Source organism: Fundulus heteroclitus, chromosome 19 (assembly GCF_011125445.2).
Source record: "Fundulus heteroclitus isolate FHET01 chromosome 19, MU-UCD_Fhet_4.1, whole genome shotgun sequence".
Taxonomy (NCBI): Eukaryota; Metazoa; Chordata; class Actinopteri; order Cyprinodontiformes; family Fundulidae; genus Fundulus; species Fundulus heteroclitus.
The window spans coordinates 3,008,407-3,080,495 of NC_046379.1; the positions used below are offsets into that span (position 1 = coordinate 3,008,407).

A 72,089-nucleotide genomic window follows, 5' to 3' on the forward strand; every position below is an offset into this window, starting at 1 on the left:
ATCATCCACAGCTCAGGTTTGATAGGCAGCTCCTCTTATAGAGAACCTGCAGAGGGGCGAGCAAGTGTTGAAATGAAACCCTCTTTATCAAATTGTGATGAAGTGCCTGAAGTGCACACAAGGCTAACTAAATTGCATATCCCTTCCGCTGAACTCACTACACTCGCTGCCACCTCCGCGCGCCGATTTTCAAGACACAGGGGCTCTGTAAGTACAAACGAGATGAGAGAGGTGTTTCTCTGCCTTAAATCACTGTGAAATGTGTCTCACTTGTTAGAACCGCAGCTCGGTTCTAGCCGCGGGCTGAGCTGAAGCGTCTGAGGTATTCTGGGTCTCGAGCGTCACACCAGAGCTGATGTGCACTGTCTCTGCCACACCTTGACTGTGAGTTTGTGTGACAGCTGATATAATGTGATTTCTCCTGTCTCCGGGGTCCGAGGCTGATGATGGAAACTTCTGGGGTCGGCTTTGCTCGCTGGCGACAGCCATGACAGAACGGGGGGGTGAAAAAAAAAGCTTCAGCGTGATCAGTGGCGTTTTTCACACGGCTTGGAGATCCCTCCGTCTGTGCCCTGATGCCACCAATGCCTCACTGACAGAAGAATCAGGTTCCTGAAATTTGGTTGTCTCAGTTCGCCTCAGCTTGGGCGCATCAGCTCGCTGACACACTGTCAAGTGCTCTCAGTATTTCCTTCTACTTGATTTGAACCCTAAACAAATATTGCACTCATTCAGTACAATAGCATTTGTTGTGGAGCTTTGTCGTGAGTTTACAGCAGTGGAGTGACGGGGATGCGTAGGACGTCGCTTCAGCGGTACGCGTGTCACATCAGGAGATGCTGCGGCGTCTTCCACCTGCAGGCAGTACAGGTCTCTGCTGTCTCCGCAGATTATGGACAAAAACAAGAGCAACCATTTCTGTCACATCTGGGAGCAGAAACAACAAAGTCTTTCTCTTTCTAGCTCTGATGTACAGCTAAGGATATGATGCTTTTGTGACACAGATTCCTTAAACGGACTTTATTTAGTTATAAGCCAATGTATTTCATTAATTAATATGAAAACTTGTTTCATTTCCATTTCTGTGAAGGCTGCTTGAATACAAGGTCGAAGTAAAAAAACATTTTAAGCTAAAATGCTAAATAAAATTAAATCCTATGCAGGCATTTCAGGGTCAGAAAACTTTAATGAAATTTATCCCAAGAAACGAAACTCAAAATTGAACCCGCACAGGATTAAAGATATCATTCCTCATATAGTTTTCACCAAACATAATTTAACAAGAGCATGCACAAATAGTTATATACCTAAAAATGGAATGCACTTGGGCTTGGATAGGTGCTTTACAACCTTTTCAATGGTGTTGTGGGTTGAAAGCTACAAACACTTTGCCCATTCGCTAAATGATGAGATCGTGAGCGTCACCAAAAGCCTGGATTTATTTTGTTTTCCTCTCATTTTCTCAAATATGCCAAATCCCTTTGTTGCTGCTCAGTTTGATGGAAACGGGGTAAAGGATGGAGTCAGTGCAACATTTTTCAATGCCCAGGAGAAAGTGGAACAGAATGTAGATAAATGGGCTCTGTCCTGTTCATGCATGCAGGTCTGGTGCAGTTGGGAAGTCCGTCCCAGTCTGAAATCAGCCAGTAAGGCCCGGAATGACACAGCTGGGACAGGAGCCACAAGGCAAAGCAGCCTGCTTTCATTCAGGAAGGAAAAATAACAGGATTCATACAATTATTATAATTTTTGTTTTGCAAAAGTATTGTGTCTTCTTTAATTTAAAACCTAAAAATTTTATAAAATGATGTTTGTTTAAAAGGTTTACAGTTAATGTGTTATAGTATATATTCATCAAAAATTATAAGTTATTTTCCAAAGTGCATTGTGATTTAGATTGTTGCGTACATGGATTGTGCTCGTCAGGCAACTGTACGTGCCTCTGGTGATTTTATTTCATACATTTTCTCCTTAAACCAAAGTAGATAACCTATCACAGCCTGAGGAGGAAAGGAGTACGACACGCTGATGTTGCAAAGGGAGGAGATGGAGAAGCTGAGCAACAAACAGGACATCAACAGGTCGTCACATTCTCATGGAGTTATTTAGGCATAACATTATTCAGCTTAACATGTAGTTACATGAAAGTACTAAAGCCGATGAAATAATCTATGCATCTAAAGGGATTAATATAAACCAAAGAAACTGAGTTCTGTAAACTGAAGTGATTTAGGCGTTTTAAATGGAGTGCATCGTGTTGCGTCTGCTGTAAAGCTAACACTGCTTTTCAGAAATGATGCCTACAGTAGAGCACGGCGGTGGCAGAGTTATGGTTTGGGTCTGTTGTGCTTCTCCAGGGCCTGGATGAAGAACATACCCAGGAGGGTGTCCAAACTTTTTGACCTCAAGCTTCGGCATATTTGGGTTTTACAGCAGAACACTGATGCACTGAGGCTGAATAAAACAATCCTGCAGAGAAGAGTTGACCAGGATTCCTCCACAAGGATTCAGTGGCAGCTAAGCACTTGATGGCATCTGTTGCTGCTGAATGTGGCACCTTACCTTTTCCCCTCAGGGCCAGGTTGCTTTGGATAGCTGTCCTCCCTTCAGAAACTATTATTTGAAAACTGCATTTGTACTTATTATTTATTCATGTTTTTTTTTTTCATCCAACTGTAAACATTAGCTCTTGCTTTAATTTTAGTTTAAGCAGCACTTAATGAGAATCGCTCTTTTTTTTTTTTTTGCTCCGATGCTCTGCTCTTTGCTCACCCTCAGACCAATTTCACTAACAGCTTTAAAGTAAGTAGAAACTCTCTCCGCCTAATAACTCCCCAGGTAGCGTAAAAAAAAAAAAATGCTGCTGCTGACATTGTTGCAGGCTTCAGTCAGCATTTAGACAGTCACACTCCCTCATTTATGAAACACCGAATCCCGGCTTCCTTCCACACTTCCTTCCGGCGTTTTATTCCATCTAAATAATGCAGCCGCAAAGAGTCATCGGGGGATCCATTATAGGGAGGCTGATATAAAATGCTGGGATGCATGATCAGACGCTCTTATCACTTTCACAGAGCATGTTATAGTGCAGGAGGGAGAACTTTGTATTGTCATGTCGCCTCTAAGTGCTCAACCCTTTGGTTGATGTGATAACGATACGCATTCTGAGCATTTCAGAATGTATCCCAGAATTCCCCTCGCCTGCATTACATCCAGATGATGTATGATGAGGCTGGGGGAATGTGCTCATGGAGTGTGGTTAAATGACATTTCAGGGTTTAGGTGAAATTAACTTTACGCCGCAGCACTTGTGGGAAGCGACTGGCTGCAGTCTTGGCGGTTGGGGGAAAAGGAGGACGAGCAACACAGAAAGGGCACCGGGAATGTGCGCTCATCCGGACCCGCTTCAGACGCAGCGAGGACATCAGTAAAAAAAAAAAAAAAAAAAAGTAATATTAAGACGGAAGCACTGGAGAAACCAAGCTTGCCAGATGATTTATTCGATGTCTATTCATTTTACTCTCAGCAGCTTCTCTGAGAGGAGACTGTTAATTACATATAGGCTACTGAAGAGCAAATGAGCTTGACAGCGCTCCATCATGTTGTCACGGCAGGGAGAGGGAGAGCGGCGGTGTCGGCGTGGGCACGCGCCCTCGCAGGTGGAGCCTGTTATGGCTCTTTCTCCTCTGCACTAATCTGCCTGTCACTAATGAAGTCTGAGGCTTAAGTGTGGGAAGAGTGCAGGCGTCATCCATTAGTCTCATCCATTTCCATTAATGTTCACGGATTACTTATTATTCCCTGATTAATAAACACTCGCCAAGCATGTCCGTATAGTAGCCTCAATAAGGACAGCTTCATTAATGATTAGTTTTAAGGCTATTAATATCCCAGTCGCTGGCATTCACAGCTTGCAGTGCAGACGCTCACCCCCATGTTATTGTTTTTAGTTGTTTTTTTTTTCAGAAGAGCATCTTTGAGCGGGAGACATGAATACGGGTTCATTAGTCACTGGCATCACCGGATACTTTCAAGGTAACAATTTCATAAACAAGTCTCATTACCTTGGTATTTGGGTTTCCTCGAGGAGAAAGCAAGTAATCCAATTAGTGAACTGTGAGGTGCTATTGATTTGAGAAACAAAAACATTAGCCAATCAATTCTGGTGGAGTAATGAAATTCCTTTACTTTGTGTTTCAGGCGGGTCTGAGGGAGTGTGTGTGCATACATAAACGCGCATTTGGATTACTCAGAAATTAAAAGCGTAATTTCGGGTTTTACCTGCCAGACCAAACCCTGGTTGACTGCAGAGGTCTCTCATAGCTCAGATTAATCTGCATAAACAGACACACATGGAGTCCAATGACAGGATTTTAAGTTAAATGTGCAGTAGAAGTGCAATAACGCAATTATTTGTATTCATTCGGGTTGATTTAATGAGTGACAGAACACAGTCAATGTTAGAAAGGACGGGGCCGCACCGATCTAATAACGGGTTCCATCTTGATAATGACGTCAGTCCTGGATCAGGTGTCTGTGTGCTGACACTGATCCACCCACCCTTCCAGACAGCATGGTGCCGATTGCTGGAGGTCTTATTTTGACTGATTTTACTCTCTGTGTTCAAGCTGTCAGACTAAAAATGTATTATATAGTCACAGTGCGTAGAAATAAATTGTTGCACTTCAAGACTCGTCAATAATTGTAAAATGCTGTGTTGATATGACCTCAGATAGGAGGAACACCTTCCATACGCTCCCCCCGGTTGTCTTTAATGGCTTCCACTGCGGTCAGCTGGAGTCCCAAAGCCTGAGAAATGACTTTGTACCCGTTTCCAGACTGATAGAGGTCAGCGAGTTTGTTTGTGATCTTTTCTTGACTGTCTTTAGATCGGGACATGGAGTGTTGCTTTTTGAGATTTTTCTGCCTACTGCTCCCAGTCAGACAGGGAAAACTCCCTGTTTACATAAAATCAGGTTGGTTCTGACAACTTTGTTCCTTTGATAAATTAAATCATGTTTTGAAAGCTACTTTCTTGTATTTTCTCAAGTAATCTATTTTTTATTACCTGAAACAAGAGGTTTTCATAGTACAGTACATGAGATATACACAGCTAGCTCATAAATTGAATCCAACCAAACAGTTCAATGGTGATTCAAAAGATGTAATTTTTGTAATTGGTAGATTAAAACAAAATGCAAACATCACGTTTGATTATCTCTGAATGTTGCAAACAACTGATGCCCTTTACAGGCCTTTTTTAAACCTAAGATCGTATCATGACCTCAACACTGACGCTTGTCTGATCACTCATTCTACACACCTGCTTAGCTCCGCCCCGTTCATCATTACCACACACCTGATCCACCTGCACCTGCCAGTATATAACCAGCCTTCAGACCAGATATCAGTGCCAGATTATTTCGAGCCATTGGGGAGATTATTCAAACGTTCCTTATTCTGATTGCCTGATCCTGACCTGTCCTGCCTCTCAACTTTTGAGTCTTCCTGACCCCCCGTCTGACCTGATTGTCTACCTGATCCTTCCTGCTTGTGTACCGAACCAGACCTGCTACCTGACCACCGAGCCAGCCTGACCTCGTCTAGCCCGTAAGCCTGACCGTGTACTGAACCTGGAACTGTGCACCGACCTCGTCCTGGATCTCCCTCTGGCGCCTCGTCTGACATCTGACCACCTGGCTCTGACTTTGGATCTCGTCCCCGACATCGGCTTCTGGTTTGTCCTTCTGGTCTTCTTGTCCACGAACGTCCTCACGGTTCTGATCCTCCGCCTGTCCTCTGACCACCGATCATCTGCAGGACTTCGACCCTTGGACTTTCTGAGCGGCGACCAATTTGAATACTGGGTCCTTCTGTTCCGATCATAATAGGTCGGGCTTTTCTGTTAAAAAGAACACTTTTTAGACGCACTTTTAATATATAAATAAATCACCTTTGTGTTAAATCATCAAATAGGAAAATATTTTAATTATGTACAAAAAAGTGTCTTAATTGAATAAAGGACATTTGCATTAGACACAAACAAAAACACACTCAATATTAGACATTAGTGCATATTTGTTGTTGAACCAACCGAGTCTTAATAGATCTTAAAACATTATAATGTTCAGCAGATTTTAAATGTGCAGTTAATTGTGATCTGAGATGGAGAGCAGTCTGTGCCAAGGAGCTTTTACAGAATGGCATTTGAGCATCGTAAAGCACCTAACTAAACACTTTGAATTACCTTCTCTATAAATGGTGCTAAAAGTAAACGTGCTTTGTCCTTAGCACTTGAAGTACCTCAGCTAACTGTTGTAGTTTTGTCATTTCTTAAAATTATTACCAAGAGGTGGAGGTGAATGTCCATCCGGTCTACTCAGCCAAAGACCAAAGCTCTCCATTCACCGGTCGTCTAAGCTCTGACCGTCGCCTCCAGTCTTGACGTCTGGATCATGACCAAAAGAATGAGATCCTGAATATAAGCGGCCATATTGAGTTTCCTCTGGAGGGTCGGGAGATAGGGTGAGGAGCTCTGCTGCTCAGGAGGAGCTCAGGTTTGGACGTCTGATCAGGATGACCCCATCTAAATTTGAACCAAGAATGTAATATTATTATAACATCACACAGAAATGTGAGAACATTTTTAATAGAGGAACAAACGCTCGGCTTTCCTGTGGAAATTATGATGCCTTCAGACTGAAACATTCAGAGGATTTATTTTCAAATGATTCAAATCATTATGACTTTGCAGACAGCTTTTATTTTAAGCGTTTTGAGACTGAAACGTGTTGATTAACTGTTAGATATATCTTTGCGTGTTTGAGTAATGAATCAGTGTGCTTTTTTGCATGTTTTTCTGTTGTTGCTGACTGTTAAACAGACATTAAGAGCAACAACGAGCCGATACGGCACAGAGACGCTCTTTTAATTGTGCAAATACTATAAACTTACCCGACTTACGCCTGAGAGCAAATTATTAAGTTAGAGCTCACGTCTCCAATGTCCAAAGTAATTTTATTCTTTAACATTTTCATCAGAACTAAAAAAAAAAAACATAACATGCTTTATTTCCTGTATCTGGGCACTGTAATAATCATTTTCAATTTAAAAATGTCCCAAATAAATTTTAGAATAGGGATATAGAAAACAGAAAGCTGTATGTTGGCGGGACGTCTCCATGTTGTTTAAACTTGCATAAAACCGAACAGATGACCAGGGAACCTCCAGGCATCTGGAAATTGTAACCGAGGATGAATCAGACATGTAGACTTCCTCAATTCTCTTCTTGATTTTCCACAGTGTCACAGAAAGAGGCAGTGGGTTTGAGATGTTGCCTTAATATACATCTGGACTATTGTTTAAAGGTCTGGTTATCATAGCTTATGCAAGCTTTAGAAATGAAATAAAGTCTCGGGGTAAAAAAAAAAAAAGTCTTGGTGCATAAACTGGCATTTAGCAAAATGAAATAATTTGGGTAATCTTAACTGAATAAAAACAGTGAGAACATATCCTGATTTAATGTCAGACAGTGAGAGGGGAAAAAAATGCTGCTTTTTTATGCGATTTCTGTAAATATCTGGTTTCATTTGGTAAATCCAGGAAGTAAAGCGCAAAAATCCCAAACCCAACACGTGTATTTTGAGCGAACCCACTTCCATTAGAACAAGAACCTTGTTTAATAGCTATAGTTTTGCTGTGGATTATATGTTGTACATAATTTGATTCCAGTGGAGTGGTATAAATAGCCTTTGGGATGTTTGCATGAATTAAACTACGCTGAAAACTATTGTGATGCATTGTGTTGCAGTATTCACATTTTGCCGGAGCAAATCCCCCCGTCTCATGACACTAATCCCTTGCATAGTAAATTCTGTGTTGTCTCCTTTTACACAAGGCCCAGGGTTGTTTCTCAATAATCTCACTGGCGAGTAGAACTTGATTAGACTTACAAAGAATCACGGCTGAAACTATTGATTGATTGCAAACGGCATTAATCTAAAACACAGGTCTGTTAGGCATCTTTCTTCACATTTATTTAACTATCCCTTAAATCTGCCGCTTTGGCGCATACACATTTCTACACAAACTCCAATCCAATTATATAGATAAATGGGCTAATCATGCCACAAAATTTTAATACGCAGTCTTCGGGCAGGTCGATAAGCATAATCATTCACTGTGCCAAATTCACAACACAATTTTAGATAAGGAAGATGGGCTAAAAGAGGGAGAGGGGGTAAATTCGGTAATAGACATTACCGTATGGATCATAAGGGAGTCAGATAAGGGCAGAGACATTTCATTAACGGGAAAGAAACATTTGATTAGCAGACTTTTCTATTTACCTCACTTCTCATAATTCATGGGACGTGATGAGCGCCTCAATCCAAACATCCCAGCAGGTCTTTGTAGAAAGCAACGAAGGTGACTTGAGAAGCTGAAAAGCAAACAAGAAAGGGAATGTAATTCAAAGATAGTTTGTATTTTCACGCAGCACGCTACAACAGCAAGAATCAGAAAGAAAAATGCTGTCGTGCTTTGTGCTCTTTGTGGAATGTGCAAACCCAGAGTTCCACATTTCAAGCAATATTTACTATAAAAGAAGCAATAAATCCCCTTTACTGTTTTTCTTTTCTTTTTTTAAACTAATTTCTATCGCAGTATTTCAAAACTTCTCATTTCTAGTTACTTTGCAAGACGAACAGTACAACCACATTCTAGTCATTGACAGCTCAGGCTAGTTCACTTTCATTCTCAAACTCAGTTCATTCACAAACTTAACAGCCCACGACAGTCGGATGAAAAGGAGGAGATTTTTAAAGGGAAGATATATTAAAATATTACATTCGATCTTTGCTCACATTTGAACTTTCAATATGAGGAAGCACAGCGGGACATTGGAAAGCAACAACCTCCAGGACAGAACATCCAGACAGGCGCAAGTGGGCCGGTCACCAGCATCTAAACATACTTATGATTAAAGAAATTATGCGTTCAAAACTGCTCAAACATGAGCAGTTTTGAAACTGAGCACTACCAGTCAGCTGGTTAAGAGACACTTTTCTCTTGCTTACAAGATAAGCAAATTTGCCCTTTCCAAATAAGTAGCTGCATAAATAAGGCTGGTAATGGTGTAGGGATAGGGGGAACGGACCAGCTGCAGGTTTCTAGCAGGATGTCTATTTAGCAGCTGACTACAGGCTCCACTGAAGAGAAAGCTCAATTAACGGCTGTATCACCTTCTTTTATCTGTGTTTCTCCTCAAAGAGCAGAAGTGAAAACTGCTGCAGTGTGCAATCACACAACTAAGCTAAGCTGTTTTTATTCTTTATTTCAGCTTCAGCCTATGTATCAAAATCAAATAACAATAAATAAATCTTCTCATCACAGGTTTAATAACCAGTATGTCATATTATTTGGCAACGTTAGGAAGTATTTATGCTTTTATGGTTTAAATAAAACAACAAGGCCTCTTTTTGTATTAATATCCTGAAATTGTCGGATGTTGGGATTACCTCCTTAGCATGAGTAGCTATCTGCCACAACAGACTCCAATGGAGAAACACTGAAGCACTGGGCCAGGTGTACTTTCTATGGGAAAAGAAAAACAATTTCCATCATAATTTACTTTAAGAATCTCAAAGAACAACCAGAAGCCTGCAATCTGAAAGCAAAGTGTTCCTTCAGGAAAAAAGAAAACTGTTGTTTATTTAATATTTCGTCTTTCACACCTTATCTGCACAAAGAAGAATCCATAAAGAGAAGTTAAATTGGACAAAGTACAGTCATGGTGAAAGCCTCCCTTTCAATTGAAGGTTTTATCTATTTTGTGAATATCAAATGTTTTTGGGGTCTACATTTTTTAACAAACAATCCCAGCTTGGCTTCATCTTTGTATGATGCATAATGAGGTGGTGGAATATGTGTTGTGTGGTTTTATACAGTTTATATTTGTTAAATTTAGTTTTAGAACTTGGTGAAGATCATGACCCCTGACCGCTCCTTTCCTCTCATCAGAACCCTCGCAGCAGCGGGTCAGAAACCTTTGCCAAATCATCCTCCATGAACGGACCAGTTTTTCCACATTACTTTAGGACATGCCCTATGAACATGTTTTTTTTTAAGTTACATTTTCAGTCTAAGCCTCAAGCAAAGGCGCTAAAGTGTCTTTGTGTCCCTTTGGGAAAGGAACAGGAGACTGAGATGGATCTGGGCCTGGCTGCAGTAAACCAGGTGCTGCTCCAGTCAATCAAGGTGAAGAAAGAGAGGTGCCAAGCGGTGAGTCTCTTGATAGCTGGGGTGTCTATGTTCTGACCCTCGGTGATGGTCATGAGATATAGATAATGACTGAAAGACAGAGATCTGGACACAAGCGGCAGAAATTATCTCCCTCCCTTTGGTTTCTGGGCTCATCCCTCAAGACAAGGTGCAGAGTTTGGTCATTTGGGATGAACTCAGAGGTCAAAGGAATCAGAAAAGGTGGAGGACAGGACTCAAAGGAGAAAAACCCTGGGATCCCCCAGGTTAATATGGATGGATGGATGGATGGATGGATGGATGGATGGATGGATGGATGGATGGACGGACGGACGGACGGACGGATGGATGGATGGATGGATGGATGGATGGATGGATGGATGGATGGATGGATGGGTGGGTGGATGGATGGATGGATGGATGGACGGACGGATGCATGGATGGACGGACGGATGCATGGATGGATGGACGGGACGGATGAATGAATGAATGGATGGATGGACGGACGGATGCATGGATGGACAGACGGATGGATGGGTGGATGGATGGATGGATGGATGGATGGATGGATGGACGGATGAATGGGTGGATGGATGGATGGACGGACGGACGGATGCATGGATGGACGGACGGATGGATGGGTGGATGGATGGATGGATGGATGGATGGACGGATGGATGGGTGGATGGATGGATGGATGGATGGACGGATGGATGGATGGATGGATAGACGGGACGGATGGATGGATGGATGGACGGATGCATGGATGGACGGACGGACGGATGGATGGGTGGATGGATGGATGGATGGATGGGACGGATGCATGGATGGATGGATGGACGGACGGACGGACTGATGGATGGATGGATGGATGGACAGATTGATGCATGGATGGATGGATGGATGGATGGACAAATGGATGGATGGATGGATGGACAAATGGATGGATGGATGCATCCTTAAATAACTAAGTGGATATAATGAACTTGTTCATCTGACCTAAACAGGAACTGTAGAACTTTATTGTATCCTCTCTGCGTTTTTCCCTGATAAGCACCATTTACTGCTCTGTGCTCATGGGACCCATAACCCTAATTGACAGGATTATCATAGCGCTAACCTGCTGTCTTAAGAAATGCATCACTGGAGCACCCTGTATCTGGAAAGGAAAACATGCGTGCACAAGGACTTCCACTCACCCAAACACAAAGGCTGTATTTAACCAACGCATTCACAGCTACATGCAAATGTTCTCAGTTTTCCTGCCTGATCAGGAAAATCCTCGCGTTCTCCACATGAATTTCTCCTCGGACTAAACATGGCCCAGCATGACTGTTTCCACAGATATGTGCCAGTGTGAAACAAACGCCTGCACGGCGATGCGCACCATTCCATCTCTGTCTGTATGTGTAATTTAATTACATGAATATCATCCATGCCGTTATGTGCTCTGGAACAGGCTGATATTAGAGCTTTAGAATTAAGGCTCTGAGAATGCAATGAGAAGTGTCATTATTAAATAAATGAAAGCTAGAAAAGGCACACATCAGGCTGCCTCCGATCACACAGACTTCCGCTGCAGCTCAATCACAGCAGCTGATTTCATTATCGTTTCTCAGTGATAATTTTTGTGCCAAAGTCACCTCCGTTGATGGCGCCCCCGCTTGGGAAACTGACATATGATCAATTGCAAAACGGCGTCTCCAGAATAGCAATTCAGTGTGGTTGGAAAGAAAAGATGTTTGAGGAAAAGTATTGAAATTAAACAAACCACAAAATGCTACACAGCCTTTATCAGCAATCCAGCCCATGATGAAACAGTTCAATAAAATATCTCGTACAGTAATAAGTCGTCGGTTGGATTAATGGGCAATGATGCTGATTTCTTGAGGATCTGAGGACAGATGTCTTTTCTTCATGCATCTTAGAGTTGAAGCTGTTGGGCATACAGAAGGAGCTGACAGTGGGTGATAACCCAGACAGGTCATCAGTCCAATACCGGGTTAAGACACATTAACACCTGCTGCTAATTTACAATCACCAATTAACCTAACAGGCATGTCCTTGGACAAAACAGCCCCAGCAGACTTGTAGGTTTGAACCCGGAGCCCTCTTGCTGTAATGAGACGGGGCAAACCACTAAATCCAAATTTATGCTCCTTTTGGTCCAATAAGAGCAAAAAAAATAAAGGACGACAGAACCAGTGCCGAAGCAAACGGAAGCATTAAGACACTCTTTCCTGATGGATACGCTTTCAAAGGGGAATAAAAAATCAGGTGTGAAAATGTTTCTTTGGCAGGATTACAGAATCCAGGGGTGTCATTTATTAGGCTTGCTTATGTACAAAATGGGCCTGAAACTTACATACAGTCTAATTCATGCTGGCTGTGGTGACACATAAGTACACATACTAAATAAATAAAAAGGCCTGTAAGCCGACTTAAATCTTAAGTCAAAGTCTGCACATTTCATCTGGATTTTCTACCATCACATTCCTCTCCCCGATGATCACCAGGGTGACGCATACCACAGATTAACAGATAAATTGTGAAATGTATCTGATTTTAGCGCTTTGGAGGTCACCAAGACTAGTTAAAGCGCTATACAAGTACAAGCCATTTACCCTTTACCATATATATGCTGGAAATATAACATGATGACCTTAGCTGGTCAGTTAGTCAGGCTATCTCTCAGGTAGGCAGGAAGCAGTATGCTCCCTTTCTGGGATGATGCTGCTATCTTTCCAGCGCTAGTTTTTAAACAACGCCACCTTAAATAGAGGGACAGTTCTTGCTTTTTTCCAACCAAGATATTTCTAAAAACTTAATTTCTCTGTTTCAAGAGCAAATTTAAAGTACACAGCAACATGTTGGGGAGGGGAGCAGAGAGCTGCTCTGTTCCAAACAGATGGAGAAAACTCAAGTTACTAAGCTACATTGTTGAAAGAACTGTTGTTATTTGTTATTCTGGGTATTAATATTTATATAACCTGGAATGTTTTATGTATTTATTTTCATGTCCTGTTTTGGCATTTCAGGCATGTCATACAAAGAGCTGGTTTCCTACATATATAACTATGCCAGCACAGTTTTCCTCTATAAAAAGAAAATCTCAAAATGGAATGCTAATTGTGTGCTTGATTTAATTAAACCAAGACGGTGTCCAGCATCAAAGAAAGCCACACTGCTGTGGTAGTTGCCTGTTATTATGACCTGTTATTCTTTGGATTGATTGTCTGTCGGTTAAACACACCTTGAGGGATAACTCAAATTTTGATTTCCAGCCATGGACAAAAAAACAGAACTGCATTTTAAAATCAGCCAAAAAAGGGGGTTGAAAACAGCACATTTCAATACTTTGAATTAGAATTTGGACTAAGCTAAAATCAGACCACATCTTTCTGAACCGTTGATACAAGGATCAATGCCTTCATAATGTTTCGCCAAATTCTGACAGAGATTGTAAATTCTCACTAGCTATAAACGATAATAATTAAAAATTAGAGAAACAAATGCTTAAATATATCACTCTTTGTTGAATGAATCTATTTAGTATGAGTTTAATTTTTTTATTTCATTATTGAAATAATTCCTTCTCACTCATTTTCCCGTTGACTGAAATGCACCTGCAATCTAACAAACAAGTTTATCTACTTCTGAATTTTGCAAATGTTTAATGTTATTTAATTTTTTTGTATTATGCTTTGTTATTATTGTTCATAACACATAAATGTTAACAACTCAAAGCTGTGTGGAGCACAGAAACAGCAGCAAAGCAGATCAGTGTCCCAGATTGCCTTGCTGTGGCTTATCAGGGCGAAGCAAGAGGCAATCTGAAACACTGATATGGAGGAAGTCACACAAAGATTCAAAGCCCCAGCTGCTGATTCATAGCAGAGACTTTATTCTTTGCTGCAGACAGCGGACTGCATATCCACACTCAGAGTGCTTCGCTGAGTAAGTAGCAACACAGGCAAGATACTCTTTCAAAACCGACAGTTCGATCTAGATAATACTGTAGTCTGACACAGTATAAGGACTGAAATGAACTGAGCTCCTATCTGCACACTGCTGGTTAAAACGTGAACCTACTGGTGTTTGTGGGGTGAATATGACGCATATTACCAACTATGTAGTCCATAGCTCCCAGTATCTGCTAAGGGAAGCTGCATACATTTATTTCACAAATAATCTAATCTTTTTAATTTGAGAGATAAGGAAGAATTGACTGCAATCACGTGCAGCTGCTTCTGTGAGGATTTCATATAAAAAAGAAAAGAAAAAAACAAGCCTAAACCCATCTGCTGACTGTGAAACCAGGGGAAGCAGAGACGCTGCAGAGAGAGGGGGAGAATGAAAAGACTAAAATCATTAAATCAGTCACTATCTCCTCTCCTCTGTCACTCAGAGGAAAAAAAGAGGCACTAATGAAATATTAATGCCTTCCTTATTTTGAGATTTACATTAATCTTTCCTCCCTCCTTCTCTCCCTGCACATCTCCGCATGTAAAATTTGAAAGATGTGCGTAGAATGACTTGAATATATATTTCTAATGAGACGGCCTGGCCGCTGGATGTCTCATTTTTCTGCCTGTTTTGCAATCCAAAGTTGCACATATTGCACAGCAAATACGATTGTGTGCTCACGAACAAGAGGAATGAGACAAGGGGGTTGGGAGCCGGGTGTATCGGGTGGATGCTTGATCTGACAGTGAAAAGCCAGAAAGGATGAGAAAAAAGTGAGAACAAGAGACGGAGAGAGAGAGAAAGAGAGAGGAGGAGCAGAAAAGTCCTGACTGGTGCTATATTAGAGGTAGCAGGCATTCAAGCAAGACTGTGGTTGTTTCCTCTGGCCTCGACCCATTTGGCAGAGCTTCAAATGGGAAACACAAAGACGAAAAAAGCAGGGAGTGTGGATGCTTCCAGGCAGCGAGGACGAGTGAGAAGTGTGTCAGGTAAAGCGGCAGTTTTCTCAATGTCCACCCCCACAGAAATGTGAAACCATTGAGGAGGCCACCCCTCACAAACACACTGGAGCTGAGGATGGAGGTGTTAGAATGACCTCAGCTCTGCTTAAGCCTGCATGTCAAACCTTATGTGAACCTGTGCAGGACGCACGTGTAAGCTTCACACCCGGGTTCAGAAACTCGAAAGCGTTCAACCCCTGGACACCAATCGAAACTGTTTTACCTTAATGACTTTGCCAAGAACCCTCCGCTTAACGCAGACGCTTTGAGAAAAAGGCAAAAACACCGACCAAGCTGCAGTTTCATGAAACAGCCTGAGTGCAAATAAGCGTGGATGACACGGGCCATTGGTTCTGGAAGTGAGCTTTTCTCTGCAGCAAGCTGCCTTCTGCTATCCCATCAGTGCTTCATCATTCGCAGAGTGAGACTCTCCTGGCTGAAGTGAGCGTTCCTCTGCTGTCCTACACAATGCTGTGATTTCCCTGCAGTGCGTCCATTGCAGCTACATACATTTGCCACGCTGACGTGTGACTCTTCCCCTCCAGCGTTCACAGTGGCACCGTGGCAAACCCAATGCACTGGTGTGGTAGTCATACACTACGCAGTCCACAGCAAACGGCACACTGAAAGCTGATGCTGTTTCTGCTCCATTGACTGATGCTGTCTGTGCCTGCGGGATGTGAGCAGGCCTGGATGTGTATGTGTGTCTGAGCGCTGCGGAGCAATTGATGGTTGGAGGAGAAGTTACAATGCAAAGTCAATCAGTGTGATAGAGCAGGGTGCCAAAAAATGCCTTACATTTAATCACATCAATTTAAGGTCTTAAAAAATGTTTAGTGCACCCAGAATGTCCATGCTAGTGTATTCAGTGTATAACTACCTATTAACGTTCCAATTGACTATTCTTTTTTTGTTTGAGACAAAGTTTGCATTGATTTGTTCAATCTATTGTAGTTGTTGCTAAAGAATTAGGGCATTATTACACCTTGGCAGGACTAAACTTATGATTCTTAACCTTGATCCCGGGCTTTTTAAATTTAAAGGGGACATATCATGCACAATCATTCAGTTGTGGTCTATATAAGGTGAAAATGCAATGCCACACACTTTTGGCCCTGTTGTGAGGTGTGCCTGAGAGCGTCTCATTTTGGTGCTGTCTCTTTAAATCTAAAAGAGGCATTTCAACCTGCCACCCTCCAGGGGGCAAGTTTTACTTCTCCCCGTTTGGCCATTTTTATTGTCTGCTGGGGGGCAGTGATGTAATGAACAACAACCAAACAATTTGACTTGTAGCTTTGGCATCCTTCCACTTGGACCACAAAATCACTCCAAAAAATAACAATGGCGGATTCACGAAAGTGATTAGCCAGAAGTCCATGACTTTCTTTAACAGCAAATACTGTGACGTAATTGTTAAAAACAATTGCAATAGAAAACAGAAACCTGAACGGCTTGAAAAATTGAAGATAAAGATATCTACGCAGCCCCTGAATAGACTAAATCCAAATGTTCGGCACTCCGAGAGAGTCAAGGGGACCAGGCCCAGCCGCCACGAGGGAGCCAGCTCGTGGCCGAGCACCCAACCTGGACAAGGAGGACCACTAATGCAGCAGCGGGTCAGGGGGGAGGGGGTGCACAATTAGTGGACACCTGAGATATTACAGGAGAGGGGGGGGGGCAGCCTAAAACCCAACCTGACAGTGAAACAAGCACAGTCACATTCACATATTCCCACCCTGCTGCACACACATGTAGACACTCATAACCATACAGCTAATAATACACAGGAATGGACGCCGTACACACACTTGCACTAACCACACACATCCTATACTCTATGGAGGGATGCCCAGCCCCGACAACCCCAGATCTATCCATCCTGAGACATGGCCAGAGGCTGGTCACCCCCCACACACATCATACAGCACACCATTGCCACAAAGGCCCCACTGGGCCAACTGGACCACTCTGCCGTCAGCCAGCCCACCTGAACCATACGTACTGCTTGAACCTTTTAATGTATTTTAACTAACAGGCATATTGCTGAAAACTATAAAAGTCAACGTGATAAGAAATATACCCTTTATTCAATATAGTTGAAACAAAAAAAACTGAAAATGTCAAGCGGACAAGAATAATGTGGGAAAAAAAAGTACAGTTGTGATCTACAGAACAGGGGTCCGTTCTTCGTACGTCGCTAACTCAGTTAGCAGGATTTCATTGTTGACGATTTGGCATGATCTTGGATCGTTTGGTTCTTCGAAAGACATCCTGCACTTGTTGTCATAGCAACATGTGCGCCAGCTTAAGCCTGCTCCAGAGCAGGTTTATTTCATGTAAACAAGATTAGATCACGGCTGTATAAGCGGAGGAGATGGAGAAGTCTGCCGTAGCTATGTCCATTTTTACGACTGCAACCTGTTGCGGAAGATGCAAGAATAATTTGCAGAGTTTTTCGAATTAATCGCGTATTGCGCAATAGACAGGATCCTTTAGCGCAGCGCGACAGTGTAATTGTAGAGAGATTTTTCTTGGTGGCTGTTATAAACAGCACATCATTTAACAGTGGCTTTTAAAGAGGAAAACGTGATGTTGGAGCCATAAATCTAAAATATTTAAGTTATTTGTATGATAGTTTGCTTTTTATTTTTATCATATTCAGTAAGAAGAGTTGTTCGGGCCATTTTATTGTGAAGTTTAGTTTTACTTTGAAAGGCTTGCTTCCTGTCGAGCCGTATATTGTATTAGAAAAAAAAAACTATGGATGGATTATCTAGACACGGAGCAATACAGTTTTACCGTGTAAACTGTGAATGACTTGGAAAAGGAAGATTTTCATTTTTTATGGATAAAGATTTTTTTTGTTAAACTTCCCAGTTTGCACGTGTCCTTTACTTCCCGTCTCTAAGGAATGACACTGAAATTTGGATCTCTTGACATAACAAGTGCCTTTTTAAAATAAAGTGTAATAATTAAAGGCTACCATTTTGTAGAATATTCTTGTATTTCACTTTTACTTGTCCCCATGTTCTAGTGGGTCCCGTGGAGGCTCTGATATAAAAGAACAAATAATATCAAATTATTAAAATGCAATGCTGTAGAATGTGATAGAAACATCTACCATGGACAGTATTTACGCATTAATTTGTCTGCTGCTTTTTGCCAGCTCTCTCTCCTGGCTTTAACAGATTTTGAGGTGTTTTAATTAATGACTCAAATTCGGCATAACCTTCCAAGCTCTTGTTCTGCTTGGGAGAAAAACTGTGGGCGTTCTTTGCTGAACAGCCAATAGCAGTGTTGCTGATCATTGTTTCTACTATCGATACATTTCCCCTTTTAAACAAACGCATGAACGCGCAGTTGTCTCAGATAACTCAATCCAGCCATACTAATCATAAACAACAGATGTGTTTGAAGAACCCAGTTAGCCGGATCATGATTAGCCGGATGAAGTCATCTTGGATGTCTCATTTGATCTTGGATGTTTTAAGCAACGTACGAAGAACGGACCCCAGATCATCTTGAACCTAAATAAAAACAACAACAAAGCAAAGCCAGTATGATAGCTTGGTTTTTTTTGTCAGACAGTGAGTGAAATGTGCTGAAATCGGGCTTATGCCTCACTGTTAGCGGTTGGAAACACGGCTGAGTGTGCAGACACCTTGGACTCCCTGTTGAGGTTGTCTCTCCCAGCTGACTGCAGAGCTGCTTGGGATACTGCAGCTAAAGTCACTTTAGAAGAGGCCACCCGGGAGTTTCTGCTCCCAGGCTGAACCCATGACCCAAAAGTAAATGAAGTTGTTAGCATGAGGAATGAAAACTGTCTGACATTACAATGTGACCTCCAAAGTTAGTATGGAACCGTACAGCTTGCAGCGGCTTGCAAATATGTTAAACTTGTCCCCGTTTTATCAAGTTGCAAGTACAAACTTTAGTGTACTTTATTAGGATTTTAGATGATATATCGACATGAAATAGTGCATAGTTGCAAAATGAATGTATAACATTAGGTTTGAAGAATAAAATGTATTTGAAAAGTGTGGTGTGCTTTTTATTTATTCCCTTTTACTCTGATACGCTCGAACAAATTCCATCTAATTACCTGATATTCAACCACTACAAAATCAAGCCTTCCTGAGTGCCATATAATTGTTATGTAATCTATATAAGTGCTATATAACCTCTTTATAATTTCTGTAAAGTTTACTTAGAGAACTTTAGTGAGCAGATGTGACCAGGATCATACTGTGGAGACCGTTTTTTTCGCCATCCTTACAATTTAACCCTATTTTGTGTTTGTCTATCCGATTAAAACCTGATAAAATTTTACGTTAGACATCTGTGGTTATAACACAGGGATGTCCGACTCTTAGAGAGTTACTGACCTGTAGCTTTTATATGATACGTTCTCCAACACAGATGAATCAAACGGCTATAGAGCTCTGCAGATGTCTGCTAATTCATTAGCATGAATACTTTTGCTGGGCACCAATACTGTGTCTTTTAGATTCTCAAAGTCTTGATTCGTGAAATCATGCATAAAATTTAGCCTACATTTGCAAACTAGTAAGAAACTCCCCAGATAACAGCCAGATGTAAAACCTTGGTTACGACACAGATTAGCCGCCACTGGATGATATCATCAAAGAATAAAAATATTTTCCATTTTCGGTGAGTCATGATGATGAAGCAGATTTGGGTTTTAGGTGTAAGTACAAATTGACATCACATGTTGAAGGGGCAATTTTACAAGGTTTTAAAAGACTTATTTAATAAAGTCACTGTGGTGAAACTAAGCATATTTAAACTGGGAGTTTTTATGACAGCAGCCTCCTTTGTCAGGGCAAGATATTGCCGTATTTTTATCCTTCCAACCTCCTGAATGTCCTCTCTCTGCCGCCCAGAAGGCTAAATAACAACATTTCTGTGCTTCCTCCTGACTGATAAGAACCACCTTTGCTGAAGCAGCTCGAGGGCTTTGAAGCTTTCAGATGAAAATATAATGTTGTGGGGAATTTGCTGAAATGACTCATGCTGCTGCCTCTCTCGACTTTAACCTTTGAAATAGAGACAGGTACATAAAAATAACTCTGAACGGGTGTTCAAGTGCACCTTGACTTAACTTTTTGATACAGTACTTTGAAAATGTATTCCCCACTTTACAGATTTATTCAGTTTTTTATTATTTTATTTTGTGACAGTTAAATGTTTCAGATCATCAAGCAGATTTTGACATCAGAAAACCACAGCTAACACACCCTGGCCCCATGAGAACACTGAAATGCCCCCTTGTTAAATCTTGGATTAATTGTATTAGTTAGTAATTAGTTACTATTTTTGGAAAGGTTGGTTTAGTGTCACTGATCTTTACCATTCCCATAGAATCAAGAAATCTGTTAAATATAATATAATCTGACTACATGATGTAGACTAAATGTTTTACAGAGTCCTTTCTAAGACTTTAGCTATGTTTACATGCACAAAGTTTCGCAATTGGATTTAAATGTATTAAGATTGAAAAATAAAAAAAAAGAATCGGATTGTACTGTTTATATGGACACCAATTACTTAATCTGATCATGATGTGTTTTTATGCACCTGGCTTTATTCAGAATAGAACCACTCTGACATGCGCAGTTATCAGATTTCCCAAGAAAAAAAAAAACACATAAGAAGAAAAACGTCTGTCTTTGCTGAACAACAAAAAATAATCAAAGCATTATTATACGAGTTGTTCTAATTACGGTTGTATCGTTACTGAATAAAAAATAATTTTGAGCTCTTTTAATGCTCCGAAAAGAAAGGTTTATTTGGAGTCCCAATAGTTTTGCTTCCGCAACTCAACAAAGCGGAAATACGTCACGTCTACGTGAGGTGCACATGCACACTCGGGTCATTTACCACATTCGGAATAACTTGATCCTGACGAGCATTTTTATGCATGATGATCGAATTATCAATCGGCATAAACCACCTCTCTCATTCGGAATACAGTTTCATTCTGACTGAGCTTAATCCAATTGTCGCATCTCTATTCCCATTGGCCCTTGATTCCAAATACCTTTGTCTATGTAAACATAGCTTTTGAGACTCGAGTAAACTACAATGGCCATGTTTCCATCCAATTGCCATGTGAATAATGAGTACAAAAAAATAAAATGTAAATTAGACGTGTTTCTATCTACTGGTTTGGAGCAAATTAACCAGGCTATGCTAAGAGTGATTTATTTAGAAGTCGACGCAACACAGGGCTGTGATAAACAGGAAATAGAGGTTGTAGTTTCAGAAATGTGTTGCTTGCAAGTTGTAACTGTTCTGTCATGTCAAATTATATTGGTGATGTTAAATGGAATTTGGAGTTGTTGGGAAAAGAAATGCAGTTCTATGCGCTTTATGGAAACATTCGGTAGGATGCCGATGAGAACTGATGATCAGTCATGTGAGGTAAATGTTTGCTATGTCAGAAGCCTTTCAGAAAATGTGGTCCCATCTTAATGTGCACATTAACTTTTTCGCAAAATCCGAAAACCACCTCAAGCGAACGCAAAAATGTTTTTTGCGAAATAGAGGAAGTTATTTAAAGTTTTGCTGATTCCATCAACCTTTTCTAATGTGATACTTCAAATTGTGCATAAAAACATTGATGAAAGCACTGCTAATGATTGCAAACAGTACTGTGCAGTAATGGATCAGGAGTGGACAGCCTACCAAAGTTGCCCATAGAGTGCAACAAAGACTCATCTAGAGGTTCACAAAATAACCCAGAATAGCATCTAAAGCTCTGCTAACGATTGCTCAGATAATGTCAGAGTTTGTGATTCAACAAAGAGAAAGAGACCGAGCAAAAATGGAAAGGTTTAAGGCCAGAACCGACGCTGATTCAAAAGAGCATAAAGGCTGTCTCACATTTGAAAAGTTGCATCTTGATGATCCTCAAGATTTTTGGGGGAAATATTCTTTTAACTAACAGAATAAAAGGGAACCATTTTACTGGCATTCAAACATGATATTAGCTGCCTGATAGTCTTTAGCTGCTTTGCTTCTTAGCAAACAGAATCATAAATTTTGCTCTACCAAACAAATCCTGAAGGAAAATGTCCAGCTATCAGTTTGGGATCTCAAGCTGCAAACAAGGATCCAAAGCACACCAGCAATCCATCCCTGAGTGGTTTGACAACAGCAGTCTGACTCTAGAGTCAAATTTGCCTGAGATGGACCATTCACGCACTAGAACATGCTAATGTGTCTAAATTAAAACAATTCAGCAAAGCAGAGTGGGCCAGAAACCCTCCACAGTGATGGAAAACCCAAAGTCTGTTATCACAGATATTTAGGGATAGTTTAACATTGCTACCACGACGGCACAACTAGTTAGTAGTAATAAGTGTTTTTATTTATTTATTTTTTTTTTTACACAGTGCCTGGTTGGTTGGGAGAGCTGTTTTCCCTAAATGAATAAAATTCTTGTTTAAAAGCGGCTTTTTATTTAGTGCTTTTTTTGCCTCATATAACAATTGTTCTACTGACCTGGAGGAAAGTTTGACTCAAAAAAACATAAACAGAATAAAGCTGTGAGTAAACACATTTTCACCTCAATAAATGTGTCCGAGTTGATGCTACAGAAAACTAGGATATTTGACCGGATCCACAAAACAAAACAAGGATCAGTGAAATTATTCTGTCCTGAAGCTTAACATCTGACGCTTTTCCCACTAAAATCTTTTTTTTCCTGCTTTCCACATCTAACCAAATAATAGAAGGTGTCATTACAGTGTTTTGTTATTTTAGTTTTTGAACAATAAACTGTCACAGTGGACGAATGGATCCTGGGTTTATTTGTGATAATATTTAAAAGTGGTGCTACTAGTGTCCCCGTCTCTCTGTCTCATTACCCAGTCTGAGCTACTGACTTCCATAAGCCTGGAAGCTTTAACGACGCTGTGCTGTGATTGGTCAGACATTACATCAGGGTGATGTAATACTCCTAGGACTGGCTAGTGTGTCTGGCAAGGGGAGGGAGGTAGGGAGGAGGGGAAGGGGGTGGGTGGGCTGAGTGCTGAGCGAGGGGAAGGTAAGGGGGGTTTATTGAGCAGAAGAACTCTTTTTCTCCCTCTCGCCTGCAGCCAGTCAGTGTGCAAGTGCAGCGGCCACAGAAAGCCTCTAATCCCAAAGCACACAGCAGTGCTTTGGAGAAGGAGAGAAATAATCAAGACTGTTTCCATAGGCCCCCAATCTAAAAGCTGGAGATAAGCTTTGCTGTGCATGCCGCCGTGTGTACGGGCGGCAGCTGTGTGTGTTGGGGATACGCACACAAAGCACAAATGGGATTTTTCTGTGTGGCTGGAATTCAATCATTAATTGCAAATAGACAGAGAAGAAGAAGATGATTGTTTGGTACTGTCAAAAATGCCAAAGCGTTAGGTGTTTGTGCATAATCACTTATGGTCAATTTCTCACTTTGGCGCGGGGTGTTTTTCCCATGAATCCAGAGGTTTAATACCATATCTCTGTCTTGAGATGAGGTTTGTGAACGGCAATGCCCTGGGCACAAGCGCTGTGTTTCCACCTGATGGCTTTCAAATTGTGGTGAACAAATGGTTTGAAATAAAAAGAAAGTCATGATGGACAAAATGGATTTCAATCCAAACGTTTGGTAATCAGACTGAACCACATAGGTAAAACCACATAAATAAAATGTTGAGTTTACCATGTAATGTTCATAAGCTTAACAAATGATATGAATCTATGAGCAATCTGTGGGAAAGTGAATTATTTACCTTCACACCGAATGATTTTAATTACAAATTGAAAGCATCAAGGAGGTTCTGTATATATGTGAAATTTAGATTTATGTAGCATCAATCAAACTAATTACATTTCTATAAAGGCTTAAAAGGGGGGAAAACTAAGAAGATGATAATGTAAACATGGATTATATTTATTATTAATCAATGTCTATTTTCTCATGTTTAATTAAAGGTTTAGTTTGGATACTTTGTAGTGAGGTTCTGTAAAGTTATTAAAGTATTATTGGTAGATCAGCTGATTGTGACTCCACTGTGATAATTTTCAAACAAAACCGAGAAAACACAGACACAGGCCAGCTTTAATGCTGATACATAAGCATTAAAGGTGGCTTCAATCTGTTTTCTCTGTCTTTGGCCGAGTTGGAGCCGGCTGATCGTCTCAGCTGACACGGAGGAATGATACGGCGCTAAACGGCACACAGGAACACAAGTCAGCTAAAACACAGAGCATGTCTGAACACTTTAGCCTCCATCACTCTGAAAAGCCGTTTCATTTTCAACAACATTACAGTCATATGAGATCTTTCTAATCCAGGTAAGGAAACCTTTTATATGTCGAACGTAATTTTATCTAAGTTATCGTCAGTAAAGTGAAGTAAAATTAATAAAAGATTCTACTGTAAGATAATACTACCTCACATCTGCAAAGGGTGAAGATTTCTGAAAAAGATTCTAATTAATCTGAATAACAGTCTGATGAACAACTGAATGTTCTTCGTAGTCTAGCGTTATCTCCCTCTATAAATGTGCCGAATAGGCAAAGACTGCTTTTTTCTGTGGAAATAATAATATCTCAGCATTTCTTGGTCACAAGATAAACCTACGTTTGTTTTCTAATAATCTAAAAAGGTTTATGTAGACATTAATTTATATATGAATAGTGCAAATACAATTACATGTTTAAAAGAAATTACCACAAGGTGGCAAAGAGGCTCAAAATGGAGGCAACCGCACTTTTGCTTAGTTTTTAGATATATAAACATATTTATACGGATGTTTCAGAAAAACTGAGTGAGAGTCCGGTAGCCTCGTATTTTCAGTCTGTTTGCTGTTGCGATGACCTGGATAACTGAAAATGTTATGCAAAGGTTCTTTGGCTAGGAAAAACAGGAAGTAAAACCAAAATATGCCTCACCACTGCTGTCCTCTTTCCTCTCGGTTTTATTGCCTAGATCGGTTTTATTGCCTGGGTCGTTTGAAAAAATTCAAACGACCCAGCTTTCCACCAACATTTAAACGCACCGTATGCACACGATTTGAAAGAGAAGGTGTCTTTTTGAATTACTAAATATCACATTTGTGAGGCTGAAAGTAAAAAAGTCGTAGAGTTAAATGTTTTGTCAAATTTCACATTGATTTTTTACTCATAACGTTTTAATATTTGTGTGCGTTTGCGCACACCAAAGTTATGCACAAAACGTTTTTTTAGGGTTTATCATGTTTTACACATACAAGAAGTCAAAATTACACACAAACAGGTTTACACAGTTTACAAATCAAGTACTACACACACACACACACACACACACACACACACACACACACACACACACACACACACACACACACACACACACACACACACACACACATATTGATTGAGTCTATTCTCTCTTCATACTTTCAGACGTATCACTTTGAGATCTCTTCATATTTTGAAGATCCCCGTAGCTCACATGTTAGATGGGTCATTGTACCAAAACCTAAAATTCCACCTTGAAAATTTTAAACAACCTTGGAGGAAAAGCAGTTCTTGTGCATGACATGTCAAATCTGCCGTCTTTATGTTCACTAAACCAAGCACAACCACTGCTTACAATTCAAAGCATTTGAACTGAAAGAAGAAATATACATGACTTCAGTACATAAACAGTAGGATTTAAAAAGTTCAAACAAATGTGTCATAAATGTCATCCAAAATGTAGGTTAAACTATTGTAGCAACAAAACAAACATTTAGCTGTGGACCTTTTATTTGGCCTTGGGCTCAGTGGATGTCCTCCAACGTCGCTGATGCGTGGATCTGTTGGACGTGGAATTCAGTCTCTTTGCCCAAATTACTGATAATTAATGCAGGTTGCTCAGGCAACCAAATGTAAACATAACAAAATGTTTTTTTTTCTGTATACGGAGCACTTTTATAAGCCAAATGACGCCATGTTTATTTATGAACAAATATGAACATGGGAGGACAATGTGCAGATTTGTGTCTCCTTTGGTGAGAAGCAGACTAATGAAAGGAGACGCTGAATTCAGAAATTAGACGGTTAAAGATGACAATCTGAAAGAACTTTGGTTTGGTTTTAATGTCAAACAAGGCAAGGAAATTACTGCATGTCATTGTTTAGAATGAAAGGCCCCTGAACTACAACCATGACTCATCTTTAGCATGTTGGCATTCAGCGTCTACCTGGATATTTTAGGATAACGTCTAACAAAGATCCTACGTTAAGCCTTTGCTGAAACCTGAAACCAGCCAGCTATTGTTACAGAAACATTGAATAGTTTTTAAAAAGAATAAGGCCTAAAAAAGGTTAAAACGAACAAACAAAAAAATGAGTTACCTGAATAAAAAGTTGTCAGAACAGAAGCTTATCATTTCTAATTTTGCTCAAAGTTTGGAATAGATTTAGAAATAAGATGATGGTTTTACACAGGCTGGTGCACATTCAGGCATATATACACTGAATCTACAGTTAAACTAACTGCTTTAAATGCAAATAGCCAGAGGTAGATTTCCTTTTCAACAGCTGCACTGATGTATTGAAAACAAAGCAGAAAATGAGGAATTCCCAAAGCGGAGGGTTGTGAGTAGTGGTGAATAATGAGGATTTCACAAAAAGATGTGAGTTTCACTTTGATTTGTCGAGTTTAGTAAATACTTTGCTGGGGAGCGATTCTTGACTGATTAGATGGAGGAAATGTCTGGCTGTAAGCGGCGCAGCCTTTATGTTTGAGTTAGAAAATCCATAAGCCATGATGGATGCTAACATGGACGCTAAGTCAGATGTAAACAGTGATGAGGATGATTGTCTTCAGAATGTAAACTGGTCCAAATCTACATTCCTGTTTGAAGTTTTACGTTAGGCTGCTTTCTGCACATGGTTCCCAGTCTTTGCTGCTATCGTCTCAACAAGATATGTCGCAATCCAGAGCTGCTGTCATACAAATTACATACAGACCCATTATGATGTACATTGGGCGGTCTGCAGAGAGGATGGTCGAAATTTGTGACTGGGTGCAGCTTTCTAAACGTTAGTCCATTCTCTGCAGTTCACCTTTTTAATTTTGTCCTAAACCACTAAAGAACCATTATCTACACTTCCTGAAAGAATAATATGAAAAATTATGAAAATATTATGCATTCTTTTGCTAGAAATGTCATCAAAATGTAACAGATTGCAGACCCCGTCTTTAAATGTTGCTTTTCCCTCTATAAATACGGTGGATTGGTTGGTGGCCTGATTTTAGGCAGCCTACACGCAATAGAACATGTCACACTGTAATCTTAAGTAAAACTAATAAAGGAAAGATTGTCTACCTTCCCTGATTGAAGACTATAACTACATTATGAATACATTTCACTAGAGATGTCATCAAAATGCATAGAACTGCAATGTTTTCATTAAATATTGTTTTTTTTATGAACGCAGAAGTCGGTGCACATCGGTGACGTGTATGGTTGCGTCGTTTGCAATGGCAAAGAGCATAACCACATAATTATCTCACATCTTTCTGAGAACGTACTGGAAAATCCTCTGCAAGACTAACTAAGGAAAGGTGGTCTCCCTTCCCTGAACGAAGATTATAAATATATCATGCATACCCTTCACTATAGATGCCATCAAAATGCACATAACTGCAGATGTTTGTTGTGGACCAGAATCTAGGAGCAACTCGGTCCCGAAGGCAGGAAACGTCACTTCCTCCCATCTTTCTGAGGCAAAATACATTCAAATATTTGGCTAAACTAATGAATGAAAGATTGTCTACCTTCCCCGAATGAAGATTATGAAAATAACATAAATACGTCTCCCTAGAAATATTTTGTAAATTACTGTAAACGCAGTAGTGTTGCCTAAATGTTTAATGCAGGCTGGGTTGCTATTCAATGAGGGCACCCTGCACATCAAATAATAACGAGACGAGTGCGCCCCGTGCGTCAACTTGTGACTCTGAGGGAACCTGACCAAGCGTCAATATCTGACCAGGTGGGGAGTGAGAATGTGTTGATATAACAGACTCCTGAGGATTAAATCTGTCCATTTTGGTCCGTCCTGGTTCTCTTTCCAATCTGCTTCCATGGATTTTTGCAGAATTGGGGCTTTTGCTGCAGCCATACAAGAAAACACGTTAATACTATCCATCAGGGCTGTGTGTCAGTACATCCATCCATCCATCCATCCACCCATCCATCCGTCCGTCCATCCATGCATCCATCCATCCAATTCTAGTAAATACCACTCGAGAAAACAAATGTTATATCCATATATGCAAACTGTAAACTAGTGCCTTCTGTGATGAACTACATATTTGTGGGATGCAGGAGCGAGATTTACTCTTTGAGAGCAGATTGATTTATTATCAAAGTCTAGTCAATAGGTTTAAACTGTCTCTAAAGTTTGTTTTTCTGTATCCCCAATTAATGTATCATTAATATATGTAAAGTCTGCTCTGAGTGGATATGAAACTATTTGAAAGTTGCTATATGCATGTATTATATATTAGAAAAGGATTTCCATCTAAGCTGTATTTTTAACTTACTCCAGTTTTTTTTTTTTTTTTTTTTTTTTTTTAGATCTTTTCGTTTTCTTTTCGAGTCAATTTGAAACCATCCATCTCTGGCTGTACAGCAGCCGGTTGTAACAAGCCTCCCTTTGCAGCGGGGCCTCTGTGTTTGTTCTCTTCCTGCATTGTGCGCTGCAGGACTGTCTGAAGCACAGCACACTTCTCTCCTTGTGACAGAGGTCAGAGAGTGCTCTGAGTCTGGCTGACGTCATGCTGCCGCAATCCCACAAAAACAGCAGCAGGCAGGGAGACGGACGGGCCTACAGACAAACTACCATGCAGGCAGGGGATATATTTATAGCCCCTTCGCATATGCTAGCCTCACAGCAAGCCACATGGCTACATACTCCCTGAAGGCAAAGCCAACCTGAATATGTTGTGTGGAATCCACAAGTCTGCCTCATGCGAGAACAAGTGTCTCTTTTGCTGAGAGGGTAACGGGAGAATCTGCTTCTTATGTTCGGGGATCATTTCAGGTAAATCATTTTCCCACAGTGAGAGTGATTTACACATATCCGGTTACACTTCAGAAAATAACCTTGTGAGGATCCAATCTTGGAGAAATGCTTCACATCTTTTCTTATCTAATAAACTGTAGGAGGCAACAGCCATTAGCAGCGTGGCCGATGCCGACGTCAAAGCGTCCAGGGCATGTAAATAAGAAACGGTTACTGTCAGGATGACGGCAGATTCAACGCTATTCTCCGCATTGTTGGCCAGTCAGGTTGACTTTGAAATGGATCGTGGGTGATTAGCTGGGAATGCTGGGAGAGTACCGAGGTCTCGGCGGTGAACCCCCGCAGCTGGTGCCGGAGTCAGCGGAGCAACGATCCAGGTAATTAATTCTTTGACAAGCATCAGTGGTTTGGAAAATCAGTAAGAATGGCAGGCTCTGATCAAAAGGGAAACACGTGGGGAGATGTTTAAACAGTGAGCGCTGAAGGCGTCAGTCATGCAAGGACACAGACACCGACGCTACAATGCGCTTAGTGGTGACTGTCAAGCTGAGGAGAACACAGCATGTTTCCATTAACGCTCAAAATAATGCAAATTCATGTAATAAAGGTTCGTTCACACGGTATGGACGGGGAAAACAAAGGCCAACGCACACATATACAACTTGAGCTTTTCATGTACGTATTACTTTGGATTTTACTCCACTTAACAACACACGCTGCTGCGGTTAGCACTGTTGCCTCGCAGAAAGAAGGTCCTGGGTTCAAATCCTTACCTGGGGTGTTCTTGGGGAGTTCTCCTTGTGGATGCATGGGTGGTCTCTGGGTACTCCAGCTTCCTCCCACAGTCCAAAAATATGCATGTAAAGTAGAAATGTTCTCTCTAAATATACCAAGTGCGCATGTTTGTCTCTCCTGCGTGGCTCTGGAAAGTCTCCAGTCCTTAACAGGAAAACACAGAGTCTACCTCACATCTCACCACCACCACCACCCACCCACCAAGGAACAAGTGGGGAAAGACCAGAGAGGCCTCAAGAGCCGTTGTCCTACAAGACTTCTATGTTCCCTCAGTTTGACACGGCCGACATGAGAATTATGCCCCCTAGGTCAATATTTTGTGAAGCCATCCTTCTCTGTAATTACAGTGGCTGGTTTTTGGGATCTGTTTCTACCAGCTTTAGACATCCAGAGATTAAGATTTTTCTGTCTTCCACTTTGTAAAATAACTCAAACCTCAGTCAGGATACAAGAAGTTACTCTAGAAGTTATTTTTCATACATTATAAGCTGAATTTTTTCAAAAGCATTAAACAGTAAATTTAATAGTTTAATAAGCTGGACTTATAAAGAGCAAAAATGGCTTTTTGGGTTGTAAAGGTGGCAGAACCCTGATCTAAGCTATTCCTTGTAGCTCCTGCTGTGTCTTTAGGGTCATTTTCTTTCCTAGAAGGTGAACCTTCAACCCAGTCTGACATCTTTTGCTGCTTCTAACAGACACATTTTTCATGTATGGCCGTCTTTCAACATAGCCTTTCGTCTTCCTACTCTTCTAAAGCTGGGTTAACATTTGCCAATTATGCGCCGTCTTAGACAGAATCTTTTGTCTTGCACGGATTGCAGGAAAGTGAGCTTGAACAGGTGGTGTGGTTGTTCAGTGAGACACAGCAAACACCATGTTTTAACCATAAACAACCTTTTACAAATATCATCTTGCTTGTTTTCCCAGTGCTTTATCCTCACCATTCTCTGCTTATTCCCACCGTCTGATTCTCATATTAAGAGCATCATCACTAATAACCTGCTGACCAGTCATTATTATGATGTTTTTACCTGGCCTGTCTGATGCAATGTTGCACCAGTAGCAAGTCATACAGACGTGTTCTCCATTGATTTAATAATGTTGAGCACAATGTGACACGTTCAAGTACTGTAGGATTTTTGAAATCTCTGTATGGGCTAGGCTTAGTAATTACCCTGTCAACAATTAACGAAAATGTCCAGAGAGAAGAGAGCGCACATTTTATACTTAATTTCCGGAAGGATGCTGGCCCGGATTTGACTTACATCATCCATGCACGTTTCCTTCACGTAATGATGTCAGAGTTAATGGCTGTCCGAAATTAGCACTGCAGTCCGAAGCTCCTTTCCTCCCCAGAGGCTCTCCTTTACTTCTACTGTTTTTGCTAGTTTCAGCTGGCTGGGCTAGCACTAGCAGCCTGCTTAGCTCTGTGTTAAACAGCACAACAAGCTTTGATTCAAACTTATGAGTCTGATATTGCCGTGAAAACACATCCAAATATATGGTTGAAATTGAGGTTTGTTTGTCTCACGGCTGCTATCCAGAGTTCAGTTGGTATTTAGAGTTTTTTGTTTCATTTAGTCAGAGATCCAAGCTCCTTGGCTTTGATTCCATGCTGGTAAACGTAAAAATCTCAATCCATAGTTTTTTTGTCCTGAAGTCATCATGTGAACAAATGTGACAGTAAATGCACGTTTTAACTTTTTAAAACCAGAAAACAAAGACAGTCTTGTGAATGAAAGCCATGCAAACAAACAGACGCTGGTTTCCTAATGCCCAGGGATCCCACAATGCAGTGCGGTTGTTACGTCACCTTTTTAAGCCCCATTAGTTTTTTTTTTGTTTTTTTTTCAGATGATCAGATGACACATGTCGAGTCCAATAAAGTGACTAATGAAATCAGTTGGTTTTACTAGGGGTTGTCTGAATAAATTGCTCTGAATGCAAATCACATTTTCTAGATCTATATTTATGAAAAATAGTTTTGAAACTGTGTTTCATTTTTTCTCAGCTTCACGAATACTTGCTACTGGTATATCACTTAAAAACCCAATGAAATGTATATAAGTTTGTTTTAGTGAAGTGACAAAATGGGGGGAAAAAACTGTGACTACTTCTGCAATTTACTGTATATACTGGCATGCTTGCACACATATACACATAGTATAAACATGCTGATGCAGCGCGCTCAACATCCACAGTAAACAAATCATGCACACAGACCGTACAGAAATACAGATTACCCACACATGTACATTCCCATCACAAATCCATGCATGCTGTATAAACACCAGGAGTTTTTACGGCAGAAATGTAACTCAATATCCAGACACAGACATGTGGTAAAAATCAATTTCTTTTTGGTATTTATTATATGTAAGTATTGCACTAAAAGTCTATAGTTGCTGAATGAAATGCAAAGACCATTAGCTTATATTCATGGGCATGAGATCACTAAGAGCAAAAGGATATACCTATATATATAATACAGCACTCTTCCTAAATACATAAGAGGCAGGACTGCTGTTAGGGGCATTGGCTTGATTAAATCATGTCCATATTCTTTTCTTGATTGTATGGATGGAGAGAAAACACAGCCCTAATAAAACATCATAGGCATGAGAGTTACAGGCACTCTGTTTAAAATATTATTTCCCTGCACAGTTATTTTGTTTTTAAACATCAGTATTCATTATTCGAGTGAATATATCATTGAAGTGCAGCTATTGATCCCGTATTAAATCCCATTGTTATATCCCTATTCAGCTGTGAGCCAGGTGAAGCAAAAAGGAAGGGTGACCAAATGTCATGGTGACAACATGGAGCATTGTCAAAGGTAGCATTATCGATCAAGATAGACAGAGAGAGGGAGAAGCGAGATATTTCTGCAGGACCCCAACCGTCTGACATTTTAGAAAAGCTGTCCTTTCCATTTTCTCACCGTCTATTGTTGCGCACAAAGACCACAGAGGCCTTGACGCAGGCAGTGTGAGCTGTGGCCTTCACACCCAGCAGAGACAGTGAGCTGCCTCTGATGTAGCTCTGTTTAAAAAGAGGGCGTCTTGTTCATTAAATTTATCTGTGGTAATTTTTACAGTTCACACGCTGTGCTTCTCAGAAGGTGGCCCAAGCATTGTGTGGGTTTTTTGCTTTGACATTTTAAAGGCCCTGCTGTCACATGGTGTCAACGGTTAATCTGAAACACAATGCGGACGGTGGTTCCACAGTCTGCTAAGGGTCCAATTAGGTTGCCAGCCATGTTCAGTCATTCCTTACACAACTTAGAAGACTCCGAAACACTCCCAGTGGGATCTCTTTTCTTCCCTTCTCAGGCTCAGATCCAAATGAAGGCAAATGGTTGAAGAACTTAAGCTGCACCCAGGCTGCTCCGCCAAAGCTGAACCGCCACCAAATGTGTCAGACTGCAACACAATCATGATAGGACAGTGTCTGTAGTTCACACAAACACGCCAGATTTTACCTTTAACCTGCTGTTTTACCGCAGCTCACTTCAAAAGTGTTTCACTAACCTAAGTCCAGCCAAATTAACAATCTATACCACGCACACGGCTATCAAAAATGTTGTGTTTTCTTTTCACCTGGACCATCGCTATGCTCAAAAAAAAGATTGTGTCCAAATGCTTATTAGTATATGGCAAAGTTTCTCATTTGAACAATTTTACTTTGCTTTTTTAGAAACACAGGAAGCTTTGAGTATTTCATCAATTTTAAAGGAGTAATAAATACGAATTTTACCGTAAAACCAACTTAAAACATTCTCCTTTGTCAGCTGGGATGGAAGTAACATTCCCTATAAACAATCGGTCGTCTCCATCAACAATGTCTTAGTCACCTTTTAAACCCAGAGATACGGTCCAGGACTACTTCGGTTCAGACTGTAGCTCGTGTTTACTTCCTGGTTCCTGAGCCAATCGTATGAGAGTTCCCAAAACAGAGCGTAGAATTTGATATTTTATCTTGGCGAAAGAGCAGCAGCCTGCAAACATGGAAGCCAGTAAGAGAAGCGGACCAGAGATAGAGCAGAATACAACATAAGTAAAAATTCAGCAGCAACGGACCGTTAAGGAAATTGCATAATAAGTTGTTGTCAGCTGTGTATATGTTGTGTTTTTATTTATTGCTCCTTTAAATAATATGTGAAACCTTAGGTGTGAGTCTGCGTTTTATTTAACAGAATAATTACATATGAAAGCAGACCTAGGAAAGAGACTGTTTTTTTAACTACACCATCAACTTCTCAATGTTTTTTTAATCCATTCTTTGGCTGTCTAAAATGAAGTATATCTCAAATCTATTTCTGATTGGTTGATCAGCCCCACCTGACGACTCCTCTCCCAGAAACTGTCAAGATGCGAGAGCTGTACTACTCCTCAGGGAGCAAAAAAAAAAAAACATGAAACTTTGCTTTACAGGGTCAGAACCAGGACTGATCACCCTGTTTGGTAGAAAAAAATTTTTTTGTTTGCATTGCATGCTATGTTACCTACAGAGTATCTTCTGTAAAAGTCCTGCAAGCAACAATGTCACCTACTAACTTTTCTTTAGACATTTCTCTTTCTTTATCTAACAATCTGATTGAGAACCGCCTGCTGCCATTACTGGAGTAACCTTCCAGCTAAACGAACAGCTGTTTGTGCTGAGAGTTCCCCGATGGTTGGGACTGTGGAAACGTGATGAGCCAAAATCCAGTCCCTTCCAGGAGCGAGACAGCATGCATGGTTTTGGACCACAGTAAGGGTTCAGTTCTGTTTTAATAGTGGTTCTGGAACTGAGGACTGGCAAGTCAAGGTGGTCCTGAGAGTTTAATTAATTCTCCTTTTTAGATTAAAGTAGAAGTTAACATCAGGCCACCAACCCCTTTAAATAATTTTAACAATAAATTCCCTTTTCAGTAGCAGTGTGTGTAGAGTGGAATTAGTCAAATGTATTTGTACGTTTTTTTTCTTCAGACTATACCACGTCACACTTTTCTAACTTTTTGTTACTTCTTGAATATTTCCACTACGAGTGCTGACCCGCAGACACGCCTTGTGTGGAACTGCCACATCACTGATGAAACTGCTTCCTAAATATTGCAGCCATGACCCGATAATGTCAGGAAAGGATTTGATGTTCTCCCTCATTTCCGAACAGTCCTACCTCAGTAATACTTATATACATGAACGGACAGGAAACAAGGTGACAGCAGGTTTAGTAAATAAAACTAAACATTGTTAACAGTAAATTTAGTGCTTTACATTCATTATAAGTTTCCCATCGATTTTCTCTAGTACAGGTAAATATATCCTATCCAAAGTACGCCTAAACCTTCATTTTCTCTTTTAAGGCATGATAAAGATTACTCAATGCAAGAATCAAGAATTCATCGCTCAGGTAAGTTTTTCCATCAGATTATGAAACTGGTTGGTTCATAAAAAATATATATTTTTATGTAATTTAATCTGCAAACGGTTACCCAACATGTTCAGCAATTCCTTACACAACTTGCAGGACTCAGACATTCCCAGTGGGATTCCCCTTCTTTTCTTTGTATGTTCAGATCCAAATGAAGACAAATGGTTAAAAAGAAAAGCTGAAGCGGTGCATAGGCTGCTTCATCAAAGCAAAACTGCCTCCTGAAGCGTCAGGCTGCAGCTACAACACAGTAAGGGCTGGACACTGGCTGGATGTGTTGACCAAACACATGCAGCTTTGAGTTATGCAGCTAGAAGTTGTGGAGCTTTGCTCCCTGCCTGACTCATACAGGTAATTAGCACAGACACACATTTTGTCTTTGTTTGGCTAAAAGCCTCGTGTGTTAAAGGCCTCCAGATCAAAATGTTGTGTCATACAATGTTACCGTCAGCACTGCTCCACAGCCCCAGTCTCTCTATTGAATTAGCGCTGCTGTTCCTCTGCTTCCCAGGATGTTTATCTGTTGCTAGGGCTGGGAAATCTCCACACTCGTTGCTTTGCACCAACTAGACACAGAACGGAGATTAACTAGATTTGCCGATCTGTGAAATTATCTTACACTGCAAAACTCCATTGCAAAGAGCACAAAAACATGCAGCATTCCTGAATAGGGTCTTTATGTATCAGAACAACTTAATGCTAGCTTTCAGTCCTCAGGTGGTTGCTGTCAGGCTAAGAGCAAAGCTCCAACGTGAGTGGGCTTGATAGAAATCAGGCTCCAAGCTTTTACGTCTAAACTTGTATCATAACGATCATACTGGGACTCCAACCATCAAAGCAGCGAACTTTCAGGTTCTTACCATAAACAGATTTATCAAGATGTAATCAAACCCAGCACCAGCATCTGGGCCAAATAACAACCCCAGTGCCTAACAAGCAAAGAGTGCAGTTTCCTTGAGTTGCCACTTGAGGCTCACTCCAAAACGCAATTCAATCAGCCATGAACCCTCATGCTGAAATGCCCGTCTGCAGCCAACACAAACACTCGTCTGAAATCATTTGATTTAAATACTACTGGTCTGATCTGTGCCCACATCTTACCGTTCACCCAGGAATGTATGGGTCTAAGATACAAAGTTAAAGAGATTATAGCTGCTTTGCAGCAACTCAAAAGATGCAATAGAATCTTTGACATGAATGAAATATATTGAGCTGCATTACACTTTCTAATGTAGCTCGGTCCCAAATATAGGTTAAGGTGTGTAATTCAAAACCCAGACAGATGGTTCAGTTTTTCAAAAGACTGGAACAGTTGCTGAGTCAGTATTAAAAAAATTAAGATTATTTTTACTTGGTAGTTTGTGGGTCAACTGATCACATACGCCTTGATACCCATTTGAAAAAAAAAAAATTCAGGATTGATTATATTACGAACACAGATGTATATAAAATTGTAGGTCTGAACTTTGACTAGGCCATTTCTACAGCAGTCCAATGCTGCTGTGGCTGTAGGCTGAGGGCAGATGTTCTACTGTTCTACCCTATTTTTCAATAAATGTTCTTTCATTATAGTTCTGCATTTTTCTTCCTGTCTTCTCGGACAAACTTTTATGTCTCTGCAAAAGAGAAAAATCACCACAGCATGATGCTACCACCACTATATTCCATACGGTGTCTACAGGGTGTATGTAGTGCAGTGTTTGTTTTTTGTTTTTTTATACACATGGTGTTCTGGGTGCAAGTAAAATGTTTTAGTCTGAGAATAATTTACACACAGACTCTGTCAATTAATCAGCTAAATTTTTTAATGCAGTTGTTTGGACAATATTTAATTTAGGGGTATCAAAGTATAAAGGGCTGCAGACGAATCTACAACACTCCTTTCAGATGTTGTTTTGCAAAACACATTTTAAAAAAATGTTTTTTTGTTAGTTTGACACATAAAATCCCAATAAAATCCACTGAGGCCTGTGTTTCTAAGGTGATAAAATGTATACACAAGTTCAATAAGTATGAATAATTTTGCAATGCAAAGTTTGTACTTGTATTATTTAGACTCGCAACAAATAGAAATAAGAGAAATAGTTATGAGCTCATCATCCATATTCATGTAAAAGACAGTTTATGTTTTATTATTCATACATTTTTCATTTAATTTGCATATTATGCATAGAAGCAAATGTTTGATATGTAACTTAGCGACTGAGACATAAAATGTTCTTTATGTGAGACAGAAGCCTTTGGGAGCCACTTATTCTGAGAATACTGTATACTGCCATCAGTGAAGAAAGGATCAGTGAAAGAAAAGGAGAGCAGAAAGAAGAGAGAAAAGCAGCGGGGAGAAGGTTTGCCAGTTAACATCTACTGGGTAGCTACAGTAAATGGTGCGGCAGAAACTTTGAGTGAAAACCTTGCACAGCAATAAAGTGATATAGACATGAATAATGCAGGAGCATTTAGTTCAGTGCTTAGGAATCAGATGTCCCCGGTGCCCTGAAGGATCCAGTCTACTGAGCCAGCGTCTCCGGTCCAGAATAAACCAGCGGAGACCCAAGTGAAAAGTTCAGGACTCCACACTGACCCGCCAAGCCACAGGCCTCCATGTTCATGTGTGCAAGAAAAGGAGTTATTACATATGTAAGTGAATATGCAGCAGCAACACACCTCATAACTATGGTCAAAATTAAACAAGAGCTTCACAAATATACAGTATATGCGTACATAACACAGTCTTATTGTCGACCTGGCTTTGAAACAGTGAAGAAAATGGCAAAAACTACAATGTGTTGTTACTTTTGAACAGTCATTAATATTAGAGAAAACATGGGATGGCAGTGGTTTTACTAAATTTGGTCCCCGGCCAAAAATAATGCGATGACAAGAAAGAAACTTGTCAGAGTGTTTGATAGAGGCTATCAGCAACACTGTAGAAGCTGTAGGGAAATCTGCCAGGTGCTGATTTGGTTCCTAATGTGACAACATTCTCCCATAATCTCCATGTGTTTGGTCTGAGGAGTATGTTTGCAACACAGAAGCATTTTAATCCAAAAAAGACACCCAGCCCTCACGTCAAACCTCTTCTGGTCTGATGAAGGCAAACTGAAACCTGTTCCTCAATTCCTAAAGGCGTGTTTGTCGCATAAATAACTGAACATCACCAGAAGAACAAGATGGCTGGAGTGAAACGTGGTGGTGGCAGCATCATGATCTGGGATGGCTTTTCTTCAGATAAAACAGGAATTTATATCAAAGTGGATGGAAATATGAAGATCTCCTGATGCTAGTTAGTGTTGACCATAAACGTGAAGATGAAGAGGAATTTTCTTTTTCAGCAATTATATTTCAACCATAATTCTGATTTAATTTAGACTTTTCTCTGCATTATAACCATGAGCAACAAAAATGGCCTGTAGATAAAGATTATGGTAAACAAGGACTATTTAAAACAAGGAATGTAGCTGTTTTTATTAATCAGAATATTATTATTCAAGAGAATATATTTTAATTGAGTTGGATATCAATCCTTGTTGAACATAAAGCGCAACCAACAGTCTGACCGCTATTTAATGTTATGGTGAGATTCCTGAAAGTTTCTGGTAAAAAAGTATTGATTACACAAACTCTAAAACAAGTAATAAAACTAGATTATTGTGCAGCCCTATTTAAAATGAGCTGCCAGAGTCCTAAACTCGACAAAAAAAAAAAAAAAATCTGTGCGGTCAGATGAGAAAGGCTGTGGACAAGAGATGTCCTCACAATCTGACAGATTTGGAGGAGCTTTGGAAACTAGAGCGGACAAACATTGTCAGGTCTAGATGTGCAATGCTGATGAAAACTGTGTGTGAACATGTCAAATCGGTGAAGTTTTGGTATATGTTCTTAAAAAACATGACCTAACAAACTCAAATAGCCGAAAAACATTCTTAGAAGCATCTTTACAGCTGGAACCGAAGTGCAACATCTACAAAAATACGTAACAAAACTAGCTTAGTGATGCCTTTGCTTTTCGGGGATTCTTGAGGGACTTTAAAATAAACCTGGTGCGCCTGAACGTGAGGGACTGTGGGAGAGACTGAGCGAGAGCGTGAGCGCTAATTTTGCTGAGCTGCTGAGAAGCATTCATTTTGTTGTCTCAGCTGCTCAAAGCATCAACTAATGAGTAATTAATTACCACACATATCCAAATGTAATCAAATCATCTCCTCTTCCCACCCCTTGCATCTTTGCTTTTGTTTTCATTTAGTTGTTCTGCTTGACTCAAAAGCAGCACACGTTCTCAAATAAATTGCCCTGTTTGGTTGGAACGCGTATTTTACTCTCTCATTTCAGTATTTGGGCTTCACGTGGCGGTGGGTTTGCATAGATGTGAGGCTAATGTGTTGAAATCATCACAAGTTACCTGCTATTGCTCCACATCAAAATGCTCTAATCTCCATTCAGACAATGCAAATGAAGCAGGAAGCCCTTCCCCTCTGCAACAGCTGCGGCTCCCCATAAGCTTTGCGGACCAGTGAAGTGGTGTCCGGGGCGGGGCCACCGCCTTTCCTGAAATGGTAATTTACAAATATGTGCGACATCATGGTTAGCAGACGGAGGGAGCGGTGCACATTGGGTGACAGGAACATCAGTTTGGCAAACTGTTTGCTCCTTTGCACCTGAGAGTGTGGCGTAATCACGTGCAGGGGTGATGCACCATGAAATGGAATGGGCGCCCAATCCGGGGGAGCGGACTCAGCGGTGTGTCTACGGAAATGAAGGTCATCCTTTACCCAGAGATGCAGGTGTCAGAAGAAAAGGCCCGCACAGGTGCAGGTCAGACGCGGCCGCAGGCAGAACAATGACGGCAGCGCTATGTGTCACACTTTAGTTTTGAACCTTGAAAGAGGAAGATGTCCTATTATTATTATTATCCAATAAAATTACAGCAAATGTGTCTCGATCTTAAAGGACACGTTTCCTAACTGAGAGCCAGAAACATAAAAATGTGAAAGTGGAAATCATAATTCAAGGTAAATAATATATTTTAAAATTCCATTTCCACCGCTAAAAGAGCTTTTCGAGCATAACCTTCCGAATATTTTAATATTATGAATGACACCTTGAGACCTATCCATATCTATGGCTGTAATCACTGCTTGATTTGTGAATATAAAGTTGTTTCATGCTAACACATAAAACTAACAAAGAGTCAGAACTAGAAGGACAATTTCTAACCTGAATACTGAATATTTTTTTTCCTGGATGTGATCTTCTGCCCCTGGTAAGGTCAGGGTGTAGGGTCTGCCTACTTCCTCCTCCTCCTCACTGGATACATCGACATCTAAATTAGTTTTTTTTACAAACTCCAATTACAGCTGGAGGCTTTGCTGTTACTACTTCGCCTTGGGTCATAATTCTGTTATACACGGACGACTTTAGCCCTCAGAATGTAACTTCTTCACTCTTTGGCAACTCTCTGCAACTTTTTTTTCTTTCTTTCATGCCTTTAGCATGCAGTATCTGCCATTTTCAGATATAATGCACTGCAAGCCTGGAAACAGTTGAAAAAGTTGTAAGAGTTGTCTTTTGCATTTTAACAGATTTTGAATTGTTTGTGTGTGTATGCATGCTCTGTTTTCTCAAATCCCCGCTCTGTTGGGACAGATGGCCCCTCACATATCTGGGAGTTTCTTCCTGTTACAAGTCAGCCTTTCCTTTCAACTGCTGCCACACGCTTGCTGAGGATCAGGGATTGCTGAAATGCTGATGACTTGGTGCATCTGACTGAGCTTCCTTTGATAATATTCTCTGAACTGGCATTGTAAACTTAAATTTGACTCCAACAGGATGAAAGTTGGGTTTAAATTGGCCTGTATAATGTGGTCTGTATGTCTGTGTAGGGATACACTGAATTTAATGGCCCAATCTTCCTAAATCTCTCCATCTCGATAAAAGCGCTCATGCATTTATTGGCATTGCAGGACAAATTTGAGCTTTCACAGGGACAAATGTGTGCCAAGTCAGATAAGACAAGACTGCAACTAATAGACTTTCCTCCTGAAGAGGGTTCAGCCCAGCCAAAAAAAAAAAAAAAAGAAATTCAAAACATGATCTGAATCCTCCAACTGGTGACATTCTCTATCTCCCAGATGTATCAGTGTTCCTCCAAGCAATCAAGAAGTAATTCCCTTTATCGGCCGGCATGAATATTAAAGTTTTGTGCTGGAGGGATCCAGGGAATAAACACAACAGCGCCGGCACCTGTCCCGGACTTTGGTGGATAGCTGATGAAGCAGATGAGTGGCTCACTGTGTGTGATAGCACGGCTGTAAAGATGCTGCCGATATCTGCCAAGGCTGAAGAAAAACAAGGAATCAGCATCTTCCTCTCCGTTTTCTCGTCACATGACGTATGTAAATGAAAAGCTGTGCAACAGTAACAGACCATCTCACCAATGTGGAGGATAACGGGAAGGGCTCTTTAGGCTGTAAACATTTTACACATATGCAAATGTTTGTTTTTTATGACATGCATCCAGTACGATATTAAGACATCATTAAAAAAATGGAAATATTCAGATATTAAGATCTCAAAAATTAATTAAAAAAATTTAACTTTTTGGCCAAAAGAAACTCTTTACAGAACACTGATCGTCTAAAATCATGCAAAATCTATTTTTTAGAACTTGAATGTATTTTGTTGTGTGCTTGGAGTCTTTAGGATTGCAGACAATTTGAATGTAGTCTCTCCATGTGCTGCATAGATATCTTTTATTGTTTTTGGGTCATTTCTTCCACGCCTTTCATCTTTCTGTGTTCTCTATTACGTTTTTTTTTTTTTTTTAACAATTACGTCGCACTATCTGCTGCGGAGCAGACAAACAAGGTCATGGACTTCCAGCCTACCAGTCCTGCAAATCCGTCATTTTTATTCCTCAGAGTGAATTTGTTGTCCAAGCTGAAAGATGCAGAAGCTACAAGTGGATATGTCATCGGTTGTTCATTACACCGTTCCCCTGCATACTGCAAAAATGGCCGAACGGGTTGGAGCGGAATGCTCTCCGCCCTGGAGGAGGGCGGGGCGTTTAGCCCCTCCTTTAGATTTAAAGAGACGGCACCAAAACAAGTTGCTCTAAGACGCACCTCAGAACAGGGGCAAAAAGGGGAAATGCTGCGATAAATTAACGAGTATTTCAGCAGTTCCAGGTTTTTTTGACCACAACTGAATAATTTCAATGTGAAAAGGAAGAACTGAAAAGCATGATATGTCCCCCTTTAACACTTTCCAACCACATCCAAAGCAGACATATGATTAATTGTGTGTCTGGTAAGTGTCTGGTAATGCAGTCAGAGACAAAATGACCTGTGGGAGACAAATAAACTATATACATCTGCAAATCATTTATCAAAGTCATCTGCAGTTTCAAAATTATTATGATTTTCATTTTGCAAAGGTAATGAATGGCAGCAAATGCAAGCTACTCATTCTGCTTTAACCTTTCCACACTTTATACCACTGCAACTACAACCTGAAGTCTATTTTATTAGGATTGTATGAGATGGACCAGCAGAAAGTGATGCATAATTGTTAGATAAATGCTTTTCTAGAAATCAGCTGTTTGGATTTTGACTTTTTTATCTATCAGAGGTGTTGTTTAAATATAATAACTCAAGTACTATTTACTAGCAACCCCAGACATGTAGCCAGGGCTGAATTTAGATGAAAGACATTCAACCTGTCGAAGTTTGAGATATTTTGCAAAGAGGAACCGGCAAATAATTCTGTTTCTAGATGGGCAAGGCTCGTACGGATACAACAAGAGACTTACAGATGTGATGTTACAGAAAGCCTGGAAACCACCAACCATTCTATTCACCATGGTGCACCATTTAAATTTGGTTTATAACATAAAATCACAAAAACATACATTGAAGTGTGGTCTAAATCTGAAAAAAAAACAAAAAAAACAATGTGAACAAGTTCAAGGAGTTTGAATAATTTTTCAAGGCACAGAAGGTGTTGAATTTTCTTTGAAAAACCTCTGGATGTTCACAAATTTAAGTACAGCAGCATAAAACGAGCGGGACATGGCAATGACGCACAAAGCAGGCTTTGAGTTGTCGCTTGTCTAACTCGTGGCCGTGTAGTCTCAGACCGTCGTGGCGTGTTGTTGTTCTGCTCTGGTATTTGGTCACTGCTGCGCCTAAAATTAATGAACAGAGCGCAAAGAGAGAGAGAAAGGATAGAGCTGGTGTCCTTGAGCGGAGAAAACTACTGTAGAGTGTTGACTTTGTCACGGTACCATGTTGGACAACATCCACTCTATCATCTCAATGCCCAGATGCTACCAGTAAGATAAGTGAATTGTACCGAGAAGCATTCCCTCTGAATCAGGGCTTAGCCAATCACAGCCAGGAATTTAAAGTAACAGGATTTATCTTGTCGTTTTGATTACATCTTTTGAATGGATAGTTTTACACTGACATGAAGTCAGCTTGCAGGCATGTTTTTCTACCAGAACCATAAAATTAAATGTTTTGAGAAGCCTTTAAATTCTAGAAGATAACTTTAGCCAGATAGGTTAGAAAGATCTAAGTTGTATTTAACCCTGAACCCCCTTGTATTTCTGAAGACAAGTTTAAAACTGCCCTCCAGAGGTTTTTCTCTTTATTCTTCCGAATAAAGTTACATTTTGACACAGATTTTACATAGTTTTCACTTTTAGCACAAGGATGGTGCACTTGAACCCCTCTTTCTTTTTTACAAGAAGCACAATTTCTGATTTACCATTCTTTCAGTAATGGCTGTATTTGTTTCCCTAAAGGAAGTACATCTCTGCAGCTCCTCCAGAGTCACAGTGGGCATCGTGGCTGCGTTTCTGATTAATGCTGTCTTTGCTAGGCTGCCAGTTTAGGTAACTGTTGTGTCAACAGGAACCTCTTTTAACAAAATATCTCCGTCATACACCTCTGTAGGCTAAGCCACCTCTGAGCTCCCTGTGGCCAATCCCAAACCACAAGTGGATATGGCGATATCCTGAAAAACTGAGCGTACAAAAAACAAGCTGGTAATGTTGGATGACAGAAAGTGTGAGACGTTCAAAGCTTCACTTCTTGTTTTATAACCAGAGGTGTAGTAACTAGTTACACTTAGTAACTAATTACATTTACTCAGTTACAATTACTTGAGTAACTTTTTGAGCAAAATAAATATTAGGAGTGATTTTACTGCACTGTACCTTTTATTTTTACTTGAGTAAAAATATGTTGAAGTAACATTTCTGGCTACTCTACCCGCTGTGAGTAACTTCATAATAAATAACAAACTTCTTTTAACCAGAAAAGCACCAGAGAGACAAAAACCCAGAGTTTATGTTAAAGTGAGACTTCGTATTTGTACATGGGCTTTATTATTTTAATGCTATTTTCTATCTGCTGAGCTCATTGAACCATTTGGAGGTCAAATGAACGTACAGTAAACAGCAGAAATTGTCATTGGAGGAACGTTGCATTGTTCTAACATACTGCATAAACATTAACTGCTGTAAGAATTGCTTTGAAATTGTTGAAAAAAATATTTAGAAAAGTGCTTCTTCAGTCGGAATTTGTTATTTTAAAATTATGTTATTCTTTGTATATTGTTTTCATTTTTGTCTTTAAAATACCAGAATTTGCACATAACCTTATATTTTTGTCAATCTGATAACATCATTTTTAAATGTTAAATCATCAGCTGTTAATTTGTCACTCAATACTTGAGTAGCCTTCTAACTGAATACTTTTTAACTATTTATTTAGTAATTTATTGGCTGACAACTTTTTATTTTTACTTTTATGTTGAAGTAGTGCTAATCTTACTTGAGAACGATTTTTGGCTACTCTTCCCACCTCTGTTTATAACCTTTTCCTGTTTCTAAAATCTCCACAATGTTCTCCCTGACCTGTCTGCTGGGTCCTTTGGTCTTCATGACTAAGAAACTTTTCTTTAGCGAACTTCTGAGGCCAGAAACAGAACGGCTGCATTTATACTCAGATTAAATTAATAAGGAAACTCCTGAAGGTGTTTGATTGCATTAGATTGTATTTAGGAATATCAAAGTGAATGGGTTGTGTGCAAATGCAACCCATATTTTTAATTTGTACCACAAAAAAAAAAAGTATTTCAAGTTTGCAATTATGCGTTAATTTGCGGTGGTCTGTCACAAATGATTAAAAGAAAATGCATTGAAGTGTGAGGCTGTAACTTTAAAGAATTAAAACATCAGTAAGTATTGATACTTTTGCAAAGCACTGTGTGAGGCTATGCCTCATGGCTCCACTCCTTAAGCCCATTTTAATTTCCCTTATAATATAATTAACTGTAACTATAAATAATATATAGTTTTGTTGATGCATCTTCATGATTTAAGCCTAGCATGCAGCCGAGGGTTGAAAAAGAGATTAGTCAGCTTCCTGTCTCCTGTCCCAATGAAGCACATACCCTCTGCACCGGGTGACTCTGTGCTGAGCAGCAGCCAGCCCTTTTCTCTAAGAACCCAAATCCTAGTGGCTGACTGTCAACTTCAAAGCAGTTGGGCTGTGGCTGTCTGTCTTAACCTCCAAATCTGGCTGGTCTTGTTACAGCTGCGCTGCAGGGACAGAGTGGGCAGTGTACTGGGTCTGCTGATTAACCCCAGGGCCAGGGCCATTCTCCCCAGCCAGACGGATCGGTTTTCGCTGTTCCCAGCCCCTGTAATGGGAGCCCGCTGCAACAAGCCACATCAAAGAGGCAGGGCCAGCAGGAATGTCAGGTTGAGAGCCAGTAGGAGGACGGAAAGGGAGCAAAGCTGCAAAACTGGAGGGTTTCTGCAGCTCTAAGAGTGTGGGACATTTTCTGATTGAACATAAAGGTGGGCGGATCTCACTGGCTGGTCAGCAGCAGGACTTAAACCTATTTGGAATTTACACAGTTAAACTTCTGCCTACTTCAATTTACAGTTATTTGAGTTCAATATGACTGCAAAACAAGAACACCTTTGATGTTTTTGGTCCACATCTGGATCAGTTATGCACTCTCCTGTCAACGCTATGCTAGATTTTCATTTTGACCTTTAGAAATTAGCCCTGTCTACACAACCAAAGCCAAATAACTCAGACACATTTACATGAATGTTTCACATGAATATTTCTCAATATATTCAGATACAAACAGCCTAAAATTAGCCAGTTTGGTCTGTAAAAAAACTAAATTCAGTTGTCATAGATGTCATTGCTTCACAGGGACATGGATGTGGAAGGGGCGTGGAAAGTCAAAGTGCATGCATGGATTTTGCCATAATTGAGATGCTTCCTGTGACATTAGAATAGTAATTGCATATATTATGTAGGAGTAGTGTATATTTGCAGTACATAAATAGTGCTTCGTAGTACATTTTATAGCAGCCTTGTTTAGTTGCTCATTGAATTGTATATGCTACTGCAGATTGGTAGAAAGTCTGTCTTGGGGTGTTATTTACTTAAAGCTAGAGTCGGCTACTTTTACAGAAGTCTTTTTTTTGAATAACTGTCTCACCTGCTCTTCCGCTCCAGTGGCAGCTCCTGACTAATTTCTCAGAGGGGGCAAATGTTATGATGAATGCTAAGATGACCCGTTTAATTGGTAAAATACTAATAAAGTCAGGTAGCTAACTTCTCAATGTTACATTCCTATGTTTAATGTGGTTTCTTGTTCAGCCTCTAGATGGCAGCAGAACACATGAATTGTATATACTGTTCAGTATTTTTGCCCAGCTAATAAGTTAAGTTCTCAAATACAATAAAATTGGTTCCACAGTAGAACAGTTACACAGTGGCCATAAAACATACAATTGTTATCGACAATTTTGGCCTTGAAATCAGTGTTAGCTCAGTCTGCAAAATATTGCTATCACGGATACCCTAATACCTAATACGATCTGCAATATGCAGATCGTATTATAAAGTGTGTGTACGTATCGGCCAAGTATGCAACAGTACGTGTGACGAAATCCCGTAGGGGCAAGCCCTCCCAGAGCCAATTGAAATTAAGTGCTGTGTCCAAAATCTGATTATTATGATTGTTATGGGAACACATGGGCCAATTTTTAACTTGACTGAAACCGCCCCAAGGGTCGGGGCTTCTGCTTGGAAGTGGCAGGCCGCTGGATGTCGCAGCGATATTCAGGCTGCTGACTGGACAATAATAAGACTTAGAATGGCAAAATGAACTCCTTTCCCTCTCTTTTTTTATGTGGCTTATGGAGGGCGGGGCACTATCGCCTACTAGGGGTCGGCCGCCCCTGTTATGCTCCTCAGGAGGATCGTGTGGATAAAAAACTCTTACTTACTTCCTACTGAGTCCTTCCTCTAATTCTCATAAACATGAAAGCGGTTTGCTTCTTGCGACTCTCAGCCATGTTCAAAGTATACGGTGAGAGCAGCACAGCTACAATGAATGGCTAACACTGAAGCTAACCGCTAAGCTACATAAACACTAAAAGTGCGCACGTGCAGCCAGCAAGCAGAAACTAACAAGGAACGAGCTCAGACACTGGCGTTAGGTGAGCGCGTCAGAATGATTGGCATGTGGGACGATCAATAGTGATACACCCGGAACTTGAGGGACAGAGGGGGTTGAGAGCAGGAATAAAACTCTGACCAACCCCTGCCGTTTGTAACGACGGGGAGGGATTGGTCAGAGTTTTTACAGGCCTGCAGGTTTCACAGAGATCTAATTTTTTAACATTTCACCAAGTATAACAAAAAGTGTTTCTGAACAGGATTACCAGCTATAACTTTAAAGCAGCATATATATGCGCATGTTTGAGACACACGGCAGAAAGACAGTAGTGTAACCGGGGTTTTATGATTATTTATGAGCTATTCCTGTCCAAATTCTCCGTTATCCGGGTCATAGCAACAGCAAACAGGACGAAACCTGAGGCACCTGGACCTTCACTCTTTTTTCTGAGCTAACATATGACATTTAGTTTCAACAGCTTAGCTAGCACCAAAAGAAAAATGGTCTGTCGTCTGAGTTTATACAACTTCTTTTGTCCTCAGTTTGCAGTTTTTCAAATCAAAAACTATTATCGACACATAAAAGGTTTGGACACATTTTCTGTGGCATTTTTTTATGGGTATGTTTTATTTCCAGCATTCAGGAAGGTCAGGTCTCCTATAGCCTACAGGTGCTTTAAACAAAAGCCACAAATTCTTTTGTAACTGTGTGAAAACAATTATTTGGACAAAGTGCCACATTCGCACAAACACTTTGAATGAAGATTTCTTGGAATCTCACACGGGAATCCCCAGTGGAGGTTCGTTTGGCTGTTGCACAGGACTTGGACTGAGCCGATCTGTCGATCACCGAACACTGTGCTGCCTTTTGTGGCCCGGAGACAATGGGCCGCTGCCGGGGAGCGAGACGGGCAACCTGAACCTGACACAGGAAGCTCTTAAAGCTGCACAAAACAAACTGCTGAGCTCTGGCATTTCCCCTCTACTGAAAGACTATCTCCACCGTCATTAAAGGTGAACTCAATCGTCTAATCTCCAAAGTCACCGAGCAACCACGGCTACAACCATCCCCCTCCTTTCCCTCCTGTTCTCTCCTTGCCCCCTCCTTCCCACTAGCCGTCTCTTCTCACTTTGCTCACGAGCTGAAGCCCATCACCGAAATGCCATTAGATCTCCAGGGGGCTAGAGGTCGTAGGACACGAATGTTGTGTCGGCTGTGCGCGGTGGCAGTCTGAGCGGAAAGGCGGCGAGGTTATAATCAATGGAGGATCGTTCAGGAGCACAAATCAAAACGCTTTCACGTACGAGCAAATCACCTTCTTCAAGGTATTTCACAGTCCCTGAAATGACACTAAGAGACTTTCAAAATGTGTGTGTGAAAAGCAGACTGATAATACAGATTTCATATCATTTTAACCTGTCAAACAATTAGCAGCACAGTCAGCATCTCAAACGTAATATTCTGAGAATCTCATTTCCTCTTTGGAATCCTCAGTAAGTAATCAATACCCTGCCAAGAAACAGAGAGGAGTAAATTGTTTGCCTTATAATGCTGAAAAATAAAGCAAGAGACCAGAGCACAATGAAGACAGAGGCATCCAGGCGTCACCGCAGAGAATCTAATGAAAGCACTGAGAATGGACATGAACATTTGCACATACAAACACATTACATTCAGAGCTACCATTGTACACATTAATTTTGATAACACCAACATTCAGCGAAGGCCATTTGCACCTCACATGTAAAATGCTTCCAGCGATACAAATAACGCTGTTTGGAATTCAATTATGTGTCTTCTTTTTCATGTTTTTTGTCCCATTTTCATTCAGGCATTCTGAAAAAAAGCCCATCTTTTCCCCTAGCCAGCCATGATTGAGCAAAGATGGAAAAATTGCATTCCCCCCTCTTATTATAGCATCAAAATTCTGCCCCGGCTGCTGTGCATACCAGCTCATTACCTTGGTGAAAAAGCCACCTTAACCTCCATTACAAGCTCGCCCTGTAATTAATGCCTTTTTAAGCCACTGAACCAAAAGCAATTAGGTTATAAAGGAGAGCTTGTTCAATAACATGAATACATTTCAGTATTAGTTGCATCCTTGAAGGGGACCAAATGTGACAGAATATGAGATTAAGATGCTAAAGTTTCTACTTTCTTGAAATTGACGATCAACATTTTATCATCTTTTACTGACTTATTTTTAACGGTTATATGTGCTTAGCTGTGTGGAAACGCAGTGCTGAGAAAGTCTCTGCCCTTTCAGATTTCTGCAGGATTAATATTTCTTCTGGTTTAGCAATTTTAAAATTCTGAATTAATTTTGTGGTGTCACAAAGCCAAGATTTCGACAAACAACACATGAACTCAGGTACAGAAGAGAAACAAAGTAATTTAAATCCATCTGTCTGCAAAGGGTTAGAGAGTCATTTCTGAGAATTTGAGGCTCCAGCGAACCACACTGAACCATTTTAACAAATGGAGAAAACATGGAGGAGTGTTGAACCTTCACAGGACTGGCTGACCAACCAAACAGACTAATCCAGAAGAACAACTGAAGAACTGCAGGCATTACAGTGTAGGTAAGGTCAGTGATCATGATTCAGCTTCTAGAAAGATAACCTGGCCAGCCAGATTGATAAAATGTAGCACTCTCCGATCTGCACATTATCAATCTGGAAAATGCTCCAATCAAATCCATTTGGGGAAAGGAGCAGAACTCTCCAAGCTGATTGGGTGAAGCGACGTCTAGTTCCCGCTTACCAAAGGTTGGTTTTAGCCAATCGCGGTATCAAATTAAAACGTAAGCAGCATGAGAAACTACAATAAGTTAAGCTAGTCAAGGCACTTCTTGTTGTTCTTCTTTCTAAGAAGAAATCATTACCAAACAGATGTGATAGCAGCAGCTACGCATGCGTCGTCCTGCGCTGCCATGTTTCTGTTGGTTCGGCTCAGCAGCTCTGTCTTTTGTAGCGCCGGTATGTCCCTCCTTAAACCACAATACTGTAACGCGATTGGCTCAAACCATTTTTGGTTCGGAAACAAACGGTTGAAGCCGGAGGGGCACAAGATGGATTCTTGTGTGTTTGTGGACGCACAAATATCGCGAGAATTCATCTTGCATGCAAGGTTACCAGAAAGAGAGAGTGGGCAAACATTTTATCGAAGGCAGAGTTCCCAGGTCCGAACCACAGCTGACCAACAACAACACAAAGGATCATCAAACTTTGGAAATATCTTGATGGTCGATGAGACTTGGAAACTGGACTGGACTAATGAGACAAAAGTGGACCTGTCAGAAAGTTTCCATGGGACACTAATCTAACAGCATTTTGGAAAAACAACACCATATTTAAAGTCAAATGGGGTGGAAGTGGGGAGTGGTGGCCCAGTGGTTAGAGCTTGGGTCCTCGAGGTTCTGAGTTCAACTCCCTCAGACTGCCACTGTGGGTCCCTGAGCAAGACCCTTAACCCTAGATTGCTCCCTGGGCAAAACACAACTGCAATCCACCTCCGAATGGGTCAAAAACCAGAGTACAGGCTTTTGAGTGGCCTAGTCAAAGTCCAGATAAAGTGGCAGGACCCTAAACAGTGTGTTTCATGTGAAAATCCTCCAGTGTTGTTAAATTAGCACAATTCTGTAAAAAGTGATGCAAAAAATCCTCTAGAGCAATATTAAAAGCTGATCAGTCACCAAAAAAGGGACAGGTTGGTTTGAACACCTTTTCTGCATCAACAAATTAAATAATTATTTTTTTTAAAAAAGGCTTTTTTTCTGATAATGAAGTTTGCGTAGCGATATGAAACATTTAAATGTGACTAAAGAGCCAACATTTGTCAGGCAGCTACTCTGTTTCATGGCACTTTTTGTGCAGGTTTGTGTTCTTGTAGCTGCAGGTTGAGCTAAGGAGAACAAATCAGACCTAGCCTGTTCCTTCAGAACAATATTCAGGCTGCTTCACATTTGCTCTTGTTTTTGTTGTAGACTTTATCACACGTTTCAGGAGAGATACACAAAGTCAAAACATGTGGTCTCCATTCCAATGCCTGGAGGGGTCAGCTCAGCGGTCAACCTGCACATTACTCTATGTCCAAGCCGGACAGGTCACAACGCACAAGACTAATGCTGCAGCTCTTCCAAAAGGTGATCTGTGGATATTAATGTGTAACTTCAACTGAACTTGCCCGAGGACCCGTCTGGCTCCTTCCACGTGTGCATGAGGACCCATTTTCCTGCAGACAGGGATAAATGTGACGTGTGCGTGGGACACTTTGTGCTAACTAAAACTTTATGAAGCGAAATAAGAGCGAAACAACTCATTGATATTTCTGTTGTGGTTTTGTGGCTCCAGACAGTAATCGAAGGTCTGAGTATAATTAGTCAGACTTGTGGGGGGGGGGAAAAAATCTGTTTTGGTTGATTGATCCAGCCAAACGTGTTGCTGTTGCTCATTATTCACCAACATGCAGCCTGACAAACCACTGCCTGACAATAACTCGTGCTAAAGCTCCCTGAATTGATTAAAACCTGTTGAAGATAGCAGAACAAAGACGTCAAGAATATAACTGCTGGAGCACAATGAAAAAATATCTGCAGCTGCTGATATTCTTGTTGGGGTCAATTCCATGGTGGACTCCCTTATGTAATATGGAAATATAACTCGATATTAAATGCACAACAAAGTGCTCCAAAGCAAGTTTAAGGATACAAAAGGTGGTGAACTTATTTACAATCAAGGGCCACTTAATTAGGAACATGTGTTTAATTGCTGATTGACACAGACAGTGAATTACCAAATGACACCTGGGGAAATGATGGCCCGGTGGTTAGCACTGGAAAGGGACCAAGTTACTGCGACTCTGGGTCCTCGAGCAAGACCCTTCGCCCCAGAATAAACCCCGTGTGATGGGTTATGATTATGATTTAGACATCTAGACTTTGTGAAGATGACTTGCTGAAGTGTAAAGCAAGCATCACAATGGGGAAGAAAGGGGATTCAAGTTACTTTTGAACATGGCATGGTTGTTGGTTAAAGAAGGGCAGAACTGAGCATCTTGGAAACTGATGATCAGCCGGGATATTTACCCAAAAGAATAAACTTCCAGTGAGCGGCAAATGTGATGATAAAAAAATCCCTGTTGACGTCCGAGGAGAAAGAGCAGACTAGTTTGACATGATGGAAAGGTAAATGGAGGTCTAGGTCTCACTTGTTCAAGGTAAGGAGATTACCATCGAACTTTGGAGCAGATGCGCTACAGAAGCAGAAGATCTCACCAGATTCCACTCCTGTCAGCTAAAAACAGGAATCTAACACTACGATTCACGCAGACGCTCCTAAACTGGACGCTAACAGGTTGGGATAAGATTATTTGGTCAGATGAGAGTCAGTTAAAGCAGCAAAGTTCAGATAGCAGGGTTCAAATCTGACATGGACAACCTGGAAACTTGGATTTGTTATGCCTAGCATACACACACTTCAGGGACTTCTCATCCAGAGCCACATCATAGATTTTTTTCATTGCATTAACATAGTTGGAATGATGGGTGAGGTTAATAAGATGAATCTGTAAGCTGTTTATGTATTTGTTTAGTGCAGTAGTTCAGTTGCATGAAGACACTGATCAACATGGTATTAAAGGGACGCTTCAGCATTTCTTCAAATCTGCTCCTTGATGTTTCCAAACATGGAGTTTAGATATCAGAGATAATCAGCATGCTAAAGCAGAATGGCCTCGTTAGCAAATTGCTTCACATTGATTTGAACGGTTTGAACAATTAGGAATAATTTACGTATTCAGTCTTGACTCTCCCTGATTGTAAAATCCTCTAAAATGACGGCAGAAATAAAAAGCATTCGTCTAAAAAACTGGCAGGTCTGTGTTTAAAATGCATCCAGTGACTCTTGAAAAGCTCATTCCCTTTTCACCTCAATTTTTTTTTCTTTAAAATTCATTATTTGCCATGAAATGTGAAAAGTCTTCTTCATTAGATAGTGTGAAATCCCCTTCTCTGTCTGCCTCTGCTCCTCTGAAGTCCAGCTAACCATGTTAATCCCACAAATGCAGACTCCATGGCATCCCCCTCCCCTCGCCGGTACTCACAGCCCTGCTGTCTAAATAATTGCCTCATTAGTTTGTGGTGCACAGGTATGGCATAAATGCAAACTTTAGACAAGTGTGTATGCAAATCAAATTGCTTGTTCAACACTCTTTATTCATGTGATCAAAACTCAGCTGAATTATGGCGGAGACCTGAGCCCTGAAATGGAAATTTAGGGATAACTAATGCATTTTCAACGAGGTGAGCGGCGTGCAGGTTGTGGCTCGGTACAGATGATGTGCAAATAGCTGACAGCTTTCAGCTTTGGTGTCTTTATATTTTATTTCTCGTTCATTAAAAAAAAAAAAAAAAAACGATGTGATTTATATTATATATAAACACATTTCCAAGCATCCCTGAGGCAAAAACTGTATTTTGTTGAATTGAGCCTTCAAGAACAAAGCTGGCTGGGTGCGTTCTTGGAGAGTCGAGGCGGGAGAAATTATTCCCCATAAACTCAACAGTATCACAATCATAGGACAAACAGCCATTTTGCAATAGGAGGGTAAGGAGAAGGCACCCCTCTATGTTGAATAAGTACAGCTATTTTGCTCCTGACAAAATTCAGTTCAGTTTATTTACGTAGCGCCGATTAGCAACAAATGTCGCCTCGAGGCCGAATTAACAAAAATGTTAAGTCAATCCAATTATACAGACAGATTCAAAGTCAATTATATACATTACAATTTAATTTTGGTCAAGCAATAAAGTTAATTTCAGTTTGTTGTTCAAATTTGTTAAAAAAAAATATGTTTAATGTAAAGATATCAAAGGACTTAATTAGTTTAATTACCTTGGTGTCTTGTTCATCAGTGATGGTAGAATCTAAAGAGAGATGGACCGACAGGTCGGGGTCTCCAAGCAGAGCCGCTGCTTCTCCGCATCGAAAGGAGTCTGTTGAGCTAGTTGGGGCTTCTGATCAGGAAGCCGCCTGGGCGACACCCTTTGGGGGTTTTCCAGGTACGTCCCACTGGGAGGAGACCCTGGGGCAGACCAAGAACTCGCTGAAGGGACATTATAACCTGTGTGGCTCCAAAATGAGCTGGTGGATGTCGCTAAGCAGAGGGATGTCTGGGTTTCTCTGCTGGAGCTGTTGGCCCACGACCTGACCTTGGATAAGTGGAAGACGATAGATGGATGGATGGATGGATGGATGGATAGATGGATGGATGGATGGATGGATGGATGGATGGATGGATGGATGACAGATGGACTTCATTAAAGACCAAAGCTGAGGCTATTGTTTGATTGTTTGTATGGCCATCTGACTGGAATTATTATTATTATTATTATTATTATTATTATTATTATTATTATTATTATTATTATTGCCTTCTAATATTTCTTTGCATATCATTTTAGTAAAGTCCTTTAGAAATATTGGGGAAAAATGTGAACAATAAATTTGTTTTGATTCAGAAAACATGTTTAGCTTATACTAAATTACTTTAAGCAATGAGAATTTCAAAGGGAATATGTGTATTTTTCTAACAATCAAATATGAGCACTGAATCAACAGGATGTGTCCTTAATAATAAATACAGCCATGTCTTCTATGAGATTTTTTCTCAGTTCAGTTTATTCAGATTTACTGATGGCACCTTTAAACAGTTAGATTAGACAATTATAAATCACAAATATTATATAGTTGTAATTTTAGCATGTATATTTCATTACTTGTGGTATTAAAATTTGTTTATAATTTTAATACAAATATTATAATTGTACAATTATAATATTTGCATTCATCTTTTTTTTGTTTTGTTTACATAAGACCTTTGGGATACTTGGATGTTTCCACTATCTTCTAAATTCAGCACAAGAATTTTCCTTTGATAAAAGACTGTAAAAAACGAGTAGTAGAATATGTAAATAATAACATTATTATAGTTAATCTGTAGCATAGAATTTGTCTTTATTCTCTAAATCGGACAGTGTGGCTGTAAAAGCCTTACCATCATGGTGTCTTGTGAATTTCTTTACAGCTTTGAAAATCTCTTTTGAAAAGCATAAGACCTAAAATAAACATGGAATAATTATACTTTTTACCCTTTTATGGTTCAGAGAAGTTGGACAGTGAAAAAATAATACAGACTCATCAGTCTTTCTGCCACAGATGATTCTGGAGGAAACCAGGCAGTCACCAGGAGACTGGCACACAGCGAGGCTGCGAGGTCCAGCAGGTACCAGGTGTTAAGAGCAAAACACAAATCCCACAATTATATAAGATTTATCCACACATTAGCTCTCCATTGTCTCAGTTTAATTATTTCTTGATTATGGATATACCCTGGAGCACGTGCACCGCTGCAGGTGTGTTGATGGAATTTGTTTTCTTTGGTGGAGCTAATTTGATGGATCTGAACAGAGAAAAATAAATAAATTTAAGACTCAGTGTAAAGGATGAGAGACCTTAATATTGATATAAATGTGAGGAATGATCATCACATTCACATCAAATATATAAAAATAAACCTTATTTGTCTCATGTTAATGTCTTCCCAACATGTATAAAAGACACAGGATTTCTATCTAGGATTGGAAAGTTTTTACCCTCATGTTTCCTTGTAGATAAACTCCCCGGGTCTGACTTTTTAAAGGCATATTTTCTTCACTTCATCATAATTTTTTCTGCTTTTTGTAAATTATGCCATGTTAACTATTCACAGTCATTTGTTTAGAAGGAATTGATCTTCAGAGCAATAATTTGAACAAACTTTCAACTTCATCTTCCATTTGTGCTCCAACACAGTGATACTTAAAAGGAGGATTTGCTCTATTAAAGAGTAGAAGGCATCTCAGAGGGTGTGAAATTTAAATGCCAGTAGACAACATACACTGTACATATACAGAATAATAGTATTATTCTCGAGTTCCTGGTCAGCAAAACACTGCAGCAAACTGGAGGCTAAGGTTGGAATGTCGACATAATCAACAACATTGACTATTAAAAAACAATATTGTGTAAAGTTGTGACAGCATGTTCAATTGAACCAAAAATAAATAATTGCAATATACTACAGAATGTTGTAGGGATAATATTGCACAATATTGTACAGTAAGCAGTTACTGTATGTTATAATTAGGCATGCAAAATTGGAATGTATTGAATTGAACCTTCATCTGTCTATATGATTTGATTGAGCTGATTATTTCTGTATATAAACTGAATATATTGGCAGTTTAACATGACTTGAGATGACACTTGTGAAATTGTGCTTTATAAAAAAAACTGAATTGGAGTGTAAAATTCTTGACATGTAAATTATTGCGGTAAACATAACAAATTTAGCAAGTATAACTCGCTGTCTTGTTGTGGTTAAGATTGAATGAGATTGTATTTTTGCCGTCCAATTTGGCACTTACTGCAGGTTTTTTGGGGGGCTACTTCAGTTTCTTTACTCAACTCTGAACTAGTTTTGTTTAGGTCAAATTAACCGAAATATCAGCAGATGGTAAATGTGTTTGAACCTGAGTTAGAAAAACAGCAACAATTTCTGAAAGGCTGGAGTTGTTTGCATTCTGTGTATTGGTGGGGGAAAAAACTAACGTCTGCTGAAAGCTGGTGGTGATTTAAATACAGGAAAGAAAAATAAATAGCAGCAACCTGCCACACCGCAGGATGCTGTTATTTGCAAAAAAAAAATGTTGATCAGAAAAAGCATGTCATGATTCCATAGCCAGGGGTTTATTTGAGACTTGTCAGGTTAAGACCTGGAGTAGTCTGTTAATTAAAATAACAATTGCAAAGTAAAACTTTTTTTTCTAAAGCCCCTTTGATCACTTTAGCATCTGATGTGTTTAAGATAAAGTTGGGTCAAGTATGATTTGTCACAAGAGACAGAAACAGGTGCAAATTGCTCCCATCTGCTGGACATAATGGGTGTTTTTGTGTTTAGATGGATTTAATGCAGCACAGCCAGTGCTTTAAGTGGGTAACTGGTAAGCACCGATATGCAGTACTTCTAAATTTTACCCCTCAGAGTACCGGGACGTTTTTCCAGCATAGACATTTTTCCAGGACTCCTACCTGCCTCCCCACCTCCCCACCAACCTATCCACAGTTTACAGATTTTTTCCCATCTGTTGATTGCTTCAAAACAACAAGAGTTGTGCACAAAAACTTTATTTTGAGGCATTGTGTTTGTATTTTGAATTAAGCAAGTAAAGATTATATGTACAGCATATTTCAGTGACAATAATGTAAGATGGAAGAAAAGGCGCGTGGAAACGATTATGGCTGTGATGCTGACCTGGCCCAAAAGAAGGGCTCAAAGAGGACCAGAACTGGATCAGAGATAAATGGTAACATTCTGAACAGTCATTCACTCCACAAACACGGAGGTTGGACTCCACAAGCAAGCATCAGTGCCTCCAATGGGGAACGCAACGCTACACCAACGCCTGTGACATTAGTTTCAGAAAAAAGGTGAGAGCAGGGGCGGTGCTAGCCATTTGGGGGCCCTGGGCACAAATGCTTTGTGGTGCCCTCTATGTGGAAATGAACAATACTAGAGTATTTTGTCAGTGTGTTTCTCTTTATTTCCGAAATAAATTCTCAATATTAATGATTTGAAAAGAACAGCAAGCAGGCTTAAATTGATATGCTTTTTTTTCTATATCGTCCAGCCCCACTGAAGTGTCATGGGTTTGTTGAGGCCAGGCCTAAAACTGACAAGAAATCTATTCCACTGTTGGAAAGCTTAACAGAAATAGGTGTCTGAATTATCACTTTTTAAAGATCTTTTATATCTTTAGTTTTTTTCAATGTTCTTTTTCTTTTTTCCTTTCAACGTTATTTTTCATGTCACCACATGAATTTATTAAAATTGGCTTCATAACACATTGAATTTGGCTTCTGTGGATTTCATTTAGTACTGCCTTTCTACTGTTGTTCTTTGTATTTTTGGCACAGTAGAAGTACTGCTCTATAGGTTGATAGCTATATAAACATACTAGCCGTGTTTCTGTCACATATTTGTACGACATTAAGGGGAGTAACAACACCTGTTTTTCTCCACTTAAAGCACTGAGCACAGCACCAGAAAACTGAGAAGTTTTCCCGGCTTCAGAAAGTCCTGCTTACCTGTTTTGTGTCTGTCACTCCACAATCGATGGCTTCTGTCTTGAGAACAGATTTTTGTGTCCTCGTTCTATTTCAGGAAGTGTGGTCATATTGTTTCATTTTTTTTTTTTTTTGCTTGGTCCCTGCACGTGATTTCTACTCTTGAGGTGCCACCACTACGTGATGTATTGTAAGAGATGCTGTGTTCATCTGATGCATTTGCATGACTCCAGGTTTGTTTGTGTTTTTTTCCCTTGACCGAAGCGGTCTCCCTGTCTGGGAAAGCAGAATGACTCAAATTAACTGAAAAGCAAACGGTAACTGATTGATTTGCCTCTTTTTATGTGCAAGTTTAATCGGCACAATCTGCAGTCTGAGCACATTTGTGAACTCCTTTAATATTCATCTTCATTAGATTTCTTTTAACCGTATCCCTCCTCGTCCTTTTGAAATGCAGAGTTTTAATGTACATGAACAGAGCAATAAATCTCATCTTTTAATTATCAGACTTATCAGAATTTCAATACCAGACACAATTATCCCATGTGGGAAAGTTGTGCATTAAAAGCGATGAGAAATGTTTGAAGACGACGACGCTGCCAGGGCTAAAGCAGTCGCTTTAAGCAGCCGACCCAACGGCTGCTCCAAGGAGCCTTTGTTGTCTCCCAGTGATGATGGACCTGCTGTTACACCTTTGCCCTGGACGATATGGCTCAGAGAGCATCGCTGTCATGGCATGCTGCCGCCCGCACCGACCGTCTGAGACAGACTTGTAAGGTTACCTTGAAATGGCATGGACCTGATGGACGAGATGACTTTTCCATGTACTGTAATAACAGGAAGACAGAGTGCATGGAGCCAGGTGCTCACCACAACAAATGAAACTTTGGATTGGGGTAATTGAGCTGTCTCCGTCCCAATTATACTAACAAAACAGCATCTGCTTAACCCCAAATAATGTTATGGATGATAGGCAAGGTGAGCAGAAGCAAATTTATCTATTTAGACATCAAGACATTTACAATTTGTCAAGTCTGCATCAGGGTCTAAAGCAGCAGCTGTCTTCCTTCAGTTTTAGAATGTTTATTTTGTCTTCCTATAGCTAGTATAAGGGTTTGTTTCTAAAATAAAAAATAAAAAGGTACTCATCCTCTGTAAAGTATTTCAATAATCTATTTAACTTCTATAAAATTTTCTTTTCCACCTCTGGGTTTCAACAAATGAATGACACAATGTGACCCAGATCTGCCCGTCAAAAACAAAAAGGGACATAGACGTTTATTTAGTGTGTGAACAGAAACAAGAATAGGTAAAATACCTGCGCACATGTCACATATGTGCATCTAATGTGAAACTCTTTGGTAAAATCCCTTTTATAAAGGCTTGCTTTCAGTTTGGAGCGAACAGCAGAAGTTGAAGCAAACAGAAACATCATAGGGGGAGAGGGGGACTGTATCCAGGAGAGTTTACCGGGCAAACAACAATGGAGCAATTTAGAGTTACCAATTAACTTAAAGGAACAATAAGTAACAATTTGTTTAGTGGTTAAAATCGGAACATCACATACACAATGCCTTTCACAGAGACCCGTCATTTACTCAACCGTCCTGCGGCTGTGAAACACTGAATTTTTGATTCCACAGGACAGGCATATGATGCTGTATTCAGTTCTACTTCTGCTCTGCTTTTCTTACTGGATTCTATGTTTACAGGCTGCTGCTCTTTTACCAAAATAAAATACCTAATGCTGCACTCTGTTTGGGGAACCCTGGGAACATCTCATATGATTGGCTCAGGAACCAGGAAGTAAAAACAGGCTACACACTGAACCGTAGTAGCTCTGTCCCTCTAGGTTTGGAAGGAGAAAAACTAGACTAAAACGTTGTTGATTGTTTATAAGGAATGTTTCTTCCATCCTGGGTGACAGATGAGAATGATTTAGGTTGATTTTACAGTAAATTTCTCACTTATTGCTCCTCTAACATGCATGATCATAGAGTCCATGCACACATGGTAAGAAACATGCAAACTCAACTCATGTGCAGGTCAGTGTGTATGCAGGCCGAGGTCATCCAACAACAGTTTTAATTCATGTGAATTTTTTATTATTTTTATTATGGATGTGACAACACATTCAGCTCACAAGCATATATAAAACACAACATGAGCTCAATAAATGAGACAAGATTAAACTGGGAATCCTGGTTTGGTGGATGGACTGTTTATTGCTCTGGTGGGATCATTTTATAAGACCTATAAGACCCAGAGAGCAAGGAAGCATAACATCTTCAATGCTGTGGCACAACTGGAGTCTGACAGAAAATCTGGGAGTTAAGTCGATTGAAGATGGAGCTAGAGCTGACTGACAAGTTGGAGCAGATCTGGTGGGGTTGACACAACCGACAGGCTCAGCCAACCAAACAGGAACATGGACATTTTGTCTGCAGAACAAAACAGCAGCAAACATAACTGCAGTCTGTTGTGAAAGTGTAGACTATATTTCCACTAACAGTGTTAATTCCCACAGAAAAGTTTGAAGTATTTGAAATTTCCAAAAACAGCTAAAAGGTTGGAAATGCACTTTAAACCAGCTCTTGTTTACATGACCTACTTCTACAATAGGTACAAATATTACCCATAGTAATGTTACAGAACATTATTTGGAGAATCTGCATTCAGTTTCTATGCTCCACTAATCTGGAACAGACTACCAGAAAACTGCAAAAACACTAAAACCTTGAGATCCTGTAAATAAAGGTTAAAAACTCATTTGTTTAGTTTTATTTAACCTATTCACTGCAGCATTGTTAATTACAGTCAGTAGTCCAACTTTCTTTCTCATGCAACTGCAACCTACGATCTTAGGTGTTTTCTTTTCCTAGGTTTTCATCATGTAAAGCACTTTGAATTGTCTTGTTGCTGAAATGTGCTTTTACAAACAAACTTGTCTTACATTTAAAAAAAAAAACAAAGTCAACTCTTCATGCTGGATCTGCTGCCTAACACTGAAATTCCCCATGGGGAAGCTAAGTGAATCCCTGCGTAGTAACAACGGGATTAGAGCCCAAACAGTCGCTTTGCTTATTAGAAGTTAGATTTATGTGGGCAGGGTGAGAGAGTGAGAAATAGCTGAAAAGCTTTAGTCTCACTCTAAACGACTGAGAGTTGACAAACATGGAGCCAGTATTAACAGCTCTTGCCCTTGGGGGCGACAATCATACGTTACAATCACCGTAATGTTTCTGCCTACTGGCACATCATCATCTCTGAATATCCAAACGCACTTTCCTGTAAACAAAGCCTCAAATCATCATTGTTCAACAAGCTCTTTCCTGAACGCTAAAAAGAAAAGCAACCCTTGTCAGTTTTTTTTGCCTTTATTAAATGTAACGTGAACTGGAATACCCAAAGAGAAATATCGCTGCGGTAACACACGGTGACATATAAAATATTCTGATTCTGAATCACCTTCTACCACGGGACACTGTGTTGGTGGATTAAAACGACTGAAATTATGGCTCCTAGAAATTATTATGATTTAATCTCCACCTGCACCAATGAAGGGTCTCTTATTACCGCATGCTGGATGATTGGAGCGGCTGCAACCGCAGGGCAGCCTGACCTGTTTTCTGAATAATATACCTAATAATTATTAGTAAAATGATTCAGTAATTAGTGAGTAAACAGCTCTCAGCTCAAGATGATCAAGTGAGTCATTCCGTCTTAAAGCAGGAGCATGCTGTAAATGTTACACCTTTTATCCATACACTAAACAAGAATAAAGTGCATCATAAGAAAAATCAATAAACTGTTTCCCAGTTCCTGACACAACTTTTACACATTTTACTGTATTTGCTGCATCATATAAACGTCAGTGGCATTTTGTCAGGTTCACGGGTTACAACGGTGTTATCCCTGAGCCGACTGTTGGGGGGGGGGGGAATCACCTTTGGTCTAGCTCCTGTTGATATGAACCCAACCTGCCCTGTTTCTCTGTGGAGGAGGTCAATAAGCCACCGACTGCCTCCGTGTGTCCCCTTCAGCTGCAGCACTGGATCACAGCTTCTGGCTTGTTCCTCTTTTCACCCTCAACCGTTTTGCTTTCCAGGACGTTCAGAGGAAACAGGTGAACAGCTGTGCATGTTCCTGAATTAATTATGCATGAAGTACGCATTTTGCCACATGCAACAGTGAATGAATGTATATGATAAAGTTCTTGCACCAAAGAACCACTTGCTTCACTTGTGTAAATTGTGCTTTTGTCAGGATGTGATTAATCTGGGTCCTGTTAGGTGGAGTAAAGTTGAACATACTGTAACCGGTCCATTTGCTGCAGAGAGCGGAGAGGAAGTTCACAGCTCGATCAGCCAAATGATGTTGAAAATCTTTGAAAACTCTTTTTCCAGCTTCCCTCTAAGGCAGTTCCATTCATCACTCTGTAAAGAAGTTATTAAATCTTTAGAAGAAGGAGGAAAAAAATCAAACCAACTTGTTGGCCTTGCATTTCTTCTCTAAAATTCCACACTTGATGTTTTAATCAGAGACGCAGAGAGGAAAACATTCAGACCATCAGGAGAGCAACGCTTTTATTCTCAGAAGTTTTATTTAGCAGAAGTAAACTGCAGGAACTCTTGGCACACTTTAAACAGTTGCTAAATCTCCTGCAGCCATGGCCAAACTGTGCAGCGAATGTTCTTTTTCTATTTGGTCGGATGGCTTTGAGAGCTGACTGTGAGTCCAGTGGGTGGTGGATGCCCAGCATGTCTGTGAGCTTGGAGAGGGAGGAGAAGGAGGAGAACGAGGAGCGCGGTTTGAGGCGTAATTGCCAGCCACAGGCCTGCCAATGGCTCTCTGGCTGTGTGAGCATGGAGGAGATCTTGTTCTGACCCAAAAGGTCAGAAACAAGTTTCCTCACGAAGAGAAAAATTTGTTTTTTTGAAAATGAAAACATGTTGCATCTTGAATTCCCACCAGACGTTTGTTACATGTAGACTTTCCTTTAGCAAGAATTGGAATATTTTCACCAGAAAACTTTCTGTTTTTTTCTAGTTGGTTTAGAGCACTCACTCTCTCAGACTGTTCGGCAGCAGATGACATCCGGAAAGCACATGCTGTAATTGAGCACAGACTTGATTCCCTGCTCACACAAATGAGCTGAAGATGACCATGCAGTGAACTGCAGGAGGTTTAATTCCCAGGGTTTAACCGCTGCCAGAGCTTCTGTTTCTTTTTAATTCTCTGCTGATGAAGACTTCAGTCACATCACACACTGGCTTTGTGTCATAAGAACAAGATTAGATTATGATTGTGTACATGTGCTGTGGTAGGTGGCAATGTCTTAACTGACATGAAAAAGCACAGAACATCATCCTCTCACGAGTTTCACGTTCTTGCCTCATCATTTTCATTAATTTATTTTTTATTCTGAACTCTCTTGCAAATGTTTTATTTTACTGATTCGGTTCTATCCTTAAAAACCAACGAGGAAAATTATTCTTTTCACCTGTTCCCACAGACATCTACAATTTCACGCCCTGGGGCATGACTCCATTTCCTGAATGCATATGTGAAAATAATTAGATGTAAGAGTACATTTTTATGAAGCTCCCACAAAAAAACAAGGTTGGCTGCTTTATTTTTAAAGGGAGAAAAATGTATGCTGCAGGATTTTAGGATGTTGTGAAATTGTACATGTGATTGTCAGCCAGGGAACCCAATTTTATCTTCAGCTCAACTAAATACTTCCTAAAAGTTCGTTTTAAAGTTTTAATAACATCGTGTAAAAATAAAGAACTGGGAGGCTTCTTTTTAACGAAAAGCTGTTACTGTCATGGTGGAGAAGTTGCATTTAATAAATATAAAGAAAACCTAGACAGGCTAGGCACAGAAAAGCATCAGAATCTGGCAAAGAGCAACGACAACTAACTGCTTGAACACCGAGAGGGAGATGAGACGACATGATGAACAGGTGTGGCAATCAGAGGAGAAATCTGGAACAGCTGAGACCGATGAAGGTTGATAGCCGAGGAAAAGAGAAAATACTGAGCAGGGCTGACATGAAGGAAAGCTCACATTAAAACTAAGGAAGGAATGAGGATATACAAATAGTCCACAAAGGAAAACTAACTTTAGACAGCATGATCCGGGAACATAAGAAAATTAAAACACAGGATCATGACAGTTACAAGCTGGCTCTGATCCATATCTGTTTTCTTTTCCAAAATGTCTGAGTATTATGTATAATTGAACTAACTTTTCCTGTTTTAATCAATAAATTTCAGCAGCAATTAAGCAAACTTATTTTTAGGGTGAGACTAAAAATGACCGTTTCTGATCGATGGTACGGTTCTGATCGTACGTGTGACGACAAAACGAACATCTTTTCTCAGACATCCCTAAAGTATTTACCTTACTCCCACAATGGACGGGGAAAAGACGGTGTTGTCCTCCTGAGACGTGGCACAGCTGGCCTGGCTCTAGAAACCAAAAACGGCTAGAGTGATTCATTCGTCTCAAATTGGATTAGGAAACGATGACACAAACGAGTTGAACGAGCTTTAGTCACAAACTGCAAAAAAGTAAAAAATCTTTAAATTCCTACACTAAAGGAACATGTTCACAAACGTTACTCACACCTTTTGAACTGTTTAAACTTGTCACATTACAACCATACACTTCTTTGTATATTATTGGGTATATATTTATATTTATATATTTTTTTATATATTATTGGGATTTAAAGTGATAGAACAACACAAAGTGGCAAAATCATAGGATGTGGAAGTTAAATTGATCCACATTTTTCTACATAAAATCTAAAAAGTATTAAGCACGTGTTGTGCACATAAAATCCTGTGCAGCAACTTGCTTTTTAAATGGCACCAAATTAGTAAATAGAATCCCTCTGTATGTAATTTAATCTCAGCATAACTGCAGTAATTCTGTGAAAAATTCTCTTTTATTTTCTAGAGAACATTAGAGAACAACCAGCATCATGGAGATGAAGGAACCCAGCATACAGGTAAGTTGGGAATAAATAAAACATTGAACCAAGCATTGAACATCTCACCATATCTGTCATGATTTTGTCTTAGATGAACCCGGACATAGCACACACACACGCACAGAGCTGGTTTCGAGAGTTTATTGCAACAGCGGGACGTGGATGATGAAAGCCAGAGTCAGTTTACCAGACGAGGTTGTAGGATGCAGGAGCTGACAGAGCAGGATCAGGAGACGGACAGGAACTGGACAGGCGTGATGTTCAGAAGACTGAAGACGAACCGGTAACCAGGAACAGACTAAGGTGAGTATATATGGCAGGGTGAGCAGGTGGAGCGAGTCCATGGTAATTGCAGTCTGACAGGGGTGCCTAATCAGGGCTGCACTGTAGGAGAAGGAGCCAGAAATGTTCAGACTGCAGCCTTCAGGATGCTTCATGACATTACCCCCCCTCAAGGTCGGCTTCCAGATGACCCAGAACCACCTACCCTGGGTGGGTGGAGGGGGGCAAAGGATGGTGGGTATTACGCATCAATCTGAACAGACCATCCCCAGCATGAAACATGGTGGTGGCAGCAGTGTGCTGTGAGATTGGCTTTCTGGTTCACAGGTTTGGGAAACCTGATCAGTCAATGAAAGATGGACTGAGTTAAATAAAGAATAAAAATTAAAAATAAAAACAAAACGACCAATAAAAACAATTGGCTGGCAAAGAAATTTGTAACGTTGTAATACGTGACTAGGCCCCTTTAAGGTACCGTGTTTTTCAGACTATCAGTCACTCCGGAAGATACGTCAGATCAGAAAATGTATCATTAAGAGGGAAAAAATTATATAAGTCACTCTGGATTTATTTAGAAATGTATGTTAAAAAATATATACAAAGCTAGCTATATATAAGCCGTTTTCTTCCAGCCTTAACCTCTTACTGTCTCTTATAGGAGGCCATCACTAACCTTTTATAGCCTGCTGTCGGTTCCTTTAAGTCAGTGGTTCCCAAATATTTTCTGTTGCACCTCCCTTTGAACAATCCCAGCCAAATGGGTCAAAAAATTTCCTTTTATTGTGTTCTAATGCCTTAAAGCTGTCATTCTGAACATTACCCGGAATCCCTTTTTAATTCCATAATATATACTGTATGGGTTCATTTAACCCATACATATAACAATGGTTGCTAACCACTAGAATGTTTCAACATTGCCACACTTTTCAACTATATAATATAAACAGCAGCATAAAAGGTTTTTAGCCCGACCAAGCAGCTTTTTTATACAAATATAAGGACTGGAAGGGTGGTGTACATTTAATTTTATTAGACAAGTAAATATACACCAATCAGACAGTGTGCAAGCACTTCATCGCCTTTCTATCATCACCTGGTGTGTCAGTCTCTCCTCAAAATGCCAGGGTCAGTCTTTTGGCACAGGCCAGCCGTGGTCGCAGCATCAGCCAAACTATATAAAAAAAGTCTGACCTGTAGTCCAAAAAAATCACATTAAAAATGTTTTTAATGTGGCAAAATGATAAAACCTTCAATGGGGGCACTTTTAAATATACTGTTTGTGTCACTGCTGTGATTTTTATTAATTGTTATTTATGCAGAGGTCGTGTTTGTTTCTGCTGTACCGTATGAATGTGTATAATGTTTGATTCAACTGTACATATGTGTGACAAATATAATGCATCTTGTAACTTCATAATGAACCTATTTTGTCAGAAGTTATAGACACAGCTGAATATTTAAACACACATTTTTGATACATTTGGGTAGGATTTAATAAGTTTACACTTTTTACAACCCCATTTCAAACAGAACATTAAGTTTTGTTGTGAGTAGTGTGAAATCTCTCATGTTATCATATTTTCAGTTTCTTTTAATCTTTTATTTTATAATGATTATTATTATAAGGATTCTAATCCAAACCCTTAGAAAAGCTGATGACTGCTGTTTTCCTGCCATTCTCATCCCATTTTCTACCCACAGCAGCCATGTTTGACTTCTGCAAGTATTTTATTTGATTTTACTGTCCAGGAAGTCTGAAATCATAACTTACTTGAGATACAGGTAACAAGTTTTTTCTTCATTTTTTCACTTTGCTTTACAAAACAAACAAATTCTAAATATGGAAATGAGAGAAATGTGGTACATGAAGGAAAGACAGCTTCAACTGAAATAAAATACAACCTTCCACACGGTATACCAAGAATAAAACACACAAATATCTACAAACATAACTAGAACCTTTTTTCATGTCACAGTGAAACCTTACAGAGGTTCAGTCGTATAAATCCAAAAATGTGCGGAAAAAGACTCGTACGAAATGATTTTCAGCCTGCAGAAAGAATGCATCTCCATGAATGAGCAGCAGAGCGACAGGCAAAATAAATTCAACATCACCAGCGAGGTCGCCATAGAGATGCAAGATAAATATCTTTTCCAAAGAGAGAGAATGAAGAACATATGCATACATGTTTCAGTCAATACAAATCAATTGTGCATTGGCTCACAAAGATCTGGTCTGTATTTCGCTTCCATGCGCCTATCTGATCTAAACTCCACAACCAGAGCTCATATCCAGTGATTTGTAAATGGATCCGTTTAGCTACACATTCTGGTTGACCTTTCATTAAAAGAAAAAACTAAATTAAGAGCACATTTCCTTGTACTTTTAAAAGCACCACTAACTATGATGAAGGGATCGAAATGAAGGTGATTCGGAGGAAAAAAAAAACAAAGTCATGGTTGTTTGCTGCTTCATTTATTTCTCTGCTTTTGTCTTGTAAGCGTCTGCAGGCGTCCACATGCCGCCTTCCTGTGATGTTCACGTGTTTTCCTGGCAGAAATGGAACAAAATATGAAATAAAGTCGGAACACAGATTTAAGAGTTATTGATACATTGCATATCTACTATATTTTAGGTGATATCACAAATGCAGAGATCAAAAATAAAACTGAGAGAAAGTGGCTGTAAGAAGTATGTGTATGAAAAGGGAAATAGGTGATTCTGATGACATGTTGAGCTTTGAATAACATAATGTTGGTTCAGAAAATCCCTGTGGTGAGACTCTATTATGTTGTAGGAAGGAATTATTATTTTCTGTTAAAAAAACTCACATGACTTGACAATAAATGCAAAGGGAGGCGTGAATCACCCATGATCAAAAATAAATACATATTAAATGTTTACCTATTCAGTTTCCTAGGTTAGTACAAATGATGTGATTCCATTAAAATATAGAGCGAGGCCTATTTCCTAAAATATCAGTAGTTTAATGTTGTCATATTGACTTTTTTAATGTTAGTATTTAGGTTTGTAGATGCTTCTGTGCAATAGTTCGGATCCCTCTGTGCTAATTCTGTATTTCTTTTGCCACCTTCCCTAATTCCTGCTCTGGTATTCTCTCCCAGCTGTTCCGCATTTCCCTGATTGTGCTCACCTGGTTTCCATGTCACTAACCACCCCTCCTCAGTATTAAAGCTCTCTTATTGCATTGCTCACTGTTGGGTTCTTCTCATTTTTTCCCTCATGGCTTCTTTTTTTTTTTTTTTTTTAATGCATAAAATCAGAATCAAGTTTGTGACACAAACATAGATTTTGACTTTGATTCCACTTTGCTTTCAATAAAGAAATTTTAAGCACAAACATGCAAAAAGGGAAAATCCAAACTATATTTCTTGTAAATATGTATACATCTTTCTAAAAAAAAAAAAAGAGGAAGATGCGGTTGCTCTAGTGCAAATACGTGTGATATTGATTTGAGCTCTCTGACTATTAAGTGTTGGTCAAAGAGACAGCCTGGGAAAAAAAGTGTTTTTGTAGCGTCTGTAGCACCAACCTGAAGGTAAAAGCCTAAACAGTTTGTGTCTAGGATGTGTGGGGTCTGCAGATGGTTAGCAGTGTGTTATTTGTCCTTTATTTGAGCAACTAAAATAAGACAATTAGATATACTGACTTGAAATAAGATGATTGAGATGAGTTGTTCCTATTTTAAGTGCAAAAATTGTATTCAATAAGCAGATTATTTAACTTGCTGGCCAAAATTAAGGACAAAAACACTAATTTCAAGAAAATGCTACTTAGCTTTAGTTACCTTTTTGCAGTGAAAATGCTTATAAAGTTGGCTTTATGAAATTATGTGGGTCAGTATCTTTAACAAACATTAAAATAACAGAAAGTCAAAGCAGCCAAAACAGTTTATGTCTGTCAAGCTCATTTTTAAGCATAAAAAAGAAATGCTTTAATTGTCTGGGAAAGCCCAGATTTGGATAATGAAAAAAATAATAATAAACACAACCAAAACTTGAGTTTTCAAAGCCGTGCTTAAGACAACAGTTGGCAGTTTCAAAGGAAAAATATCCTCTGTGGGGATTAAACAGGCAGAAAATCAAAAAAAAACATCAGATATCGGGGGTTTAGATTAATTAGAAACTTATCATTTAAAAATGCTGCAATCAGCATTTAAAGGTAAAACAGCTTTGATCGTAAAAAAACAGTTTACAGACACAAGTTCCTGCTATACTTTCAACTAGGTTTAGCAAACAGCCAACCGGAGTGAAATGCACACAGTAATAATAGAATCATGCCATCGCACATCTGCTGTGCAATTCAATGATGTAGGAAGACACACAGCAACAAGAAAAAGCAACTGCAGCTTCACCTTTCTAAGCATTTGACAGCGTCGAATGTAGTTTGATTTCCAGCCAAGCCAGGCTGCCACAGTGTTTGGACGTGTGGAAACAATTTTGTGGCGTGAGCATCGCCACTGAGATAACACATATACCACACATATGCTCCACTAACACAAAACGTATGCAAGTGCCATGCAAATGTTGCTGCATTGCTTAAATAGCATCCCTTGATTCATAATGGAACAGAGCAGGCACAGTCTGATTAATTCAGGTAATGATTATTTGACTGCTTGAGGGGGCGTTTATGTCCCAGATGGTCAAAAAAAGGCTCAGAAAAGCAAAACAAAAATGGAGACATGCATTTAAAATGTACTGTCCCATCCTGACACAGCAGGACAGTGAATTTTAAACCTTTCTACCCCAATGCACACACACACTATTAAAACGAGGGTGCATCAAAAGCAACACAAATGCAAAAATGCATTTCAGCTCCTCATGGTCAAACCCCTGCAGCACACATTTCAATTGGCAGATGTGGCGAGACAGGACTCAGTGTGATAGAAGCTTAAATATCTTAAAATGTGACTTTCAGGAAAACAAAACCTCAGGAGGAATGATTATATACATCTACAGGTATGCCGGAGATGTTCGTTGGGCTCCTTGAACAACATTAGGTTAAAAATTCATAATAAACATTACATCTGCTTTACTTTTAAAGGCTTTGCAATTGAATAAATGGGCTCGACCTGCACAGTAAGTACATAAATGAGGCGTAATGGCTGTAATGGCTTTTAAAGGGCAGAAATAAAAAAAAAAAAAAGAATAAACAAACGAAGAGGGCCGTGGAAGGATGTTTGTGCGCCGAGAAGAAAGACTTGAATGTGGTGGATGAGATCATACGCTGCTAATGTTCCTGAATGGTGCCTTTTGTTCATACCCTCCAGAGTTTCACCCCGACGCTTGCGTTTAAAATGCACTTCCCTGAGCGTGGTGTTAAGATCACGAGATGGGACTTTTTGACATTTCTTAAAGATCGTAATGGCGTCGGCGGTGGAGGGGGTGAAGCCTAATTGGAATAGACTTTTCCACCTCTAAATTTTAATGAAGTGCTGGCCTTAATGTCTCTTATTAGGTGAAATTGTCCATTAGCATTTTAAATGACCAGCTATCTTCATTGTAATCAGGGCGAGATGCATTGCTTTGCTGGGGATCTATCGATTGCTTGGCAATGTCAAGCCTGCATGAAGACATAGAAGAAGGCTGCATGTGACAGGCTTGGACCTGCAGCTGCACGCCGATGGCTGCAGC

The 72,089-nt window shown here is 40.0% G+C and overlaps 1 long non-coding RNA gene across 1 annotated transcript; it reads right to left on the reverse strand.

Moving 5' to 3' along the window:
* Positions 1 to 8,175: 8,175 nt before the first annotated feature.
* LOC118566918 lies at positions 8,176 to 33,087 on the reverse strand. Its single transcript, XR_004933356.1, has 3 exons — positions 33,016 to 33,087; positions 9,519 to 9,594; positions 8,176 to 8,440 (listed from the first exon to the last, which is right to left on the reverse strand). It is a non-coding gene; the product is annotated as an uncharacterized LOC118566918 (long non-coding RNA).
* Positions 33,088 to 72,089: the final 39,002 nt, after the last annotated feature.